The sequence below is a fragment of the Oncorhynchus kisutch genome, linkage group LG2, assembly GCF_002021735.2.
Source record: "Oncorhynchus kisutch isolate 150728-3 linkage group LG2, Okis_V2, whole genome shotgun sequence".
NCBI classification, from domain to species: Eukaryota; Metazoa; Chordata; class Actinopteri; order Salmoniformes; family Salmonidae; genus Oncorhynchus; species Oncorhynchus kisutch.
The window spans coordinates 61,153,629-61,225,717 of record NC_034175.2 but is presented as its reverse complement, the minus strand read 5'-3'; the positions used below and the strand labels follow the sequence as shown (position 1 = coordinate 61,225,717).

Below are 72,089 nucleotides of genomic sequence, written 5' to 3'. Positions count from 1 at the left end.
AAATTCCACAAATGAACTTTTAACAAGGCACACCTGTTAATTGAAATGCATTCCAGGTGACTACCTCATGAAGCTGTTTGAGAGAATGCCAAGAGTGTGCAAAGCTGTCATCAAGGCAAATGGTGGCTACTTTGAAGAATCTCAAATATTTTTGCATTTGTTTAACACTTTTTTGATTCCATATGTGTTACTTCATAGTTTGTCTTCACTATTATTCTACAATGTAGAAAAAATGAAAAATAAAGAAAACCTGGAATGAGCAGGTGTGTCCAAACTTTTGACTGGTACTGTATATGTGTAGGCTATGCTACAGTATGTGTCTGAAAGAGTATGCCATTTGTTTGACAGAGAGATAATAGCAGTGGCCCAGGGTGTTATGTAAAGTGAAAAATGTAAGGTGGTTACACATAGTAATAAGGGGATGTGGTCTCTGTTATCCAACTCATCCACAAGCACAGCTGTTCAAATGCATCTGTTATTAGTGACAAATGCAATGCCCTCTCCCATGGACTCCTAATGAGGTGGTACTAGCACACTCACTCCTACAAACACACACACAGTGTTGGGATCTGTCGTGCAGGTGTGCTATGACTCAGGAGTGGTAGTCTGAAGACTCGCTTTGTTTTTTAATAAACGGACGCTGAGAAAGATTGCAATGTGTCCAATGTAAGAAATGGGGCACAGGAGTGACTTACCAAGCAGCGCACATGCAATAAGGAGCGTGTGGATGCCCATTGTCTCCCGTTTCTCTCTCTCCGCAGAAACCGTTCCTATAATCCGTTTGGAGGCGCAAAACTTCGGTCTATTGAAGGGGAAATGAGGGGTCTGCGGCCGACTCGGTATCCGGCGTCGGGCAGCTCTGGTACACCCCGAGGATCGAAGCTTCTGGGCTGGCTTGAGAGTAAGATCCCCTCCACCTACTGCCTATGGGATGCCCTCGCCTATCTCCCGTATCCTGCTCTGAGATGCGGGGCTCGGTATACTCGGGTGTCGCTTGTCTCTACTATCGCCTTCAGCGATTTCTCATATTGTCAATGAAATGCGCCCATAAAAGACGCCTAGGCGACCCAGCCCATTCTCCCTTGCGGAGGCGCTTCGCTGTAGGATGACAAACCACCTCAGCAGGGAGTCCTGAGTCCAGCGTTGTGTGTGTGTCTTGCGTTGTTGGTGCGCTATTTAGAATTTAGCCAACATCAAGATATTCGGATCAATCCGAAAAATCTGTATGCAAAGTCCTTTGGTGAGAAAATAAATAAAATACTTCCTCCGGCGGCAATAGCTCTACCCAAACGTATGCAGGTCGTGCACACTCCACGGCTGCTCCAGTAAAATCAATCTCCTTTCATTGCTCTGCTAGGAGAAAAAGTCGATGGGCGGGCGCTTTCGCCGCAGAGCACGCAGTGCAATATTACATAGGAAGGACCTCCGCACGAATTCGTCAATAGGTCGAGTCCATCGCAAGTTAACCACACTACTTATTGTATTAGCTACGTGTTTATAATAGTCACAGAAATGTCTATTCCCGTTGATCAGAGAGTTGAGTGTTGTGCATCGCCTACACAATGTGCTGTTCGGGCACAAATATATTGATACATCCACACCGGCGAAAATAGCCTCAAACGTCACATGTGTTTCAATCAATACCTTAGAATAACGCTACTCAGTTTATTCCATGTAGTTCATTCTCTGGTTGGAAGAATAGACTTTGAGAGAAGCAGTTTTGTATTCCTTGCAAACGAACCAGCCTACCACACAATCCCACACCGGGTACTTTCTACAATTCACCCAATAAGGACTGACACCGACTTGAAGACCCACTCAATTGGTCAAAAGGCATTCTTTTTTTCCCAATCACTCCCTAAATGAAAATGTCTTAATGTTTACATATGCAGTTCAATTGGATTGAGCATAAACGTGTTATGGGCATGGGATATTACATGCCCCCTTTTATTTAAATAATATGATACCAATAATAATAGTCTTGACATTTCATTGATAGCATGTGTTTTTACTTTGACATTTCTCTCTCCATCTATCGCCAAAACATACAGAGCCATGGATGAATCCCTGAACTGAGAATGAACACAAAGCTTTATGATTTCTATAAGTAGTTTATAACATGTATCTGTTTGGTGGTCACTAGTGAGCCTGCACTAGTTACCACAGCAAAGTCACAAACCCCAAATATTTCCCCAAATATCTTTTAAAAATGTGATATTAAACCTAACCTTAACCATAACCTTAACCACACTGCTAGCCTTATGCATAACCCTAACCTTAAATGAAGACTGAAAAGCTATTTTATGTTTTAATGAATTTTAAGACTTTGCGGCTATGGTAACTAGTGGAAACCTATAGGTCTCAGCACCTCAGTTGGAGAAACTTGAAATCGAGTGGGCTGCCAAAATATTTTGGTTTGGCATGGTTTGGCGGGGTATACCTGGCCGCTGGGTATACCTGGCCGCTGGGTATACCTGGCCGCTGGGTATACCTGAGCGCTGTTTGGCTGTTTTGACACTGTGAATAAACCACAATGAAAATACAGCTGAATATCTTTATTCAAAACACTTCAACATATCTGCCTAGGCCTAGGATTCTGTCTTAAAAATAAGTTGTGGAGTAAATGTGAAAGAGAGACAGCTTTGAGTGGTAATATCTGTGTTTTTGCAGGAGAAAACAAAGGCTTTAGTGGTTGGCCATAGTAATCCAGTCACGGATTAGATAGTGATATGATGGAACGTAGGATATTCCTGCCATTGGGCACCTTATAATGCACCTTATAATGTCATCCTCTTTACATTTTTTTCCGAAAACAAGTAACGGTATCCTCATCTACATGTAGACTTAGGTGCGTAAAAGCATCTATAACCCATGAGTTACACACCCTGTCTCATAAATAATGGTCTCTATAATAATAATGTGTCTGGTTGTTATCCACTGCGGCTTGTCTGTATGCATCTATCTAGCCTCAAAACTACACAGACTTGCAATTTAGAGGCAGAGTATGTCTTCTGACATGTCATCAGAGTTTGTGACCTGTGTCGTTAAAGGTGAGACCGTTGACAGGTATAGGTGTCTTGATATCAGGTACTCTGATCAGAGAAATAGCAGTCTCCTTGGAAACAGAGGAGTGTTAAATTCCCTGCTGGTCTCATCCCATAATAAGCCATCCAGCCTTGCTATGACTCAGAACCACAGGAGGCTGCTGTGGGGAGGACAGCTCATAATAATGGCTGGATAGGAGCAATTGGAATGGCATCAAACACATGGAAACCATGTGTTGGATGTATTTGATACCATTCCACTGATTCCGCTCCAGCCACTACCGTGAGCCCGTCCTCCCCAATTAAGTTAAGGTGCCACCAACCGCCTGTGCCCAGAACAGACTGTATTCCTTTGGATTTGTTCAATAGCAATCATTACAGTAATAGTATGAGAACAGTCATTAGTCATCCCCTTCTATAGACTACATTGTTTTGGTGTTTTGATCTTGTAATGAACTTGAGTTGAATCTTCATGGTGAGCATGAATGGGGTTAGTTTGGGAGAAACCCTGCACTGGTATCACTTTAGGAGAGAGATTTGTTCACATATTTTTCTGACGTTCACATATTTTCAGAGTGCATTCAGTAAGCAAATCAATTATTCATTTGTTTTCTTTTAGTGCGTATCTCGGGCTTCACAGAAGTTTGTCAGTGTTACAGAGCAGGATGTGTGAGAGCAGTGTCTCTTCACATACATACGCACCCATGCACACACTCGCATTCACATAGTCACACACTTTAAAAACACACACACAAATGAGCACACACACACCATCAATGATCTGACTGCACATGGGGTGCTCTGAAAGACGGATCATTGGTCTGTGTCCACCCAGCATACACATGGTTAAAGAAATTCAGGCTGCATCTCAACCGGCCATGACTGGGAGTCCCATAGGGCGGCGTGCAATTGCCCAGCATCGTCCGGTTTGTCCAGGGTAGGCCGTCATTGTAAATACGTGTTCTTAACTGACTTAACTGTAACTAAAGGTTACATTTTTTTATGTTTATGTAAAAATTAAAACCTGCCTTAATGACTATTGCCCTGTAGCACTCACTCATATCTGTAGTTATGAAGAGCTTTGAAAGGCTGGTCATGACACATATCAACACCATCATCCCAGACATCCAAGAGCCACTACAATTCACATACCGCCCCAACAGATCCACAGATGACACAATCTCAATTGCTCTTCACACTGCCCTCTCCCACCTGGAAAAGAGGGGAAATAACTTTGTGAGAATGCTGTTCATAGACTACAGCTCAGCGTTCAACACCATAGTCCCTTCCAAGCTCATCACCAAGTTAGGGAACCTGGGACTGGACCCCTCCCCCTGAAACTGGATCCTGGACCTCCTGACAGGTCGGCTCCAGGTGGTGAGGGTAGACAACAACACCTCCACCGTGCTGACCCTCAACACGGGGCCCCCTCAGGGGTATATGCTTATTCCCCTTCTGTACTCCCTGTTCACCCACGACTGCGTGGCCATGCACGACTCAAACACCATCATCAAGTTGGCTGAACACGCAACGGTTGTTGGCCTGATCACCAACGGCAATGAGTCAGCCTACAGGGAGGAGGTCTGGCAGTGTGGTGCCATGATATCAACCTCTCCCTCAATGTCAGTAAGACCAGGGAGCTGATTGTGGAGTATAGGAGAAAGAGCGGAGAGGAAGCGCCCATCCACAACGACTGGGCTGTTGTGGAATGGGTCAAGAGCTTCAAGGTCCTTGGCATCCACATCACCAGAGCCCGGACTTGAACCCGATCGAACATCTCTGGAGAGACCTGAAAATGGCTGTGCAGCGACACTCCCATTCCAACCTGACAGAGCTGTTAGGCGGAGTGAAACAGGGGAACCCAAGAGCAGACTCAGACGAGGAAACAGGGATGAATGAACCAAGATATTTATTGTAACACAGGGAGATATGGAGTGCAGATCCGGAGAAGCTCGGATGAGTTGTAGAAACCAGATGTGGAGACTGAGGTTGGAGTGGGCTGGGTAGAACTGGGTAAACAGGTCCGGAGGGGAATCCAAGGTGGTGGTGGTGAGTTAAATCCAGAACAGGGTAGTAGGGTGGTGAGATGTGGAACGGGAGACAGGATCCAGAGACAGGGCAGAGATGAGCAGAGATTACGATCTCGCAGAGTGGAAGTGGAAGAACTATTTGTATATGTCTTGATTATGGAACGAGTTGCAGCTGGTAGGGATCTGCTCTGACTCCAACACCTGTCTCAAACCACACAAACACACAGAGAGAGAGGGAGAGGGAGAGGGAGAGGGAGAGGGAGAGGGAGAGGGAGAGGGAGAGGGAGAGGGAGAGGGAGAGGGAGAGGGAGTACTTGGGGAGTAAGTGCAGGTCAAAAAGACACAGGATGAACACAAGAGGGCGTAGTAGGAGCAGATGTGACAAAAGCTGTGTCGTTATGGGGTATTGTGTGTAGATTGATGAAGGAAAAAAACAATTTAATACATTTTAGAATAAGGCCGTAATGTAACAAAATGTGGAAAAAGTAAAGGGGTCTGAATTACTTTCCGAATTTCCACTGTTTAGAGAAAAGCATGGCAGTCAGAGGGGATACTACAAGAGTCCAGGTTCTCTAATGAGCTTGGTGTGGGTGACAGGTTATGATAATCAATGGAATCTCAGATACAGGTAACTGCCAAAATAAAGGAAACATCCTCATAAAGTGTGTTAATAAGCCATTGGGCCACCATGCGCCAGAACAGCTTCAATGCACCTTGGCATACATTCTACAAGTGTCTGGAACTCTATCGGAGGGATGTTACACCATTCTTCCTTGAGAAATTCCATTATTTGGTGTTTTGTTGAAGGTGGTGGAAAACGCTCTCAGGTGCCGCCCCAGAATCTCCCATAAGTGTTCAATTGGGTTGAGATCTGGTGACTGAGATGGGATATGGTTTACGTTGTTTTCATGCTCATCAAACCATTAAGTGACCACTAGTGCCCTGTGGATGGGGGCATTGTCATCCTATGGGGGCATAGCAGTGGTAGCCAAAATAATGGCCTGCTCAGCAATTTTATATATGACCCTAAGCATGATGGGATGTTAATTGCTTAATTAACTCAGGAACCACACCTATGTGGAAGCACCTGCTTTCAATATACTTTGCATCCCTCATACACTCAAGCCTTTCCATTATTTTGCCAGTTACCAGGAGAAGAGTGATCCCTCCTACCGACCGCGATCAAGCGTCACCTACACGCAGGCTGCCATCTTCAAAACATGAATGTGAACAGAGGAGCTGCTGCTCATGTTAATGTAATTCAGTTTTATTTACATCCTGCTTCAGATGATAAACTGTGATTAGATGCAGCTAAAGCTGGTCAAGTCAAGGATGTAATTTCATTCTTCAGATACAGCCTGTCATAGTCAAGATGTTCTTATATTAGGTAATAGGCAGGATGTTCTATAGACTCCTGTCACATGCATGCTCACAGGTGCCCACACACACACTTTAGTATACACACACACACACACACACACACACACACACACACACACACACACACACACACACACACACACACACACACACACACACACACACACACACACACACACACACACACACACACACACACACACACCAACATACAGTGCATACATACATACTGTCTGCAGGCTAGCAACTTGATTTAACATTGAATTACCCTACACATATAGATACGTACACACTCTGACACTAGTAGCTTGATTTTAACATTACATTAGCCCGCCGGGAGTGCAAATCGCTACATTTTCCTGCAGATCAATTATTCATTAGAGAGGCTCTTACTGCAAAGTATTCATATATGACTATCTGAGCACCTCTTCTTTGAGACCAGCTGTTCCTCTCTCTATTATTTTTTCTCTCATTCCCCATCTCTCCCTTTCCCCCTCATTCCCCATCTCTCCCTTTCCCCCTCATTCCCCATCTCTCCCTTTCCCCCTCATTCCCCATCTCTCCCTTTCCCCCTCATTCCCCATCTCTCCCTTTCCCCCTCATTCCCCATCTCTCCATTTCCCCCTCATTCCCCATCTCTCCCTTTTTCTCCCATTCCCCATCTCTCTCTTTCCCTCTCGTTCCCCATCTCTCCCCTTCCCTCTCGTTCCCCATCTCTCCCCTTTTCTCTCACTCCCCACCTCTCCCTTTCTCTCTCGTTTCCCATCTCTCCCATTCTCTCTCGATCGCAATCTCTCCCTTTCCCTCTCGTTCCCAATCTCTACCTTTCTTTTCACACAAGATTAATTTATATTTGTATACCAAGATTGAGAGACATAATTACAAGATGATTGTGCATATGTGTGTGCAACTGAGTGTGTGTGTGTGTTTATGCCTGTGTGTGTGTGGGTGTGTGTGTGCGTGCCTGTGTGCATGTGTGTGTGTGCATGTGGGTCTGTTCTCTCCCACCTGCAGTCAAGTATATTCCCTACAAAGCAGGTGTCCCCTGGGCCTTTGACTGGTCTAGCAGATGTTCACACATTAACACTAGCACCACACTCCCTGTCAGTACCACACTCCCTGTCAGTACCACACTCCCTGTCAGCACCACACTCCCTGCAGTACCACACTCCCTGTCAGTACCACACTCCCTGTCAGTACCACACTCCCTGTCAGTACCACACTCCCTGTCAGTACCACACTCCCTGTCAGTACCACACTCCCTTTCAGCACCACACTCCCTGTCAGTACCACACTCCCTGTCAGTACCACACTCCCTGTCAGTACCACACTCCCTGTCAGCACCACACTCCCTGCAGTACCACACTCCCTGTCAGTACCACACTCCCTGTCAGTACCACACTCCCTGTCAGCACCACACTCCCTGTCAGTACCACACTCCCTGTCAGTACCACATTCCCTGTCAGCACCACACTCCCTGTCAGTACCACACTCCCTGTCAGTACCACATTCCCTGTCAGTACCACACTCCCTTTCAGCACCACACTCCCTGTCAGTACCACACTCCCTGTCAGCACCACACTCCCTGTCAGTACCACACTCCCTGTCAGTACCACACTCCCTTTCAGCACCACACTCCCTTTCAGCACCACACTCCCTTTCAGCACCACACTCCCTGTCAGTACCACACTCCCTGTCAGCACCACACTCAAACTCCCTGTCAGCACCACACTTCTTGTCAGCACCACACTCCCTGTCAGCGCCACACTTCCTGTCAGTGCCACACTTCCTGTCAGTGCCACACTTCCTGTCAGCACCAACTTACACTCCCTGTCAGCACCACACTAAAACTCCCTATAAGCACCACACTTCTTGTCAGCATCACACTCCCTGTCAGTATCACACTCCCTGTCAGTACCACACTCCCTGTCAGTACCACACTCCCTGTCAGTACCACACTCCCTGTCAGCACCACACTCCCTTTCAGCACCACACTGGTGTGGTGTCTGACAAGAAGTGTGGCACTGACATGGAGTTTGGTGCTGACTGGGAGTGTGGTGCTGACAGGGAGTGTGCTGCCGCCAGGAAGTGTGAGTGTGGTGCTGACAGGGAGTGTGAGTGTGGTGCTGACAAGGAGTGTGGTACTGACAGGGAGTGTGGTGCTGACAGGGAGTGTGGTGCTGAAAGGGAGTGTGATACTGACAGGGAGTGTGGTGCTGACAAGAAGTGTGGTGCTGACAGGGAGTGTGAGTGTGCTGCTGACAGGGAGTGTGGCGCTGACAAGAAGTGTGGTGCTTATAGGGAGTTTTAGTGTGGTACTGACAGGAAGTTTGGTGCTGACAGGGAGTCTGGTGCTGACAGGAAGTGTCAGTGTGGTGCTGACAGGGAATGTGAGTGTGTTGCTGACAGGAAGTGTGGTGCTGACAAGAAGTGTGGTGCTGACACGGAGTGTGGTGCTGACAAGAAGTGTGGTGCTGACAGGGAGTTTGAGTGTGGTACTGACAGGACGTGTGGTGCTGACAGGAAGTGTGGCCCTGACAGGGAGTGTGAGTGTGGGGCTGACAGGGAGTGTGAGTGCGGTGCTCCCTCTCAGCACCACAATCACACTCCCTGTCAGCACCACATTTCTTGTCACCACCACAATCCCTGTCAGTAATCACACTCCCTTTCAGCACCACACTCCTTGTCAGTACCACACTCCCTGTCAGTACCACACTCCCTGTCAGTACCACACTCCTTGTCAGCACCACACTCACACTCCCTGTCAGCACCACACTCACACTTCCTCTCAGCACCAGACTCCCTGTCAGTACCACACTCAAACTCCCTGTCAGCACCACACTCCCTGTCAGCGCCACACTACCTGTCAGTGCCACACTTCCTGTCAGTGCCACACTTCCTGTCAGCACCGACTTACACTCCCTGTCAGCACCACACTCACACTCCTATTCAGCACCACACTTCCTGTCAGCAACACACTCACATTCCCTGTCAGCACCACACTTCTTGTCAGCACCACAGTCCCTGTCAGCACCACACTCCCTGTCAGCGCCACACTTCCTGTCAGTGCCACACTTCTTGTCAGCACCACACTCCCTGTCAGCACCACACTCCCTTTCAGCACCACACTCACACTTCCTGTCAGCACCACAGTCCCTGTCAGATCCACACTACCTGTCAGTGCCACACTTCTGTCAGTTCCACACTTCCTGTCAGCACCGACTTACACTGCCTGTCAGCACCACACTCACACTCCTATTTAGCACCACACTCCCTGTCAGCGCCACACTTCCTGTCACCACCACACTTCCTGTCAGCAACACACTCACACTCCCTGTCAGCATCAGACTGTCACTTCCTGTCAGCACCACACTCCTATTCAGCGCCACACTTCCTGTCAGTGCCACACTTCCTGTCAGTGCCACACTTCCTGTCAGTACCACACTCAAACTCCCTGTCAGCACCACACTTCTTGTCAGCACCACACTCCCTGTCAGCACCACACTCCCTGTCAGCGCCACACTTCCTGTCAGCACCACACTTCCTGTCAGCAACACACTCACACTCCCTGTCAGCATCAGACTCTCACTTCCTGTCAGCACCACACTCCTATTCAGCACCACACTTCCTGTCAGTGCCACACTTCCTGTCAGTGCCACACTTTCTGTCAGTACCACACTCAAACTCCCTGTCAGCACCACACTTCTTGTCAGCACCACACTCCCTGTCAGCACCACACTCCCTGTCTGCGCCACACTTCCTGGCAGCATAACGCTCACAATCCCTCTGAGCACCACACTCACACTCCCTGTCAGCACCACACTTCCTGTCAGCACCACACTCCCTGTCAGCACCACACTTCCTGTCAGCACCACACTCCCTGTCAGACCACACTTCCTGTCAGCACTACACTCACACTTCCCGTCAGATCCACACTTGCTGTCAGCACCACACTCCCTGTCAGCACAAGACACTTCTTGTCAGCACCATACTTCCTGTCAGCACCACACTCACACTTCCCGTCAGATCCACACTTCCTGTCAGCACCACACTCCCTGTCAGCACCACGCTCACACTTCTGCCAGCACCACACTCCCTGTCAGCACCACACTTCCTGTCTGCACCGCACTCCCTGTCAGCACCAGACTCACACTTCCTGTCAATGTTATTATTAGACACTAGGCAGGAGCTTTGTCAAACAGATTATAGTTCACACTTGGTCTCTCTCTCTCGCTCTCGCTCTCTCGCTCTCTCTCTCTCTCTCTCGCTCTCTCTCTCTCTCTCTCGCTCTCTCTCTCGCTCTCTCGCTCTCTCTCTCGCTCTCTCGCTCTCTCTCGCTCTCTCTCTCTCGCTCTCTCTCTCGCTCTCTCTCTCTCGCTCTCTCTCTCTCGCTCTCTCTCTCGCTCTCGCTCGTTCTGTCTCTCGGTCAGTACCTTTAAAAAAAAATACATCAAGAACCGTCGGAACGAATCTATTTAACAACCCAAATAGCGCTGTAACAGTAATCCAAATGGAATCTATACATATATATACACACCTGATTAATTTACACAAGATATACCTAGAATACGTACTGTAGTAGATATATTAGAATGAGCTATGTTAAGAACAGAGTATTAAAATACACAGTGTGACATCTGAAGGGTCCAATGGTTTAATATCTCTATAACATGGAACAACAATGTGTCACGAATACCACCGAAGGTGGCTCCCCTTCCTGTTCGGGTGGCGCTCGGCGGTCGTCGTCGCCGGTCTACTAGCAGCTAGTACTAGAGCAGCTAGTAGACCGGCGACGACGACCGCCGAGCGCCTGTCGGTGCTGACAGGAAGAGTGTTGGGGTTTTGGGATGGGTGTTATTTTAGTTAGTTTTGCCCGCTGGTGTTTGTGCGGGCTTGTTGGTTGTTACGTTTGGTGATGTATCGTGTTTGTTTTGGGTTTTTGTCTGTCCAGTGTTTGGAACTAGGTTTTGGGTTTGTTTAGCACCAGTGTTTTAGGGCATTCACCCATGTTTGGACCTGTTAAGTTTTGAAGGACATTAAAGCGTTTTTCCCGTTCACTTCGCTCTCTGCATTTGACTCCTCACTCATCACTCACCCGACGTTGCACAGTGTGTGTGTGTGTTGGTGTGTGTGTGTGTGTGTGTGCTTATGAGAATGAGGTGTATGTGACAGCCAGTGTGCGTGTTGTGAGTGTGCAGTACCTGGTAGATGGCAAGTGATGGCTGTTCAACAGTCTGATGGTCTGGTGAAAGAAGCTGTTCAACGGTCTGATGGTCTGGTAATAGAAGCTGTTCAACAGTCTGATGGTCTGGTGATAGAAGCTGTTCAACGGTCTGATGGTCTGGTAATAGAAGCTGTTCAACAGTCTGATGGTCTGGTGATAGAAGCTGTTCAACAGTCTGATGGTCTGGTGATAGAAGCTGTTCAACAGTCTGATGGTCTGGTGATAGAAGCTGTTTTTTTTTGTCTCTCTGTCTTAGCACTGATACACCTGTACTGTCTCCGTTTGTCGGATGGTGGCTGAGTGAACAGTCTGTTGTCGGGTAACTGAGGTCCTTCATGATCTTCTTGGCCTTCTTTTGACACTGAGTGCTGTCCTGGAGGGAAGGCAGCGTGCCCCCGGTGATTCGTTGGGCTGACCGCGCCACCCTCTGGAGAGCCATGTAGTTGCGGGTGGTGTAGTTGCCTTACCAGGCGGTGATGCAGCCCGACAGAGTGCTCTCAACGGTGCATCTGTAGAAGTTCATGAGGGTCATAGGGACCATTCCATTTTTTTTTCAGACGCCTGAGGTTGTAGAGGCACTGTTGTGCATTTTTCTCCACTGTGTAGGTGTTGTGAGACCATTTCAGGTCCTCAGCTTTTGACCCTATTCACTGTAGATGAGGATGTCTCCTGTAGTCTACAATCAGCTCCTTTGTTTTGTTGACGTTGAGGGAGTTATTTTCCTGGCACCACACTGCCAGGGCTCAAACTTCATTATTGTGTTTGGGTAGTGTTTGGCCACCCAGTCATGGGTGAACAAGTAGTACAGGAGGGGCTGAGCACACACCCCTGGGGGGCCTCCGTGTTGAGGATCAGTGTAGCGGAAGTGTTGCTGCCTACCTTCAACACCTGGGGTCCCGCCGTCAGAAAATCTAGGACCAAATTGCACTGGGAGGAGTTCAGACCCACGGCCTTGAGCTTAGTGACGAGCTTTGAGGGTGCTATGGTGTTGAAAGCTGTTTATACATTGTGTGTGTATATATATATATACACTGTGTATACAAAACATTAGGAACACCTGCTCTTTCCATGACATAGACTGACCAGGTGAATCGAGTTGAAAGCTATGATCCCGTATGGATGTCACTTGTTAAATCCACTTCAATCAGTGTAGATGAAGGGGAGGAGACAGGTTTAACAAGTTTAAATGACTCCTGCCTAAGTGTATGTAACCTCCGACTTCAACTGTATGTGTGTATGTGTCTGTACCTCTGTGGAGAGAAAACATATCTGGATGGCATCATTGTGACTCTCTGATAACAGAAACCTAGGACACCCAAGAGCATGGTCGCAGGAAACAGAAACCTGTCTCCAATGTCCTGCTTACAGTCTCTCTGTGGTGTGGATGGCCGTGGAACACACACACACGTGGTATGAGCTGTTGGTTTACGACTCCACTTGGAGGTAGAGTAGTGACTCAGAAATGAAGGATGTGTGATTCACACACACACACCTTAAGTTATTTTTAGTATTACATTGTTATTAATTATTGCATTGTTGGGTATTTTTATATATATATATATATATATATATATTATTTTTTTACCGTTATTTAACAAGGCAAGTCAGTTAAGAACAAATTCTTATTTTCAATGGTGGCCTAAGAACAGTGGGTTAACTGCCTTCTTCAGGGGCAGAACAACAGATTTTTACCTTGTCAGCTCGGGGACCTTTCGGTTACTAGTCCAACGCTCTAACCCCTAGGCTACTCTGCCGCCACAAGAAAGGCATTTCACTGTACTTGTGCGCTTGACATTAAAACTTGAAACATACACACACACACACACACACACACACACACACACACACACACACACACACACACACACACACACACACACACACACACACACACACACACACACACACACACACACACACACACACACACACACACACACACACACACACAATTCAGTCTATAATCTGTGCTGACTGTGGACACTCCACTGCTAAAGAGAGGAGGCAAACTCTCACACAGCCTTGATAAGAGCGTGCCATGCATTGCCATGGTGATCTGTCTATTGGCACCTAATCTATCCTATCAGATGCAGGTTTAGTGTTGGTAAATGCAGATTTCTAAGGCCTGTTGGCGTGTAGCTTGGCCCAGGTCCCACCTCAGGTCTGATGAATGGTCAGGTCAGTCTAATCTTATCTCTACATGAGCTGTCTGTCTGTCTCTGTCTGTCTGTCTGTCTGTCTGTCTGTCTGTCTGTCTGTCTGTCTGTCTGTCTGTCTGTCTGTCTGTCTGTCGGTCTGTCTGTCTGTCTGTCTTCAATTCAAGGGGATTTATTGGCATGGGAAACGTGTTAACATTGCCAAAGCAAGGGAGGTAGATAATATACAAAAGTGAAATAAACAATAAAAATTAACAGTAAACATTACACATACAGAAGTTTCAAAACAATAAAGACATTACAAATCTCATATTACGTATATATACAGTGCTGTAAAGATGTACAAATGGTTAAGGGTAAACAAGGGAAAATAAATAAGCATAAATATGGGTTGTATTTACAATGGTGTTTGTTCTTCACTGGTTGCCCTTTTCTTGTCGCAACAGGTCACAAATCTTGCTGCTGTGATGGCACACTGGAATTTCACCCGGTAGATATGGGAGTTTATCAAAGTTGGGTTTGTTTTCAAATTCTTTGTGGATCTGTGTAATCTGAGGGAAATATGTGTCTCTGATATGGTCATACATTGGACAGGAGGTTAGGACGTGCAGCTCAGTTTCCACCTCATTTTGTGGGCAGTGTGCACATAGCCTGTCTTCTCTTGAGAGCCATGTTTGCCTACGGCGGCCTTTCTCAATAGCAAGGCTATGCTCCCTGAGTCTGTACATAGTCTAAGCTTTCCTTAAGTTTGGGTCAGTCACAGTGGTCAGGTTTTCTACCACTGTGTACTCTCTGTTTAGGGCCAAATAGCATTCTAGTTTGCTCTGTTTTTTTTGTTAATTCTTTCCAATGTGTCAAGTAATTACCTTTTTGTTTTCTCATGATTTAATTGTGCTGCTGTCCTGGGGCACTGTGGGGTATGTTTGTGTTTGTGAACAGAGCCCCAGGACCAGCTTGCTTAGGGGACTCTTCTCCAGGTTCATCTCTCTGTAGGTGATGGCTTTGTTATGGAAGGTTTGGGAATTGCTTCCTTTTAGGTGGTTGTAGAATTTAATGGTTCTTTTCTGGATTTTGATAATTAGTGGGTATTGGCCTAATTCTGCTCTGCATGCATTATTTGGTGTTCTATGTTGTACATGGAGGATATCTTTGCAGAATTCTGCATGCAGAGTCTCAATTTGGTGGGCATAAAGGGCAATGGGCTCTATGACTGATTCAAGTATTTTTAGCCAGATCCTAATTGGTATGTTGAATTTTATGTTCCTTTTGATGGCATAGAATGCACTTCTTGCCTTGTCTCTGTGGCGCTGATGTTTAGGCCAAGATATGTATAGTTTTTTGTGTGATTTAGGGCAATGGTGTCTAGATGGAATTTGTATTTGTGGTCCTGGCGACTGGACCTTTTTTGGAACACCATTATTTGTGTCTTACTGAGATTTACTGTCAGGGCCTAGGTCAGGCAGAATCTGTGCAGAATATCTAGGTGCTGCTGTAGGCCCTCTTTGGTTGGTGACAGAAGCACCAGATCATCAGCAAACAGTAGACATTTGACTTCAGATTCTAGTAGGGTGAGGCCGGGGGCTGCAGACTTTTCTAGTGCCCGCGCTAATTCGTTGATATATATGTTGAAGAGGGTGGGGCTTAAGCTGCATCCCAGTCTCACCCCACGGCCCTGTGGCAAGAAATATGTTTGTTTTTTGCCAATTTTAATCGCACTCTTGTTGTTTGTGTACATGGATTTTATAATGTCGTATGTTTTACCCCCAACACCACTTTCCATCAATTTGTATAGCAGACCCTCATGCCAAATTGAGTCGAAGGCTTTTTTTTTAATCAACAAAGCATGAGAAGACTTTGCCTTTGTTTTGGTTTGTTTGGTTGTCAATTAGGGTGTGCAGGGTGAATACATGGTTTGTTGTATGGTAATTTGGTAAAAAGCCAATTTGACATTTTCTCAGTACATTGTTTTCATTGAGGAAATGTACAAGTCTGCTGTTAATGATAATGCAGAGGATTTTCCCAAGGTTGCTGTTGACGCATATCCCACGGTAGTTATTGTGGTCAAATTTGTCTCCACTTTTGTGGATTGGGGTGATCAGTCCTTGGTTCCAAATATTGGGGAAGATGCCAGAGCTGAGGATGATGTTAAAGAGTTTTAGAATAGCCAATTGGAATTTGTTGTCTGTATATTTGATCATTTCATTAAGGATACCATCAACACCACAGGCCTTTTTGGGTTGGAGGGTTTTTATTTTGTCTTGTAGCTCATTCATGGTAATTGGAGAATCCAGTGTGTTCTGGTAGTCTTTAATTAATAGTTGATTCTAAGATTTGCATTTGATCCTGTATATGTTTTTGCGTAGACTCAGGTTTTCCGGGTCTCTATGTTTTTGGTTGGACAGGTTTCTCAATTTCGTTCTTAGATTTTTGCAACATCTGTCATTGTTGTTCATTTTCTTCGGTTTTCTGTTTGAGATTTTTAGATTTGATAGGGAAGCTGAGAGGTCAAATATACTGTTAAAATGTTCTACTGCAAAGTTTACACCTTCACTATCACAGTGTAACGTTTTACCCAGGAAATTGTCTAAAAGGGATTGAATTTGTTGTTGCCTAATTGTTTTTTGTTAGGTTTCCAAACTGCATTCCTTCCATCTATAGCATTTCTTAATGTTACTCAGTTCCTTTGGCTTTGATGCCTCATGAGTATTGCTCTGTTCAAGTAGACTGTGATTTTGCTGTGGTCTGATAGGGGTGTCTGTCTGTCTCTCTTTCTTTCTCTCTCTGTCTGTCTCTCCGTCTCTCTCACTGTCTTTCTCTCTTTCTGTCTGTCTGTCTGTCTGTCTGTCTGTCTGTCTGTCTGTCTGTCTGTCTGTCTGTCTGTCTGTCTGTCTGTCTGTCTGTCTGTCTGTCTGTCTGTCTCTCTCTCTCTCTCTCTCTCTCTCTCTGTCTCTCTCTTAGTCTCTGTCTGTCTGTCTCTCTGTCTGTCTCTCTGTCTGTCTGTCTCCCCCTCTCTCTCTCTCTCTCGCTCTCTCTCTCTCTGTCTCTCTGTCTGTCTGTGACACTACCCTCTTTGTCTTTCTGTCCCTCTCCATTTCTCTCATCTTCCTCTCTTGTCATAATGAGATGATTCCTGACAGTCAGTTAACCTGTATCCTCCCCTCACTTTGCTCCAATGTCAGTCAACGTCTGAAAGTAACAGGTGGTTTGTTCCAATGTCAGTCAACGTCTAAAAGTGACAGGTGGTTTGCGCCCATGTCAACACAAACGCACACATGCAACGAAAACACAATACTCTCACACACTGTCTCTCTCTCTCTCTCTCTCCCTCTCTCTCTCTCTCTCTCTCTCTCTCTCTCTCTCTCTCTCACACACACTCACTCACTCACTCACTCTCGGCAACTGCATAAACACAGTTGGCTGCACCTCTACCCAAATAAAGAAATCAGGTCAGTGATATTGACTGTGCTTTTGGACTTTAGGACTGTGTTACGTTGCGGAGGGTTGTGACTTTGGTCAGGCCGGAATTATCACTCTGTCAAACTCACACAATGACCATCCATCTTTTTATACCCCTTAAACAGATACAGTGGAAACACTCTCCTGTGTGTTGGTCCTAGCAGATCAGTTGGCCTACATTCCTGGAGCATGCTCTGAGCAGCACACATCTAGCAGAAGTGTATTTTCCCATAGTCATAACACCGGATAAGAGTTATCTACAGGCGTCAGCAGGATTCGGCTTGGCTGGAGCCTAGCCAAACTTGGATAGCCAAACTTGGCTGAAGTTTGGTTCGCCTGAACCAATCAAGTGTGCTCGCAGACTCCCTCAAAACACCGTTGCTTGAAAAATTTGAAAAAAATCCTCAATAGTACTGTTTGTCAATCCAGAGACTCCGTAGCCAGTACAGTATATAATTACTCAAAATACATAACTTGTTTTTGCACAGATCTTAGTCGTGCAATTTTACATCTAACTGAGATGTTTGGTTCATCATCATTTTTACATCTCTTAGATGTTTGGTGCATCATCAATTTTACATCTCTTAGATGTTTGGTGAGGTCTCAATTTTACATCTCTTAGATGTTTGGTGAGGTCTCAATTTTACATCTCTTAGATGTTTGGTGCAGCATCAATTTTACATCTCTTAGATGTTTGGTGCATCATCAATTTTACATCTCTTAGATGTTTGGTGAGGTCTCAATTTTACATCTCTTAGATGTTTGGTGCAGCATCAATTTTACATCTCTTAGATGTTTGGTGAGGCATCAATTTTACATCTCTTAGATGTTTGGTGCAGCATCAATTTTACATCTCTTAGAATTTTGGCGCAGCATCAATTTTACATCTCTTAGATGTTTGGCGCAGCATCAATTTTACATCTCTTAGATATTTGGTGCAGTATCAATTTTACATCTCTTAGATGTTTGGTGCAGCATCAATTTTAAATCTCTTAGATGTTTGGTTCAGTATTTCTCAAGTGAAAAAAAAGTGTCAATGAGTCGTCGCTCGTTAAATGACAACAAACAATCCCTACTGTTGACCAATCACAGATGGTGGGCATAGACTTCGGCTAACAACTTCGGCTAACTACTATGGCTAGCGGCTTCGGGCTTGCCCGGAGAAAAAATTATATGTGCAACTAAATTATATGTGCAACTAAACTATATTATACTGTATGTGCAACCAAAACGAACCAAAATATTACAAAATGTCTTCATAATATATGCACAAACTGTTCCAAACTGTTTCAGATGGGAGGCATGTGGACGGCTTTAGGCCTCTACTGACTCCCACTTCATCTCCCTCCCTGGAGAGAGCGTGTGTGTGTGTGTGTGTGTGTGTGTGTGTGTGTGTGTGTGTGTGTGTGTGTGTGTGTGTGTGTGTGTGTGTGTGTGTGTGTGTGTGTGTGTGTGTCTGTGTCTGTGTCTGTGTCTGTGTCTGTGTCTGTGTGTATGTGTGAAAGAAGAAAGAGGGAGAGAGAGAGATGGGGTTCAGTATTCTATGTAAACTCCCCCTCTCCCATAAACCTTCCTCAGTTTGAACCGAGCCAGGCTGTTGGCAACGTATTTTTAATTGATTTGAAGTAGCTGACGGGAATGCCTCTCACCATTAAAACATGCTTGATATACACAAATCTAAAATGTCCATTTCCATTTCAAAGGAAAACCTCCCTCCCGTTTGTGTATACTTAATAGTACATTTTGATGACATGAACAGTTTTTCTTTTTTTTATGTGTTGGTTTTCCTGTCATTGGTGTTTGACAATTGCAGGAGAAAGTAATTGGGTAAGTGCTGCATGTTTTGTGAGATTGAGTTAATATGATGGGGAGAGAAGGGATGTTAGGCCTTCCTTTTTTAGGACTAGTAAAACAACAGCATTTCTACAAGTCCACCTCTCATAATGAATTATTATTATGTTACTACAACAACAAAGACTGGGCTACTGCCAGTACTACCAAAACCAAAACCAGATTTAATGTGGGACTCAGTTATATATAGAGCCATGTCATCATGGAATGCTCTGCTACCAGAAGTTACTCAGGCAAAAAGCAAGTTTAGCTTTAAAAAACATATTGTATAACAGTGCCTCTCCTCTTTCTAAAGACAGACTTGAATATGAACATGTACTGTATATATTAATATGAATATGTACTGTATATATGAATATGGATATGTACTGCATATAAGAATATGAACATGTACTGTATATATGAATATGGATATGTACTGTATATAAGAATATGAATATGTACTGTATATATTAATATGAATATGTACTGTATATATGAATATGAATATGTACTGCATATAAGAATATGAATATGTACTGTATATATAATTATGAATTATATTGTACTGTGTATATGAATAGTGTGTAAATAGTATTTATGTTGTCTCTTGGTTTCTCTCCAATATTTAACTCTTATTTTATTGTTATTTTTTATTTTGAATTTAATGTAATCTCTTATGTTTTTTTTGTCTATAACTGTTCTGCACTTTGTCATGTATTTGTATGTTTTATGTGGACCTCAGCTAGAGTAGCTGCTGCATATGAAGTAGCTAATGGGGATCCTAATACAATTCAATGAAATCAACTACGACAAAGGAACCATACGATGTTGATGAAATGGAATAGCTCATTCTTTAGGTTCAGTCTCAACACGTTTTGTCAGACTGTCATGAGAGACATTCTCCTGCACAGCGTGAGCATGGAGTCACTGTACCGTCTCCGCTTCACCAGCTGTTAACCAACAGGCAGCACAGTTACACTACATCATTAGGCGTACTGTGACAACTACATTACATCAACAACATACAGGTAACTGACAAAATAATGGAAACACTTGAGTAAATGAGGGATACAAAGTATATTGAAAGCATGCGCTTCCACACAGGTGTGGTTCCTGAGTTAATTCATTAATTAACATCCCATCATGCTTAGTGTCATGCATAAAATGCTGGGCAGGCCATTATTTTGGCTACCACGGCTATGGTAGCCAAAAGGATAACAATGCCCCCCCATCCACAGGGCACGAGTGGTCACTGAATGATTTGATGAGCATGACAACGATGTAAACCACATGCCATAGCCGTCTCAGTCACCAGATCTCAACCAAATTAAACACTTATGTAAGATTCAGGAGTGGCACCTGAGACAGCATTTTCCACCACCAAAAAACAAAATACCAAATTATAAAATTTCACACGGAAGAATGGTGTCACGTCTCTCCAATAGAGTTCCGGAAACTTGTAGAATCTATGCCAAGGTGCATTGAAGCTGTTCTAGCTCGTGGTGCCAATGCCCTGTTAAGACACTTTATGTTGGTGTTTCCTTTATTTTGGCAGTAACCTGATATGTTACAGTATGTAATAACATACTAGAGATAAAAGGTGTAGATGTGTTACGCATGCGTGTGTACACTGAAGTTACCTCTGAGACTATACAATGTGGAACAGTAATACTACAGCTGTGTGATTAACAGTGATTGAGAACTGTAGGGGGTAAACACAGTGATGGAGTACTGTAGTGGTAAACACAGTGATGGAGTACTGTAAGGGGTAAACACAGTGATTGAGTACTGTAGGGGGTAAACACAGTGATGAGTACTGTAGGGGGTAAACACAGTGATGAGTACTGTACTGGATAAACACAGTGATGAGTACTGTAGGGGGTAACACAGTTATGGTGTATTGTAGGGGGTAAACACAGTGATGAGTACTGTAGGGGGTAAACACAGTGATGAGTACTGTATGGGGTAAACACAGTGATGAGTACTGTAGGGGGTAACACGGTGATGGAGTACTGTAGGGGTAAACACAGTGATGGAGCACTGTAGGGGGTAAACTCAGTGATGAGTACTGTAGGGGGTAACACAGTTATGGTGTATTGTAGGGGGTAAACACAGTGATGAGTACTGTAGGGGTAAACACAGTGATGAGTTCTATAGGGGGTAAACACAGTGATGAGTACTGTAGGGGGTAAACACAGTGATGGAGTACTGTAGGGGTAAACACAGTGATGGAGCACTGTAGTGGTAAACACAGTGATGGAGTACTGTAGGGGGTAAACACAGTAAATGGAGTACTGTAGGGGTAAACACAGTGATGGAGTACAGTAGGGGGGAAACACAGTGATGAGTACTGTAGGGGTAAACACAGTGATGAGTACTGTAGGGGTAAACACAGTGATGCAGTACTGTAGGGGGTAACACAGTGATGGTGTATTGTAGGGGGTAAACACAGTGATGAGTACTGTATGGGGTAAACACAGTGATGGAGTACTGTAGGGGTAAACACAGTGATGAGTTCTATAGGGGGTAAACACAGTGACGGAGTACTATAGGGGGTAAACACAGTGATGGAGCACTGTAGTGGTAAACACAGTGATGGAGTACTGTAGGGGGTAAACACAGTGATGAGTACTGTAGGGGTAAACACAGTGATGCAGTACTGTAGGGGTAAACACAGTGATGGAGCACTGTAAGGGGTAAACACAGTGATGGAGTACTGTAGGGGATAAACACAGTGATGGAACACTGTAGTGGGTAAACACAGTGATGGAGTACTGTAGGGGGTAAACACAGTGATGGAGTACTGTAGGGGGTAAACACAGTGATGGAGCACTGTAGGGGAAAACACAGTGATGGAGAACAGTAGGGGGTAAACACAGTGATGAGTACTGTAGGGGGTAAACACAGTGATGGAGTACTATAGGGGAAAACACAGTGATGGAGTACTGTAGGGGGTAAACACAGTGATGGAGTACTGTAGGGGGTAAACACAGTGATAGAGCACTGTAGGGGAAAACACAGTGATGGAGTACTGTAGGGGTAAACACAGTGATGGAGTACTGTAGGGGGTAAACACGGTGATGAGTACTGTAGGGGTAAACACAGTGATGCAGTACTGTAGGGGGTAACACAGTGATGGTGTATTGTAGGGGTAAACACAGTGATGAGTACTGTAGGGGGTAAACACAGTGATGGAGTACTGTAGGGGGTGAACACAATGATGGAGCACTGTAGGGGAAAACACAGTGATGGAGCAAAGTAGGGGGTAAACACAGTGATGAGTACTGTAGGGGGTAAACACAGTGATGGAGTACTGTAGGGGTTAAACACAGTGATGAGTACTGTAGGGGTAAACACAGTGATGCAGTACTGTAGGGGGTAACACAGTGAAGGTGTATTGTAGGGGGTAAACACAGTGATGAGTACTGTAGGGGGTAAACACAGTGATGAGTACTGTATGGGGTAAACACAGTGATGGAGTACTGTAGGGGTAAACACAGTGATGAGTTCTATAGGGGTAAACACAGTGATGAGTACTGTAGGGGGTAAACACAGTGATGGAGTACTGTAGGGGGTAAACACAGTGATGGAGCACTGTAGTGGTAAACACAGTGATGGAGTAATGTAGGGGGTAAACACAGTAAATGGAGTAATGTAGGGGGTAAACACAGTAAATGGAGTACTGTAGGGGTAAACACAGTGATGGAGTACTGTAGGGGGTAAACACAGTGATGAGTACTGTAGGGGTAAACACAGTGATGCAGTACTGTAGGGGGTAACACAGTGATGGTGTATTGTAGGGGGTAAACACAGTGATGAGTACTGTAGGGGGTAAACACAGTGATGAGTACTGTATGGGGTAAACACAGTGATGGAGTACTGTAGGGGTAAACACAGTGATGAGCTCTATAGGGGGTACACACAGTGATGAGTACTGTAGGGGGTAAACACAGTGATGGAGACCTATAGGGGGTAAACACAGTGATGGAGTACTGTAGGGGGTAAACACAGTGATAGAGCACTGTAGGGGAAAACACAGTGATGGAGTACTGTAGGGGGTAAACACAGTGATGAGTACTGTAGGGGTAAACACAGTGATGCAGTACTGTAGGGGGTAACACAGTGATGGTGTATTGTAGGGGGTAAACACAGTGATGAGTACTGTAGGGGGTAAACACAGTGATGGAGTACTGTAGGGGGTAAACACAATGATGGAGCACTGTAGGGGAAAACACAGTGATGGAGCAAAGTAGGGGGTAAACACAGTGATGAGTACTGTAGGGGGTAAACACAGTGATGGAGTACTGTAGGGGGTAAACACAGTGATGAGTACTGTAGGGGTAAACACAGTGATGCAGTACTGTAGGGGGTAACACAGTGAAGGTGTATTGTAGGGGGTAAACACAGTGATGAGTACTGTAGGGGGTAAACACAGTGATGAGTACTGTATGGGGTAAACACAGTGATGGAGTACTGTAGGGGTAAACACAGTGATGAGTTCTATAGGGGGTAAACACAGTGATGAGTACTGTATGGGGTAAACACAGTGATGGAGTACTGTAGGGGTAAACACAGTGATGAGTTCTATAGGGGGTAAACACAGTGATGAGTAATGTAGGGGGTAAACACAGTGATGGAGTACTATAGGGGGTAAACACAGTGATGGAGCACTGTAGGGGGTAAACACAGTGATGAGTACTGTAGGGGTAAACACAGTGATGCAGTACTGTAGGGGGTAACACAGTGATGGTGTATTGTAGGGGGTAAACACAGTGATGAGTACTGTAGGGGGTAAACACAGTGATGAGTACTGTATGGGGTAAACACAGTGATTGAGTACTGTAGGGGTAAACACAGTGATGAGTTCTATAGGGGGTAAACACAGTGATGAGTACTGTAGGGGGTAAACACAGTGATCAAATCAAATCAAATCAAATTTATTTATATAGCCCTTCGTACATCAGCTGATATCTCAAAGTGCTGTACAGAAACCCAGCCTAAAACCCCAAACAGCAAGCAATGCAGGTGTAGAAGCACGGTGGCTAGGAAAAACTCCCTAGAAAGGCCAATACCTAGGAAGAAACCTAGAGAGGAACCAGGCTATGTGGGGTGGCCAGTCCTCTTCTGGCTGTGCCGGGTGGAGATTATAACAGAACATGGCCAAGATGTTCAAATGTTCATAAATGACCAGCATGGTCGAATAATAATAAGGCAGAACAGTTGAAACTAGAGCAGCAGCACAGTCAGGTGGAAGTTGAAACTGGAGCAGCAGCATGGCCAGGTGGACTGGGGACAGCAAGGAGTCATCATGTCAGGTAGTCCTGGGGCATGGTCCTAGGGCTCAGGTCCACCGAGAGAGAGAAAGAAAGAGAGAAGGAGAGAATTAGAGAACGCACACTTAGATTCACACAGGACACCGAATAGGACAGGAGAAGTACTCCAGATATAACAAACTGACCCCAGCCCCCCGACACATAAACTACTGCAGCATAAATACTGGAGGCTGAGACAGGAGGGGTCAGGAGACACTGTGGCCCCATCCGAGGACACCCCTGGACAGGGCCAAACAGGAAGGATATAACCCCACCCACTTTGCCAAAGCACAGCCCCCACACCACTAGAGGGATATCTTCAACCACCAACTTACCATCCTGAGACAAGGCTGAGTATAGCCCACAAAGATCTCCGCCACGGCACAACCCAAGGGGGGGGGGCGCCAACCCAGACAGGATGACCACAACAGTGAATCAACCCACTCAGGTGACGCACCCCCTCCAGGGACGGCATGAGAGAGCCCCAGCAAGCCAGTGACTCAGCCCCTGTAATAGGGTTAGAGGCAGAGAATCCCAGTGGAAAGAGGGGAACCGGCCAGGCAGAGACAGCAAGGGCGGTTCGTTGCTCCAGAGCCTTTCCGTTCACCTTCCCACTCCTGGGCCAGACTACACTCAATCATATGACCCACTGAAGAGATGAGTCTTCAGTAAAGACTTAAAGGTTGAGACCGAGTTTGCGTCTCTGACATGGGTAGGCAGACCGTTCCATAAAAATGGAGCTCTATAGGAGAAAGCCCTGCCTCCAGCTGTTTGCTTAGAAATTCTAGGGACAATTAGGAGGCCTGCGTCTTGTGACCGTAGCGTACGTGTAGGTATGTACGGCAGGACCAAATCAGAGAGATAGGTAGGAGCAAGCCCATGTAATGCTTTGTAGGTTAGCAGTAAAACCTTGAAATCAGCCCTTGCTTTGACAGGAAGCCAGTGTAGAGAGGCTAGCACTGGAGTAATATGATCAAATTTTTTGGTTCTAGTCAGGATTCTAGCAGCCGTATTTAGCACTAACTGAAGTTTATTTAGTGCTTTATCTGGGTAGCCGGAAAATAGAGCATTGCAGTAGTCTAACCTAGAAGTGACAAAAGCATGGATTAATTTTTCTGCATCATTTTTGGACAGAAAGTTTCTGATTTTTGCAATGTTACGTAGATGGAAAAAAGCTGTCCTCGAAATGGTCTTGATATGTTCTTCAAAAGAGAGATCAGGGTCCAGAGCAACGCCGAGGTCCTTCACAGTTTTATTTGAGACGACTGTACAACCATTAAGATTAATTGTCAGATTCAACAGAAGATCTCTTTGTTTCTTGGGACCTAGAACAAGCATCTCTGTTTTGTCCGAGTTTAATAGTAGAAAGTTTGCAGCCATCCACTTCCTTATGTCTGAAACACATGCTTCTAGCGAGGGCAATTTTGGGGCTTCACCATGTTTCATTGAAATGTACAGCTGTGTGTCATCCGCATAGCAGTGAAAGTTTACATTATGTTTTCGAATAACATCCCCAAGAGGTAAAATATATAGTGAAAACAATAGTGGTCCTAAAACGGAACCTTGAGGAACACCGAAATTTACAGTTGATTTGTCAGAGGACAAACCATTCACAGAGACAAACTGATATCTTTCCGACAGATAAGATCTAAACCAGGCCAGAACATGTCCGTGTAGACCAATTTGGGTTTCCAATCTCTCCAAAAGAATGTGGTGATCGATGGTATCAAAAGCAGCACTAAGGTCTAGGAGCACGAGGACAGATGCAGAGCCTCGGTCCGATGCCATTAAAATGTCATTTACCACCTTCACAAGTGCCGTCTCAGTGCTATGATGGGGTCTAAAACCAGACTGAAGCATTTCGTATACATTGTTTGTCTTCAGGAAGGCAGTGAGTTGCTGCGCAACAGCCTTCTCTAAAATTTTTGAGAGGAATGGAAGATTCGATATAGGCCGATAGTTTTTTATATTTTCTGGGTCAAGGTTTGGCTTTTTCAAGAGAGGCTTTATTACTGCCACTTTTAGTGAGTTTGGTACACATCCAGTGGATAGAGAGCCGTTTATTATGTTCAACATAGGAGGGCCAAGCACAGGAAGCAGCTCTTTCAGTAGTTTAGTTGGAATAGGGTCCAGTATGCAGCTTGAAGGTTTAGAGGCCATGATTATTTTCATCATTGTGTCAAGAGATATAGTACTAAAACACTTGAGCGTCTCTCTTGATCCTAGGTCCTGGCAGAGTTGTGCAGACTCAGGACAACTGAGGTTTGGAGGAATACGCAGGTTTAAAGAGGAGTCCGTAATTTGCTTTCTAATAATCATAATCTTTTCCTCAAAGAAGTTCATGAATTTATCACTGCTAAAGTGAAAGTCATCCTCTCTTGGGGAATGCTGCTTTTTAGTTAGCTTTGCGACAGTATTAAAAAGGAATTTCGGATTGTTCTTATTTTCCTCAATTAAGTTAGAAAAATAGGATGATCGAGCAGCAGTAAGGGCTCTACGGTACTGCACGGTACCGTCCTTCCAAGCTAGTCGGAAGACTTCCAGTTTGGTGTGGCGCCATTTCCGTTCCAATTTTCTGGAAGCTTGCTTCAGAGCTCGGGTATTTTCTGTGTACCAGGGAGCTAGTTTCTTATGAGACATTTTTTTTGTTTTTAGGGGTGCAACTGCATCTAGGGTATTGCGCAAGGTTAGATTGAGATCCTCAGTTAGGTGGTTAACTGATTTTTGTCCTCTGGCGTCCTTGGGTAGGCAGAGGGAGTCTGGAAGGGCATCAAGGAATCTTTGTGTTGTCTGTCAATTTATAGCACGACTTTTGATGTTCCTTGGTTGGGGTCTAAGCAGATTATTTGTTGCAATTGCAAACGTAATAAAATGGTGGTCCGATAGTCCAGGATTATGAGGAAAAACATTAAGATCCACCACATTTATTCCATGGGACAAAACTAGGTCCAGCGTATGACTGTGACAGTGAGTGGGTCCAGAGACATGTTGGACAAAACCCACTGAGTCGATGATGGCTCCGAAAGCCTTTTGGAGTGGGTCTGTGGACTTTTCCATGTGAATATTAAAGTCACCAAAGATTAGAATATTATCTGCTATGACTACAAGGTCCGATAGGAATTCAGGGAACTCAGTGAGAAACGCTGTATATGGCCCAGGAGGCCTGTAAACAGTAGCTATAAAAAGTGATTGAGTAGGCTGCATAGATTTCATGACTAGAAGCTCAAAAGACGAAAATGTCATTTTTTTTTTTGTAAATTGAAATTTGCTATCGTAAATGTTAGCAACACCTCCGCCTTTGCGGGATGCACGGGGGATATGGTCACTAGTGTAGCCAGGAGGTGAGGCCTCATTTAAAACAGTAAATTCATCAGGCTTAAGCCATGTTTCAGTCAGGCCAATCACATCAAGATTATGATCAGTGATTAGTTCATTGACTATAATTGCCTTTGAAGTAAGGGATCTAACATTAAGTAGCCCTATTTTGAGATGTGAGGTATCACGATCTCTTTCAGTAATGACAGGAATGGAGGTGGTCTTTATCCTAGTGAGATTGCTAAGGCGAACACCGCCATGTTTAGTTTTGCCCAACCTAGGTCGAGGCACAGACACGGTCTCAATGGTGATAGCTGAGCTGACTACACTGACTGTGCTAATGGCAGACTCCACTATGCTGGCAGGCTGGCTAACAGCCTGCTGCCTGGCCTGCACCCTATTTCATTGTGGAGCTAGAGGAGTTAGAGCCCTGTCTATGTTGGTAGATAAGATGAGAGCACCCCTCCAGCTAGGATGGAGTCCGTCACTCCTCAGCAGGTCAGGCTTGGTCCTGTTTGTGGGTGAGTCCCAGAAAGAGGGCCAATTATCTACAAATTCTAACTTTTGGGAGGGGCAGAAAACAGTTTTCAACCAGCGATTGAGTTGTGAGACTCTGCTGTAGAGCTCATCACTCCCCCTAACTGGGAGGGGGCCAGAGACAATTACTCGATGCCGACACATCTTTCTAGCTGATATGCACGCAGAAGCTATGTTGCGCTTGGTGATTTCTGACTGTTTCATCCTAACATCGTTGGTGCCGACGTGGATAACAATATCTCTATACTCTCTACACTCGCCAGTTTTAGCTTTAGCCAGCACCATCTTCAGATTAGCCTTAACGTCGGTAGCCCTGCCCCCGGGTAAACAGTGTATGATCGCTGGATGATTCGCTTTAAGTCTAATACTGCGGGTAATGGAGTCGCCAATGACTAGAGTTTTCAATTTGTCAGAGCTAATGGTGGGAAGCTTCGGCGTCTCAGACCCCGTAACGGGAGGAGTAGAGACCAGAGAAGAATCGGCCTCTGACTCCGACCCGCTGCTTAATGGGGAAAACCGGTTGAAAGTTTCTGTCGGCTGAATGAGCGACACCGGTTGAGCGTTCCTACAGCATTTCCTTCCAGAAACCGTGAGAAAGTTGTCCGGCTGCGGGGACTGTGCCAGGGGATTTACACTACTATCTGTACTTACTGGTGCCACAGACGCTGTTTCATCCTTTCCTACACTGAAATTACCCTTGCCTAACGATTGCGTCTGAAGCTGGGCTTGCAGCACAGCTATCCTCGCCGTAAGGCGAGTACAGCGGCTGCAATTAGAAGGCATCATGTTAATGTTACTACTTAGCTTCGGCTGTTGGAGGTCCTGACGAATCGTGTCCAGATAAAGCGTCCGGAGTGAAAAAGTTGAGGAAAAAATAAATAAATATATGAACGGTAATTAAAAAGTGAAAACCGTAAAGTTGTCAGGTAGCAAAACAGGTTAGCAACAAAACGCACAGCAACTCGAAAACAAGCCTGCAAGTTGTGACCGGAAATGACGTCACCTGGAGTACTGTAGGGGGTAAACACAGTGATGGAGCACTGTAGTGGTAAACACAGTGATGGAGTACTGTAGGGGGTAAACACAGTAAATGGAGTACTGTAGGGGTAAACACAGTGATGGAGTACTGTAGGGGGTAAACACAGTGATGATTACTGTAGGGGTAAACACAGTGATGCAGTACTGTAGGGGGTAACACAGTGATGGTGTATTGTAGGGGGTAAACACAGTGATGAGTACTGTAGGGGGTAAACACAGTGATGAGTACTGTAGGGGGTAAACACAGTGATGGAGTACTATAGGGGGTAAACACAGTGATGGAGCACTGTAGGGGGTAAACACAGTGATGAGTACTGTAGGGGTAAACACAGTGATGCAGTACTGTAGGGGGTAACACAGTGATGGTGTATTGTAGGTCGGTAAACACAGTGATGAGTACTGTAGGGGGTAAACACAGTGATGGAGTACTGTAGGGGGTAAACACAGTGATGGAGCACTGTAGGGGTAAACACAGTGATGGAGTACTGTAGGGGGTAAACACAGTGATGAGTACTGTAGGGGTAAACACAGTGATGCAGTACTGTAGGGGGTAACACAGTGATGGTGTATTGTAGGGGGTAAACACAGTGATGAGTACTGTATGGGGTAAACACAGTGATGGAGTTCTGTAGGTGTAAACACAGTGATGAGTTCTATAGGGGGTAAACACAGTGAAGAGTTCTGTAGGGGGTAAACACAGTGATGGAGTACTATAGGGGGTAAACACAGTGATGGAGCACTGTAGTGGTAAACACAGTGATGGAGTACTGTAGGGGGTAAACACAGTGATGAGTACTGTAGGGGTAAACACAGTGATGCAGTACTGTAGGGGGTAACACAGTGATGGTGTATTGTAGGGGGTAAACACAGTGATGAGTACTGTAGGGGGTAAACACAGTGATGAGTATTGTATGGGGTAAACACAGTGATTGAGTACTGTAGGGGTAAACACAGTGATGAGTTCTATTGGGGGTAAACACAGTGATGAGTACTGTAGGGGGTAAACACAGTGATAGAGTACTGTAGGGGGTAAACACAGTGATGGAGCACTGTAGTGGTAAACACAGTGATGGAGTACTGTAGGGGGTAAACACAGTAAATGGAGTACTGTAGGGGTAAACACAGTGATGGAGTACTGTAGGGGGTAACACAGTGATGGTGTATTGTAGGGGGTAAACACAGTGATGAGTACTGTAGGGGGTAAACACAGTGATGAGTACTGTATGGGGTAAACACAGTGATGGAGTACTGTAGGGGTAAACACAGTGATGAGTTCTATAGGGGGTAAACACAGTGATGAGTACTGTAGGGGGTAAACACAGTGATGGAGTACTATACGGGGTAAACACAGTGATGGAGCACTGTAGTGGTAAACACAGTGATGGAGTACTGTAGGGGGTAAACACAGTAAATGGAGTACTGTAGGGGTAAACACAGTGATGGAGTACTGTAGGGGGTAAACACATTAAATGGAGTACTGTAGGGGTAAACACAGTGATGGAGTACTGTAGGGGTAAACACAGTGATGGAGCACTGTAGGGGGTAAACACAGTGATGGAGTACTGTAGGGGTAAACACAGTGATGAGTACTGTAGGGGGTAAACACAGTAAATGGAGTACTGTAGTGGTAAACACAGTGATGGAGTACTGTGGGGGTAAACACAATAAATTGAGTACTGTTGGCGGTAACACAGTGATGGAGTACTGTAGGGGGTAAACACAGGGTAGGGTCAGGTAAATATACTGTACCTCCCTATCAATATATGATATATATATGACCTTTTAGGGTAGCAGCACCTGAAGGCCTCTGATCGTGTGTGGAATCATTGCTGCACTATAGAGATAGCGATGCACACACACACACACACACACACACACACACACACACACACACACACACACACACACACACACACACACACACACACACACACACACACACACACACACACACACACTTTAGATTCAGCGGGACAATGAATGACACAAAACACTCGTTTCACAACATGGTATCACTTTGTTTCTTGCACTGGCCTGTTTGTACTAACGCCTGTTTGAAGATCCAAGCCACCACAGAGTTGCTGCTGCTCACTACATGAAAGAGATGAGATTCCTTGGAACATGGAGCAGACTTGCCCACTGTGCCTCTGTCCCCACAACTCCTTCACCCTGCTGTGTCACACTGTGAGACAGCGATGCCGGGTGACAGGCCTGCCTGCCTGAATGTCAACCAGCCGCCAGCCATGGCAGACACAAGAACTGCAGAGCACTCACACACCCAGAGAGCGAGAGAGAGAAATAGGGGGGATGGAGGCAGGGGACAGAGAGCAACAGAAGATGGCACGTCTGTCAACATGTATTCTCTCCTCTCCATGTCTTGAGACGTACTGTTCTGAGCTCTTAATAAACTGACATGATATTTATGTTTAGATGATGACACAGTCCCACTGAAGACTATACTGTTATTGAGATTATATTAGAGCCGGAACTGTTATTGAGACAGCGCTAATATGTTTTTTTAAATAGCTACATCTGCAAGGAAGAAGTTGCTATGGCAGCACGGCAACCAAGCTTGACAAAATTTGTATATTTAGAAAATGTGAAACTAGGCCTCCTGGGTGGCGCAGTGGTCTAAGGCACTGCATCACAGTGCTAGCTGTGCAACCAGAGATCCTGGGTTTGAGTCCAGGCTCTGTCGCAGCCAGCCGTGACTGGGAGGCCAATGGGGCGGCGCACAATTGGCCCAGCATCGTCTAAGTTAGGGAGGGTTTGGCCGGCAGGGATATCCTTGTCTCATCGCGCACTAGCGACTCCTGTGGCGGGCCAGGCGCAGTGCACACTGACCAGGTTGCCAGATGTACGGTGTTTCCTCTGACACATTGTGGCGGCTGGCTTCCGGGTTGGATGGGCATTGTGTCAAGAAGCAGTAAGGCTTGGCTGGGTTGTGTTTCGGAGGACACATAGCTCTCGACCTTTGCCTCTCCCAAGTCCGTATGCGAGTTGCAGCGATGAGACAAGACTGTAACTACTACCAAGGATTTTTATGTTTTTTTAATTAAAAAAATATAAAAATCCTACCCCCTTTTTTCTCCCCAATTTCGTGGTATCCAATAGAAACCAAATAGAAACCAACCATTGAAATGTGTGTAGTCTACAGAATATGTATGTGGAACTGTGTGTGAGTGAAAGATAATAACAGGATATGTGTTTGTGTATATGTGCGTGTGTATATATATGTGTGTGTGTGTGTGTGTGTGTGTGTGTGTGTGTGTGTGTGTGTGTGTGTGTGTGTGTGTGTGTGTGTGTGTGTGTGAGCATCATATCAGGGACTGGGGTAGTGAGAGATCCCGTGTTTGTCAGCTAATTAAAAACATGTGTTAGTGAGATGGGGGTTTAGCGAGCAAGTGTCTCACACACACACACACACACACACACACACACACACACACACACACACACACACACACACACACACACACACACACACACACACACACACACACACACACACACACACACACACACACACACACACACACACTGCAAGGATGATGGGAGTTGATGAGTGTGGTGGCGAGTCTGTCTGGCTGAGCTGCATGGTGACAGAGAGGAGGGATGACAGCAGCTAAACTATGCTAATGAAGACATCAGCTCACTACCTCGGGCAGCTGCCAAAACTCACACATTACTAGTGTTGAACCAAGGCCGCTGACAGCCCAGCCACAAGAAGGCCGAGACACACACACAGAGAACAAACATCATGTGCTGCTTGGAGAGGCAGGCTGAGATAGTGTTGAAGTGAGAGGTCCTCTTGACTATGTCTCACAGCCAGGTACATGTGTGGAGGCAAAGTTGGAGGAAAATGACAGCCTCTCTCTTTGTGTGATGGTTGTATCTAATTTAATTTGTTTCTTGGCTTGTAGTTTTATTCGTTTACTGCGGGAGGTGACTTCAGGTCGCAGCAGTCAAGCACAGTGAGCCACAGCAGCTGGCATCGAAAATCTGAAGAAGAAAAGTTCATTGCACATTTCACTCATCACTGTCCATCATCAACTACTATGGTAATTCTGATGGCTCGTGGATACATGAGGAAAAAAGTGTCACATTTCCTCTCTCTAGAATTTCTGGAAGGGCTAACATGTGATGGTGTTGACTCACAAAGTCAGAAGCTCATGTGGCAAAACATGTTTTACAGAGATGCTTACTTTGCCTCACATGAATAGAGAGTGGGGGGAGAAAGTGGACATACAAACTGACATGTAAAAGAAAAAGCCACACAGAGACACACACACATAGAAGAGAAGGTTGACATGGAGATAAAGCTGTACACAGAGAATAGACAACATTAAGGGAAAAACAAGCATACTAACATGCAGATACTGTAAAGAGGTGGCAGGAGACGTCACAGACATATAGAGATGAATATGAGGAGGAGCACAGATAAAAGCACACAGATACACACAGACATGCTGTACACACACATGTAGGAAGACAGACAGGCATTGTGAGAAGTGACTTGCTGTTTTTACCCATCCACAGTAGGAAAATAATGCACTATAGACATTAGCCACCACTGTCATTTCCTCTCCTCTCCTCTCCTCTCCTCTCCTCTCCTCTCCTCTCCTCTCCTCTCCTCTCCTCTCCTCTCCTCTCCTCTCCTCTCCTCTCCTCTCCTCTCCTCTCCTCTCCTCTCCTCTCCTCTCCTCTCCTCTCCTCTTCTCTTTTTTCCCTCTCTCACAAATGGCGAAGAGCACCAACAGGGTGCAGTGTGGGTAATGACACATTGACTGTGACATTTTTCTCTCTGTCTGTCCCCCTCTTCTCTCATGAGAGAAAAACCATTTAGGGACAAATTGATGGACTGGCAGGTGTAAGTTTAGTCTGTAAGAGGTATTGGATGATGCGTTGATAGATTAGGGTCTGCCGTCACTGAGAATGACTGATCTAATTCTCTGATACGGGTTGGTCTGTATTGGCACTTGTGTTGGGAGATAAAACTGACTGAGCTAATGTTTTTGGGTCCGGATGACATTTTCCCTTCCTCTGATCCCTGAGCTGAAGCAGATGGAAACCTTGTCAAAGCCAACATTGGATACGCCAAACAGCATGCAAACAAACAGAACCAGCTTAACTGCTTCTCTCTCATTGCCATCAAACTAGAATTCAGTCTGGAATCACCACATAGTTCTGCCAAACAGAAAGTCCAGCAGTCCAACTGCCAAAAGTCAGAGCTGGTTGCAGAGTTGTGTTGCCTTGTGTTGTGTTGCCTGAGCCAATGAGAGGCACGTCTTAGTCCCAGTGCATTAGTGGCGTATGTTGCCTCATCAGTTATTCATAAAGATGTAGGATCTTAATTTGATCATCCTGTTGCATGAGAACTTTCCTGCAATTAATTATAAAAGGTTTCTGAAGTTAGTCATTTCCATTTGGAAATTTCAGACTTGATTTTCCCCTACAATAATGTCCATTCATTATAATCCACATAATAATTCACATTTCCCATTGCTGCAGGATTATTTCCATGCAGTTGCAAACTGGCTCAAATTAAGATATGTACTGGTTCTATGTTGCTGTTACTGGTATTTGTTTGATAGGGATGCCCAATAATTTATTAAAGAGACACTGAATAATTCTGCAGGGAACGATAACAGTTATGATAGTGTGTGCGTGTGTGTGAGTGTGTGTGAGTGTGTGTGTGTGTGTGGGGGGGGTTCCCAGAATGCTCTCTAGCAGTCACATACAAGCATTAACAGCATGTTGTTTATGCTGTTAGCCTGTGAGACCAGACTGTGTTTGTCCTTGTAGATTCTGTGTCGTGTGTATACAGAACAGAGACAGCTACAGACTTACTTGTTTAGCAAAGTGGCCGGTGGAGAATAGAATAGAAAACACAAAAAGAAAACCATTAGAAATGTGAACACTGTACTGCAAAGTAGGCAGTAGAAAAGGATAAAGCAGAAGAGACTGCATGACTAGAGAGAAGTAGGAATGGGTGAGGTTTCACATTCATTTTCCTTGTGTTTGTGAAAAGAGAGAGTGCAGCTTATCAAGTTTATCTGGTTTGAGATTTGTTGTTTTATTCATGCAACTCCTGGCATGAACTAAATTGCATACCGCATTTACAATAAGTCTAATTCCATTCCCACGCAGGGCTTTATGAAGTCAGATGGAATTTTGAATTTTTCATTAAAATCCATATTTGTGTTTCTCTCTCAGTGGTCTTCAAAAATGATTACAGAAACCCAACCCAGCAGTCAGGCAGGATGGTAACATGGTAGGCAGGCAGGAAGGCAGGATGGTAGGCAGGCAGGAAGGTAGGATGGTAGGCAGGCAGGAATGCAGGATGGTAGGCAGGCAGGAAGGCAGGATGGTAGGCAGGCAGGAAGGCAGGATGGTAGGCAGGCAGGAAGGCAGGCAGGAAGACAGGATGGTAGGCAGGAAGGCAGGCAGGCAGAAAGGCAGTCTAGCAGGATGGTAGGCAGGCAGGAAGGCAGGATGATAGGCAGGCGGGAAGGCAGGATGTTAGGCAGGCAGGATGGTAGGCAGGCAGGAAGGCAGGATGGTAGGCAGGCAAGAAGGCAGGATGGTAGGCAGGCAGGAAGGTAGAATGTTAGGCAGGCAGGAAGGCAGGATGGTGGGCAGGCAGGAAGGTAGGATAGAAGGCAGGCAGGAAGGCAGGCTAGCAGGATGGTTGGCAGGCAGGAAGGTAGGATGGAAGGCAGGCAGGAAGGCAGGATGGTAGGCAGGCAGGATGGTGGGCAGGCAGGAAGGCAGGATGTTAGGCAGGCAGCATGGTAGGCTGGCAGGAAGGCAGGATGGTAGGCAGGCAGAAAGTCAAGACGATAGGCAGGCAGGATGGTAGGCAGACAGGATGGAAGGCAGGATGGCAGGCAGAATGGCAGGATGGTAGGCAGGCAGGAAGGCAGGATGGTAGGCAGGCAGGAAGGCAGGATGGTAGGCAGGCAGGAAGGCAGGATGGTAGGCAGGCAGGAAGGCAGGATGGAAGGCAGACAGCATGGTAGGCAGGATGGTAGGCAGGCAGGAAGTCAAGACGATAGGCAGGCAGGATGGTAGGCAGACAGGATGGCAGGCAGGCAGGATGGCAGGCAGGATGGCAGCATGGTAGGTAGGCAGGATGGCAGGCAGGAAGGATGGTAGGTATGCAGGATGGCAGGCAGGAAGGCAGGATGGTAGGCAGGCAGGATGGCAGGCAGGCAGGATGGCAGCATGGTAGGTAGGCAGGATGGTAGGCAGGAAGGATGGTAGGTATGCAGGATGGCAGGCAGGAAGGCAGGATGGTAGGCAGGCAGGATGGCAGGCAGGAAGGATGGTAGGTATGCAGGATGGCAGGCAGGAAGGCAGGGTGGTAGGCAGACAGGATGGCAGGCAGGCAGGATGGCAGGCAGGCAGGATGGCAGCATGGTAGGTAGGCAGGATGGCAGGCAGGAAGGATGGTAGGTATGCAGGATGGCAGGCAGGAAGGCAGGATGGTAGGCAGACAGGATGGCAGGCAGGAAGGCAGGATGGTAGGCAGGCAGGATGACAGGCAGGAAGGCAGGATGGTAGGCAGGCAGGATGGCAGGCAGGATGGCAGGATGGTAGGTAGGCAGGATGGCAGGCAGGAAGGATGGTAGGTATGCAGGATGGCAGGCAGGAAGGCAGGATGGTAGGCAGGCAAGAAGGCAGGATGGTAGGCAGGCAGGAAGGTAGAATGTTAGGCAGGCAGGAAGGCAGGATGGTGGGCAGGCAGGAAGGTAGGATAGAAGGCAGGCAGGAAGGCAGGCTAGCAGGATGGTTGGCAGGCAGGAAGGTAGGATGGAAGGCAGGCAGGAAGGCAGGATGGTAGGCAGACAGGATGGCAGGCAGGAAGGCAGGATGGTAGGCAGGCAGGATGACAGGCAGGAAGGCAGGATGGTAGGCAGGCAGGATGGCAGGCAGGATGGCAGGATGGTAGGTAGGCAGGATGGCAGGCAGGAAGGATGGTAGGTATGCAGGATGGCAGGCAGGAAGGCAGGATGGTAGGCAGGCAAGAAGGCAGGATGGTAGGCAGGCAGGAAGGTAGAATGTTAGGCAGGCAGGAAGGCAGGATGGTGGGCAGGCAGGAAGGTAGGATAGAAGGCAGGCAGGAAGGCAGGCTAGCAGGATGGTTGGCAGGCAGGAAGGTAGGATGGAAGGCAGGCAGGAAGGCAGGATGGTAGGCAGGCAGGATGGTGGGCAGGCAGGAAGGCAGGATGTTAGGCAGGCAGCATGGTAGGCTGGCAGGAAGGCAGGATGGTAGGCAGGCAGAAAGTCAAGACGATAGGCAGGCAGGATGGTAGGCAGACAGGATGGAAGGCAGGATGGCAGGCAGAATGGCAGGATGGTAGGCAGGCAGGAAGGCAGGATGGTAGGCAGGCAGGAAGGCAGGATGGTAGGCAGGCAGGAAGGCAGGATGGTAGGCAGGCAGGAAGGCAGGATGGAAGGCAGACAGCATGGTAGGCAGGATGGTAGGCAGGCAGGAAGTCAAGACGATAGGCAGGCAGGATGGTAGGCAGACAGGATGGCAGGCAGGCAGGATGGCAGGCAGGATGGCAGCATGGTAGGTAGGCAGGATGGCAGGCAGGAAGGATGGTAGGTATGCAGGATGGCAGGCAGGAAGGCAGGATGGTAGGCAGGCAGGATGGCAGGCAGGCAGGATGGCAGCATGGTAGGTAGGCAGGATGGTAGGCAGGAAGGATGGTAGGTATGCAGGATGGCAGGCAGGAAGGCAGGATGGTAGGCAGGCAGGATGGCAGGCAGGAAGGATGGTAGGTATGCAGGATGGCAGGCAGGAAGGCAGGATGGTAGGCAGACAGGATGGCAGGCAGGCAGGATGGCAGGCAGGCAGGATGGCAGCATGGTAGGTAGGCAGGATGGCAGGCAGGAAGGATGGTAGGTATGCAGGATGGCAGGCAGGAAGGCAGGATGGTAGGCAGGCAGGATGACAGGCAGGAAGGCAGGATGGTAGGCAGGCAGGATGGCAGGCAGGATGGCAGGATGGTAGGTAGGCAGGATGGCAGGCAGGAAGGATGGTAGGTATGCAGGATGGCAGGCAGGAAGGCAGGATGGTAGGCAGGCAGGATGGCAGGCAGGAAGGCAGGATGGTAGGCAGGCAGGATGGTAGGCAGGAAGGCAGGATGGTAGGCAGGCAGGATGGCAGGCAGGAAGGCAGGATGGTAGGCAGGCAGGATGGCAGGCAGGAAGGCAGGATGGTAGGCAGGCAGGATGGCAGGCAGGAAGGCAGGATGGTAGGCAGGCAGGATGGCAGGCAGGAAGGCAGGACTGCAGGCGGGAAGGATGGTCAGCGGACAGGATGGCAGGCAGGCAAGATGGCAAGATGGCAGGCAGGCAGCATGGCAGGCAGGCAGCATGGCAGGCAGGCAGGCAGGATGGCAGGCATGATAGCAGGCACACAAGCTAGCCTTCAGGCAGTGATGCAACAGCAAAGATGAGGAACTGAATGTTTCCTGTCTTTTCACAAACAGTGGGATGTCACAAGACAGGAAATACTATACATTTACTATAATTTACTCTGACAAGTGTATGTTAATGAGTCAATACCAGCTAACTTCAGTATTTAATACAATAGCCCTTCGCTACATTCAACTTGTTTTTTAACAAAAACTTTTTTTGTATCTTTGTTTAACTAGGCAAGTCTTGCTCCAATAAAATATCCTATTTAGCTCCATTGATGGACAGAGTTCCTTAGAGCTCCCCTGTCAGTGAAGAGTACAGACTATTACTTCCTATTGCACCATTTAGTATGTTTTTGTTTTGGGCTTTTCAGCTTCCTCCAGCAGCAGGCAGTGTCTCAGGGGATCAACGTCAGGACTGAGAGAGAGAGAGAGAGACTGACAGACTGTACAGTCCTGAGTGTAGTCTGTGTGTTAGATAGATGGATTCCAGAAAGTTAAAGAGCGAGATGCAGAAGAAGTAATGAGAGAGAGAAGCTGAGCGAGAGACGGAGAGAGGCAGGGAATCACCGAACATAAACAGGCTATAGATCAAGGCAGTCGCTCAAACCTAACTCCTACATTTAATGCTGCACGCTACTCAAACTACTACTATTTGGTGTTGCTTGAAAGTGTGTGTGTGTTTGTGTGCATCCCAAATGCTCTTTATTTCCTTCCCAAATGCAGGATTTTTATAGTGGTGATACGTGTGCACGTGGTACGTCCAACAGCAGGACCAGCTAACTTGTCCACTTTAGCTAGCTGGTTAACACTATACGTTTATACAGTCAAGTTTAACAATAAAAATAATTGTTTTTTAATCTATTTTTTGATTAATAATTTCTGTTGCATGTAAATGCATTGTCGATTAATTGGAGGCGTTTTGTCTGTTTCCTCGAATTGATAGAGTCTAGTAATTGCTTTGGCCTGGTATGTTTTTATGTCAACCAAGAGTATTATTTTTGCAAGATAATAATTTCTTCATATTTTTTCTACATTTGTATATTCATTTGTATATTATGTAAATACAACTGGATCCAATTTTAATCTGCACTGTTAAATAAATACAACCAATTTGCACCTGATATACTGATTCATCTCCTTCCACACAGGAACAAATTAATAGTTTGATCAGCCCTGACACAGGATTCTGGATGAACACACACAGACACACACACACACACACACACACACACACACACACACACACACACACACACACACACACACACACACACACACACACACACACACACACACACACACACACACACACACACACACACACACACACACAATGACACGCGATTGACTGACGAACTCTGAAAAACGGTTTGTGCATTGTTTGCACTGTCAGCGCTGCCATAGCAACGCGAGTGGGCAGAAGTGTTGAAAGGGAGAGTTAAGAGTGTTTTTCTTTTGAAGAATCTCCCCTTGGTATTCTACTGCGCTGTGGACCGATGGGGGATTTAACAAGATCCAGACACACAAACCTACTGTAGAGCCAAAACATGTATCTGTAGGTTGAAGATTGTGTGTTCAATTTAAGCAATAAGGCCAGAGGAGGTGTGGTATATGGCCAATATACCACGGCTAAGGGCTTTTCTTACGCACAACACAACGTGGAGTGCCTGGACACAGCCCTTAGCCGTGGAATATTGGCAATTTTTCACTAAACCCTGAAGTGTCTTATTGCTATTATGAACTGGTTACCAATGTAATTACAGCAGTAAAAATACGTTTTGTCATACCCCTGGTACACGGTTTGATTTACAGCTGTCAGCCAATCAGCATTCAGGGCTCGAACCACCCAGTTTATAATGTACATTCTCACCTCTCAACACTTGACAATCTATTCACAGCTTCTTATCATACATTTCAGCTCTACATTGTCACATCTTTTAATAGGCTGTACACCGTACTGTTTCCCCTTACACTGTGACCCCGGTGTTTTTTACAGACTGTCCACAGCTGGTACACCCTCGGTTGATTTGCCAGGAGCATCTCTTGTAATGCAGGAACGAGCCTGTTGTCCGAGTCCTTTTGCTTGAGCAGTAAGTGATGGAGTCTATTCTCTCCCAAACTCCCCCACAGATGGGCTGTGTTAAACATTGATAGGCTGAATGCAGAGAGGAGAAAGAGAGAGAAAGAAATAGAGAGCGAGATGAAGGTAGAAAGGAGAGCAGTCCCATGCTGACACTCTTCCTCTGTAGGCAATGTTCAGTACCGCCGGCATTCCATTGTGCAGGAGCAACATCTGCTAGAAGACTCAGCACTCTCTGAAACACAGAGACACACACACAGCATCCCTCTCAGGGTGGTACATACAATACCACGAGCAATGTGTAGACATCTCTCAGGTTTAGAGCAAAATATTTTTAATATGCTCCTAGCACCATGTTCCTAATATAATATATATTATAAAGTGATTGGTTTACTCACATATAAATCATAATAGTAGAATAGTGTTACTATTACAAACTATTATAAATGAATATAAAGACTGATTACAGTAAAGCAACTCTCTGTGCCACCGCACACAGTTTCCACTAGAGTGAGCTGTTTCACTGAGAACCAGCGTATACATAACTAGGCAGCCATAACCACAACTTTTGTCATGTCTCGCATACATGCACAGCCCACTTCCCAATGGCCAAGGCACAGCAGAGATGGAACATTCACTGATGAAAAGCTTGTGATAATGTATACTTGGTAATACACCACTGTGCGTGTGTGAAGGTTTCCGTTCTCTTCGCAGTGCGACTGCTCTGACCTACATAGATGACATTCAGACCGCAGGACCAGAGATGACTGGGCCTTTCAGAGCTCAGCAGAACTCAGCAGGACCACAGATGCTTCCTCTTTACAGGGTAGAGATGCAATTACTTCCTGTTTAACGGGCAGTCAATATGTTTCACATATGACAAGGAGAATGGTGACATAAACCACCACATTCACATCCACACGAGACAAAGAGGTAGTTTTCCACACAGTCCCATGCTGACAGAGTTAGAAAGCCAAGAAGATCAATCGTGTCATAATACTCTATTTATTACAAACCAGATAATACACCAGCAACTTTACAAATGATACATGTCTGAGAGCAGCGCTTTATTCATCTCTTCATATAAAATGTTTGTGATACCATAAAGTCTTTCTCAGAGTTCTTTCAGAAGTGTTTCAAAAGTCTCGTAAGCAGAGTCCCAACTCAAACAAGTTAAGAAATAAAACTGATTCATTCTTGAGGCAAAACGTTACAAATGAGTACAGAACATGGCAGAATATCTTTCAACAATTCACAAATATAATATTTGTGAAAAACTCATTCATACAAACAATGATCAGACATGATCCTTTGAGTTTTGAGTCATCAGAGAATACTGATGTAAAACTACATTTGAAAAAAGTTGTCTCAAAGTTAAAGCAGTGCCAATGTACATTTCAAGTTGTAGAAAATGTGTGCAGGCAGGAACCACATTAACATAAAAATAAGCTAATTCTGCCCTCTCCCCCTATCTCCTTTCCTGTTCTCTCACGTATCCCCCTTCCCACTCTTATCATCCCTCCCCATCCCACATCCTCTCCTTTTCTCTCCCCATGTCTTCTCCTCACTGATGTACTCTTCCTCTCATCTACGCATCCTCTCTCTGTTTCACTTCTCTCCTCTCCCCTGTGCTCAGTCTTCTGGGCGTGGATTCAGTGGGTCAATCTCCAGCCACAGAGATTTGGCCTGTTTCTTGTATCCAGCTGAGCCCTGCCGCTTCAGCTTGATTGACAGCACCACGACAAGAATCGCCAGGATACAGACAAGAGGGATGAAGATGCCTAGAACTGATTCAGTAACGAATCCTCGTTCAGACAGCAACTCAGACACATATTCTGGAGAAGGAGAGAACAGAAGAAGGTGAGAAATAAAGACAACACATTCTGATTCAGTTGTATTTATACAGTCTGATGTCATGGACTCATAAGTGATGACATCATACCTATTGGTTGTCGTACAGTGAGGTTGGTTGTTCCTGATTCGTTGGTGGCGCTTAATTCCCAGTTGCTATGAATGAGCTTGTACTGGTCCACTTGACACTGGTAGACTCCACTGTCACCCTGAAGAGCTCTCTGCAGACCCAGCAGAAAGGTACCATGGGTGGGCCTGGAGAAGATCAGCCTCCCCTTCTGGTCCTGGAGCCCTTGGTTGTCCTGGTCCTCAGGGTACTTCAGGACACCATCATGGCCCAGAATCACTAGAGGAACCCTGAGAGAGGAGGAGGAGCCACGCCTCATGTAGAACCAGGTGAGAGAGTAGAGAGAGGCGGGGTCACCTGAGGTCATGGCACAGGTCAACTCTGCCCCCTCCCCCTCTTTGACCTCCATCTCCAGATCTGTCTGGTTAACACTGAGGTCAGTCACTGGGACAGAGAGAGAGACAGAAAGAGAGAGAGGCGGGGTCAGATATTTGTACATTGTTACAACACTGTATATGTACATAATATGACATTTGTAATGTCTTTATTCTTTTGGAACTTCTGTGAGTGTAATGTTTACTGTTCATTTGCATTGTTTATTTCACTTTTGTATATTATCTACTTCACTTGCTTTGGCAATGTTAACATGTTTCCCATGCCAAGAAAGCCCCTTGAATTGAATTGAAGAGAAAGTCAGAGAAACTGCAAATCAGCACAACAAGATACTCTATAGATGTGATATACATTGTAGATCCATGTCCTTCTACCAATGCAGCATTGCCTTGCTTTGTTATCAAGGTAACTCGGTTTTGACTTGATTGAATTCAGCTTTTGTCCGATTTGACTTTTTGTAGCAGTTAGGAGAATTTACGCTGCAGGTTAGGAGAATTCGAGCAGCAGGTTAGGAAAACTGGGTTAAGGTTAGGAAGAGTGTTAGGGTTAGCTAAACTGCAAAAAAAAAAAAATCCCTTCTAGCCATGACCGGATAACACACCTGTCTGGAGTACACGGAGTTCCATGGCTGCAGAAGAGGGCAGGAGCTTGTACCATCGACCAAGAGGATCCTGTAGCCACTCCTCCACTACGCAGTAGTACATCCCACTATCCCAGCTACGTGCCCGTCGAATGGTCAGCTCGAAGCGTTGACCCTCATGTCTCCTCATGCTGATTCGCTGTTCACCACCTAATCCCGCACCTTGGCCTACCGTTACCACGGCGTCATGGTATGAGTGAAGGATGGTCTGGTTCCCCTCCCCCTTCTTCTGAGCCAACCAGATGACAGCGAAGAGGGAGGAGTTAGCGGTTGGCTTGACGATGGAGCATTCCATCTGTATGTCTGTGTTGACACTCTGATCCAGAGGGGAGGGACTAGAGGACAAGGTGAGTACACTCTCTGGGAGAGGGAGATAGAGGGAGAGTCCACACAGTCAGACAATCATAGACAAAAACACAGTGTACATGTTCACACAGACACATAGATGAGTTGAGCTGGAAATCAGATGACTACCATCATCATAATCATCATACTTACCTATTGGTTTTACTGTGAGGTCAGCTGTGCCTGATTGGTCTGAAGCAGTCTGTTCCCAGATGCCCTCTTGATTGAGCTTGTACTGGTCCACTTGGCACTGGTAGACTCCACTGTCACCCTGAAGAGCTCTCTGCAGACCCAGCAGAAAGGTACCATGAGTGGGCCTGGAGAAGATCAGCCTCCCCTTCTGGTCCTGGAGCCACTTGTAACCTGGGTACTTCAGTAAGCCGTCACGGCCCAGAATTACAAGAGGAACTCTGGAAGAGTTGGAGGAGCCACGCTTCAAGTAGAACCAGGTGAGGGCGTAGAGTGAGGCGGGGTCAGTAGCACCAGAGGTCAAAGTGCAAGTTAGCTCCACTCCCTCCCCCTCTCTGACCTCTGTCTCCTGTTTTGTCTTATCCACACTGAGGTCACCCACTGGGAGAGAGAGAGAGAGAGAGAGAGAGAGAGAGAGAGAGAGAGAGAGAGAGGGGGGGGGGGGGGGGGGAAGAAAGGAAGAATGAGAGAGGAAGCAGGGAGAGGGGGAGGGGGAGAAAGAAAGAAAGAAAGAAAGAAAGAAAGAAAGAAAGAAAGAAAGAAAGAAAGAAAGAAAGAAAGAAAGAAAGAAAGAAAGAAAGAAAGAAAGAAAGAAAGAAAGAAAGAATGAGAGAGAAAGCAGGGAAAGGACCGTAAACAATCATTCAATAAAAACATTTGGGCAAACAGGCCAATTCAGCAAATCAGTACAGTACAAATCAGTACCGTACAAATCAGTACCGTACAAATCAGTACAGTACAAATCAGTACCGTACAAATCAGTACCGTCCAAATCAGTACCGTACAAATCAGTACAAATCAGTACAGTACAAATCAGTACAGTACAAATCAGTACAGTTCAGGTCCATATCCTAACCTGCAGTAATCGGAGTAACTCACCTGTCTCTTTTAGGCGGAGTTCCATGGCTGCAGAAGAGGGCGGGAGCTTGTACCATTGGCCGTGAGGATCCTGTAGCCACTCCTCCACCACGCAGTAGTACATCCCATTGTCCCAGCTACGGGCCTGTCGAATGGTCAGCTCAAAGCTCCACCCCTCACGTCTTCTCATGCTGATTCGCTGTTCTGTGCCTAATCCCAGCCCTAGAGTTATCACAGCATCACGGTCTGAGCTGAGGACCGTCTTGTTCCCCTCCCCGTTCTTCTGGGCCAACCAGCTGACACCGAAGCGGGATGAGTTAGAGGTTGCTTTGGCTACGGAGCATTCCATCTGTATGTCTGTGTTGACACTCTTATCCAGAGGGGAGGAGCTAGAGGACAAGGTGAGTACACTCTCTGGAAGAGGGAGAGAGAGAAAGACAGATAAATGAAGAAAGCGTGATGGAGGCTGAGACCCTAACTCTAACCCCAGGTTGACCTGTTGACCTGACCTACTTGGAGTCTGGACCAGCACACCCAGAGCGTTGGAGTTCTGTGGCTTCCTGTGTCTCCCTTGCAGGAACACTGAGATCACACACTGGTAGCGCCCAGCCTCCTTGTGGCTCGCTTTGATGATGCGGAGGTAGTAACGCACTTCCTTCTTCCCGGTGGTCGCCCTCAAATGGTAGTTGCTCTGGTCGCCACTCCACGTGATGTCACCAGTGTACGACAGGGTCAGGATGTTGTCTGGGGCAGACTGCCCCTCACGCTGCAGGCTCCACGTTACAGTAACCGGGAGGGAGGGCCCTTGAACCCGACACACCAGCTCCACCTCACCCCCCACTGTCACCTGGACACCACGACTACTCAGGTACACACTCAGCAGAGACTCTGCAAGGACAATGATGAGATATCACTGATGACAATGATGAGATACCACTGAGATGACAATGATGAGATATCACTGATGACAACTATCAGGCCTCTTAGGGCCAAACTCTAACAGTGGCTGTGAGGATAAGGAGAACATGGTCATCTGCAAAAATATTGAATCAATCTATCTGATGTGAGAGATCAGTCATCAAGTATAAAGTTATTGATCTCTACATAGATAATGTGGGAGCTGAAAGCCTACCTCATGCTTCTTGCTCAGTTGATCTTTACCAACACTGTCTCCAGTAACTTTCAAGACTAAATATTTAGTTTGAATTTTTATGTTATGTTTGTCAACTTTGAATCTCTCCCTCTCCCTTTCCCATATAGCCGCAGGAAGTAGTTTAGGGGTGAGGGTGGAGGTTTTCTGTTTTGCCCTCATTACATATAGGTCTGTTAATACAGGACTAGTAGGCCCAGCGCACATTTGTTTTTTATTCTGGGTTTTTTCGGTGGTGCTGTAGCACCCTCAACAACCCTACTTCCCATGGCTATGACCTCTCTCTCTCATCCCGGCCGGCCAAACCACTAACCCGGACGACGCTGGGTCAATTGTGAGCCGCTTCATGGGTCTTCCGGTCGTGGCCGGCTGCGACATAGCCTTGGATTGAACCCGGGCCTATAGTGACGCCTCTAGCACCACGATGCAGAAAGTGCTCTTACCCACATGATGAACCTCTACGCTGCAGTCCTGTGATTGGCTGTGAGTTTTCTTGCCGTTGCCGTTGGCTTCCGTGGTCCACTCAGAGACGGTGCACTGATAGGCTCCTGCGTCAGAGGGCGTGACCTCACCCAGCTCTAGGGTGAATATGTCTGCCATGGGACGCATTGTACGAACATTACGCTTCCCAAACTCTGCCCCCAGTTCCATCACACCCACACGGCTCAGGCTGATGACATCACTGAAGGGGCCTGTTGCCATTGAGGCTGATCTGTGTTGCCAGGTGATAGAGAGCTGACCCTTGACCACGCTCACTCTACAGGTGAGTTGTAGCGCATCCCCTTCGTCAACACTCACCTGTTGGGTATCCATGGCAACAGCCAAACCACTTTCTGAGAACAGACAAAAAGAGTGTGTGATCAGTGTGTGATAAGTGTGTGTGTGTGTGATAAGTGTGTGTGTGATGAGTGCGTGTGTGTGTGATAAGTGTGTGTGTGATGAGTGTGTGTGTGTGTGATAAGTGTGTGTGTGATGAGTGTGTGTGTGATAAGTGTGTGTGTGATGAGTGTGTGTGTGTGTGATGAGTGTGTGTGTGATGAGTGTGTGTGTGTGTTGTACATATGTAATAACTGTAAGAAATGCTTTCAGAGCCAGGTCAATGCACAAACTGAACTTATTGAGGATCTCAACCCCTGTTGTTGCTTGGTGTAGCAACCACATGGAAAGCTGATGAAACACCTACAATTTTGCTCTGGCTCTGACTCAGTGCTTGATGACTCATCTTAATGACCCAGCTGCTCTTTCTTCATCTGACAATGTTTTCTCTCATAGTCCGACAGCATCTGGTCGTCGCGGTGGTGGTACAGGTCTACTCATTTCTCTCACCTCTCTCACCTGTCCATCTCCTCATTTGAATTCCATGCTGTCACTGTCACTTGTCCACTCAAGCTTAACATTATTGTCATCTATAGCCCACCAAGTGCCATTGGAGAGCTCCTCAATGAGCTTGACACCTTGATAAGCTAATGTCCTGACGATGGCTCACTGATCTTTGTACTTGGAGACTTCAACCTCCCGACATCTGCCTTCGATTCATTTATTTCCGACTCTCTCTTTCCCCTCCTTGCCTCTTTTGACCTCACCCTTTCCCAGTCCCCTCCAACTCACAGGGCAGGCAATACTAGAGTCTGCTCGCCTACTAATCTCACTGCAACTCCCCTCCAGGTCTCTGATCACAGAGCGTCGGCTAAATGACTCAAATGTAAGCGTAAAAATTTTGCTCTGACTTGGATTGGCTTCTTACTTGCTTACACACCTGTAGCCTTGCTTCTGATTGGCTTGGTGTCAGATCACTCACCTGTAGCTGTGATGGTGATAGTCTCTGTGGTGGAGTCCTGGGTGGATCCCTGTGTGAAGACCCCGTTCCCATCCCTCTCCTCTGGCCAGGCCCTGCAGTGGTACACTCCCTGGTCCTGAGTTCTGACAGGTCGCAGGGTGAGCAGGTGTGTCTTCTCCTTCGTTCGCACAGCTCTCAGCTCACCCCCTCTCTCTCGCCCCCCATACTCCGGCCCCACAGACAGGACCCCCGTGGGCCCAATATGGGCCAGCTCCTGGTTGTCCTTGACCCAGGCCACTGAGAATAACTGACCCACCGGGCCCTGTGTGTTCACAATGCACTGCAAGGATAGCCCCTCCCCCTCTTGAAGGTGTGTTTTGTGCACGGTCATACTCACCACCATAGAACTAGAGCCCTGGTCTGGAGCCACCACTGAGAGAAAGACAAGAAATAACTCACAATAATCTCTTAGACATACAGTAAACTCAGCCCTCATAATCACCTCTGAGACACAGGAAACCCCATCTCAGCATTTACTTACAGGAAATAAGACAAAAGAGTGAATGGGCATAAGTCCTCTTAAGCCATAAGTCCTCATAACCCAGAACAATCACCCAAATATTTGATGGCTGTGTGAACCCAATTTGGGCTAAGGCTAAGGATGGGAAGCAAAAAAACACTAAGGTGTTTCTCACCTATGGCTTTGACCTCCAAAGTGGTTGGCTGTGTGTCTTTTTGGGCGATTGGGTACCAACTCCGGTCTGGGTCTTGGATCCACTCCTGGGCCTGGCAGGAGATCCTCCCTGCATCGGACAGCTCAATCCTTGCCATCTTCAGCCTGTAGGTGGCCTCCTCCAGCTTGTCCAAAACAATGAACCCTGCCTGGTATCGACCCTCAAACCGCTGACCCGGACTCACCTTCAAATCACGGTCCAGGGAGATGATGGGGTGGGGTGAGGCTTCCCTGTCTCCATGGTGATACCAGGTGATGGACAGGTGGGTGTGCTGGAAGGTGTTGCTGGAGGCGAGACATTGCAGGGTTAGGTCGTCACCCTCTGATAGGCTAAAGGAGGCGGGGCCAGTGGAGGAGGCGGTCAGAGTGTCCCCAATCACTATGGAAACAGGATTTGAGGGATGGACATCAACACTACAGTATGGTTGACTGATACAGTATATCTGGTAGACAAATCACTACGTGATAAGTCCAGAGTTATTTCAAATAATGGCAACCACAGAAGGCATTGTCATTTAGGCAAAATTAGATGAATAAGTAAGAAAAAAAACATTACCCTTCAATGTGGTCTTTGCGTTGTATGTCCCGTCATATACAGCTTCTGAGTTTGGGGTATGGCACTCATACTCTCCCTCGTCCCCATCCTCCAGACTCTTCACGTGGAAAAGGACCGAGGTCACTGACAGGCGCTCCAGAGTGATGACACCCCTCCTGACGCGGTCACCGTACACCGCCACGGCATAGTTTGTGTCATCTGTGCTGATGATCTGGATCTCCTGGGTGTTTTTTGGGGGCTTGTAGACTGAGAATCTGAAGTCCTGCTGGGCCGACGGGTTAGAGAAGCCACTCACGTTGCAGGAGATGGATATAGAGTAGCCAATCACACGATGCAGAGGGCCAGACTGCACCTCCACAAGCACCCTGGCCCCGCCTAGATGGAGAACATCAGTAAATACAGGAAGATGATATTCTCAGACTAACTTAAAGAGAATTATATCTAGCTTCAAATATGACCTCTCTTTTTTAGAATGATTGCAGTCTGCACTGTCTGCCTCTCATCAACAAACTATAAATAATGCATTCATATCGCAACTGTCATGTGACAATTGTAATGGCTTGAAAACAGCCACAGCTCCATCTCTTAGACTAACACCTGCTGTGGGGAGGTTTGATTGTGCTGCTAATCAAAAGGTGTAATTACTGCTGTTACATTGCAATTTGGAATAAATCATTTTCAATCGTCAGGGTTTGTGTTAGTTTAATTGTTTTCATAGAGCTTGTTTGATCAAATCAAAAACATTGTGACTCATTCCAAGTAGACATTTTCTGTCACGCAAACGCTATTTCATAACATTTCATCAGTAGACCAACTATGAAGTGAGGAGATTTTAGAAACACTGATATAGAACTGTGGCCATTTCAACAGTCCACCCCCATCATCTGACCCAAGGACTCTAAAATGCAACTCAATACTTTGGACTTTGCTGATAATTAACAGGTCAAAGAGAACCGAGAATTTGCACAACCTTTTGTGCCTTTTATGCAGATCATTTTTTCACCCAGCAAATGAATAGAGGAAACTGTATCACATTTTATATATAACATTACAATGTTCTTAAATGTGTGTAGTGTTGGGTAGGACTGGAGGTGTGTGTGTGGTGGCCTGAAGATCCTCTTACCCCATTGGATGAGTCCACTCAGGAAGAACAGGATACTGGTAATGTACGGCTGGAGACACCCCATCCTGCCCCTAACTGACTGACACGCTAGGCCAAACTGCACACCAAACACAAGGCTGTATCAACTACACACCAGTTTCAGTTATCTGCTCTCAGACACCTCCGGTCTGTCTGTCTGTGTATCTGTCTGTGGTAATATGTGTGGTGTTATGATCTTTTATTGAATACTTTCTGCAGACAGACTAGGAGGAAGTAGGAGCTGTGGTTTCTTGGCAACTGAAAAAAAAACACATAGTGTCTGTGTGTGTGTGATTGCATATGTGTGTGCATGTGTGTGCGTGTGTGTGCCTCAGTGTGCGTGCGCGTGTGTACATGATGTGCATGTAGAGTACCAGTCAAAAGTTTGGACATACCTACTCATTCCAGGGTTTTTCTTTATTTTTACTATTTTCTACATTGTAAAATAATAGTGAATGCATCAAAACGTTATATTTAAGATTCTTCAAAGTAACCACCCTTTGCCATGATGACACTCTAGGCATTCTCTCAACCAGCTTCATGAGGTGGTCACCTGGAATACATTTCAATTCATTTTCACCCAGCAAATTAATACATGAAACTGTATTGGGGCGGCAGGTAGCCTAGTGGTTAGAGTGTTAGGCCAGTAACCGAAAGGTTGCTAGATCGAATCCCTGAGCTGACAAGGTAAAAATCTGTTGTTCTGCAGTTAACACACTGTTCCTAGGCTGTCATTGTAAATATGAATTTTTTGATAAATGACTTACCTAGTTAAATAAAAGTATTTTACATATAACATTAGAATGTTCTTAAACGTGTGAATTCTTCTTCTTCATTTTGCCAACCAACAGTCACCCCCAGTGAAGACATCAAAACTTTATGTTTGAGATTCTTCAAAGTAGCCATCCTTTAGCTTGATGACATCTTTGCACACTCTTGCACTCTCTTGGCATTTGAAAATGTTAAAAGTGAATTTCCTTCTTAATGCATTTGAGCCAGTCAGTTGTGTTTTGGCAAGGTCGGGGTGGTATACAGAATATAGCCCTATTTGGTAAAGTCCAAATGGCAAGAACAGCTCAAATAAGCAAAGAGAAACAACAGTCCATCATTACTTTAAGACATGAATTTCAATCCATCTGGATAATTTCAAGACCTTTTAAAGTTTCTTCAAGTGCAGTCGCAAAAACCATCAAGCGCTCTGGTGAAACTGTCTCTCATGAGGACCGCCACAGGACAGGAAGACCCAGAGTTACCTCTGCTGCAGAGGATAAGTTCATTAGAGTTAAATGCACCTCAGATTGCAGCCCAAATAAATGCTTCACAGAGCTCAAGTAACAGACACATCTCAACATCAACTGTTCAGAATTGCAGCAAAAAAAACACTACTAAGGACACCAATAATAAGAAGAGACTTGCTTGGGCCAAGAAACACGAGCAATGGACATTAAACCTGTCACGTTCTGACCTTAGTTCCTTTGTTTTGTCTTTGTTTAGGTATGGTCAGGGCGTGAGTTGGGTGGGTTGTCTATGTTCCTTTTTCTATGATTTGGGATTTCTGTGTTTGACCTGGTATGGTTCTCAATCAGAGGCAGCTGTCATTCGTTGTCCAAGATTGAGAACCATACTTAGGTATCCTGGTTTCACTTTTGAGTTGTGGGTGATTATTTTCCATGTCAGTGTTTGTTCCACACGGAACTGTTTCGGTTTTGTTATTTCACATTGTCGTTTATTGTTTTGTTCAGTGTTCATTATTTATTTATTTTACCTTTATTTAACCAGGTAGGCAAGTTGAGAACAAGTTCTCATTTACAATTGCGACCTGGCCAAGATAAAGCAAAGCAGTTCGACAGATAAAACGACACAGAGTTACACATGGAGTAAAAACAAACATACAGTCAATAATGCAGTATAAACAAGTCTATATACAATGTGAGCAAATGAGGTGAGAAGGGAGGTAAAGGCAAAAAAGGCCATGATGGCAAAGTAAATACAATATAGCATGTAAAATACTGGAATGGTAGTTTTGCAATGGAAGAATGTGCAAAGTAGAAATAAAAATAATGGGGTGCAAAGGAGCAAAATAAATAAATTAATTAAAATTAAATACAGTTGGGAAAGAGGTAGTTGTTTGATTATTCTTATTAAACATTATGGACACTTACCACGCTGCGCATTGGTCCTCCGATCCTTCTCGCTACTCCTCCTCGTCAGAGGACCACCGTTACAAGACCGTTGAAAATCTGCATGGAGGAGGAGGTGTGATGGTGTGGGGGTACTTTGCTGGTGACACTGACAGTGATTTATTTAGAATTCAAGGCACACTTAACCAACATGGCTACCACAGCATTCTGCAGCGATACGCCACCTCATCTGGTTTGCGCTTAGTGGGACTATCATTTGTTTTTCAACAGAACAATGACCCAAAACACACCTCCAGGTTGTGTAAAGGCTATTTGACCAAGGAGAGTGATGGAGTGCTGCATCAGATGACCTGGCCTCCACAATCCCCCGACCTCAACCCAATTGAGATGGTTTGGGATGAGTTGGATCGCAGAGTGAAGGAAAAGCAGCCAACAAGTGCTCAGCATTCCTCATGAAGCTGGTTGAGAGAACGCCAAGAGTGTGCAAAGCTGTCATCAAGCAAAAGGTGGCTACTTTTAAGAATCTAAAATCTAAAATATATTTTGTTTTGTTTAACACTTTTTTGGTTACTACATGATTCCATATGTGTTGTTTCATAGTTTTGATGAATTCCCTATTATTCTGCAATGTAGAAAATAGTACAAATAAAGAGACTCTTGAACGAGTTGGTTGCGTCCAGACTTTTGGCTGGTAGTGTATGTGTGCATGTGTTCTCTATGCCTTCTGATTCTTGTCTCAGCATAATTTGATATTACAGAGTAACGATGCCTGTCTGTATTATGATTACAAATGTGTCTCAGCATGAAACAAGCCAATTCTCCCCAAGAGATTTTTGAAATGACATGTACATTGATATGCCACTGCGACCTTGTGGACAAAGAGAAAATGCATGGTGAGAAGAGGGTGTGATGATACGGTGTACCTATAAATCTACTATAGTTTATTTGGTGAGCTTGGGCTGCGTGGCTCGATAGTGCCACTGTGTGGACTTCAACTATTTCTGCAGCTACATCTATTCAGGCTGCTTTAACGCTGAGTAAGACAATAACTTGTTACTTGTTCACAACGGTCATGAAAGCACAAAATAGGCCCTGCACAGATGATTAGATCTATCATTAAACAATGAGACCAGACGGGGTGGGGTGTGTGTCCAATTAGCCTCGTCGAGAACCAGTCTTCCCGTGACAATGACGCGATTTTGGAGGTACGGCAACGGAAGACTAATGGCCAATATAAACTAGGTGGCTTGAGCCCTGAATGCTTATTGGCTGACAGCTGTGGTATACCACGTGTATGACAAAACATTTATTTTTACTGCTCTAATTACACTGGTAACCAGTTTCTGATAGCAACAAGGCACCTCTAAGGGTTGTGTTATATGGCCAATATACCACGGCTAAGGGGTGTGTCCAGGCACTCCACATTGCGTCGTGCATAAGAACAACCTTTAGCCATGGTATATTGGCCATATACCACATCCCCTCGTGCCTTATTTCTTAAATATACCACGGCTCTGGGCTGTTAGTAGGCACAATGTCATGCAGAGTGAGAGAGAGTGGAATTTGCTCAGTCTGGTCCTTAATAAAAATATTGCTACAAATCATCAAACACATGTACCTGTGCTAGGTAGAGCAGGGGAGGTGTCAAATGGCCAGTTCCAGGGATTGACAGCTGAGGGAGGGATCTAGAACAGGAATGTTGCTTCATCATGTACCACATGACATCCACCAATCACAAAGCATCAGCAACAGGGCCTGACAGGAAGAGCTAATAAACACACTTACACATGCTATGAAGTTCTGTGTCGTGGTGAATGTGTATTCAAGGGCTGGTGGGAATATTGTCTCTAAATTCTGGGATAGGTGTGCACCAGTGGAGGCTGCTAAGGGGAGAACGGCTCATAATAATGGCTGGAACGAACCAAATGTAATGGCATCAAACAAATGGAAACCATATATTTGATAGCATTACACCTATTCCACTCCTGACATTACCAAGAGCCTGTTCTCCTCAATTAAGGTGCGACCAACCTCCTGTGGTGTGCACAGCTAACATATTACAGTATTCTAGTCTGCATCTGGTGACCACTAAGATATTACTGTATTCTAGGCAATCAGATGACAGCTAACATATTACTGTATTTTAGTCTGAATCAGGTGACAGCTAACATATTACTGTATTCTAGTCAATCAGGTCACAGCTAACATATCATTGTATTCTAGTCTAAATCTGCTGACTGCTGAGACAGGGAAGTGAAAATCATACTTGATGTTAATCCTCAGTATCAATTTTCTACTCCGGCCTGAATGAACCTCACAGCTGTGTTTGTGTGTTTGTGTGTTTTTGTGTGTGTGTGTGTGTGTGTGTGTGTGTGTGTGTGTGTGTATTTGAGAGTGATGATTGAAGTCAGATAAATGTTAGTTAGATGAAGATAAAACCTCTTGTCTGTCATCTTGACTTGATCTGTTGCCTCTGTCTCTCTCTCCCTGTATCCATCTACTCTCTCCAGTTTCCGCGTGAAGTAGAGGCTTGTGCAGGGTTCCTGGCTGACTCTCTCCAACCAGAGAGACCTGTAGCTGTGCTGCAGTGTGCAAGCCTATGATCCTTTCAGAACTGCTGGACACAGGTCTGTCCATTTGTCTGTTGGGAGTATTAGACAACATGAATCTTATCTTATACTAGTAATGTTAGACAACAGTAATGTTACCTACAACTAGTAATGTTAGACAACAGTAATGTTACCTACAACTAGTAATGTTAGACAACAGTAATGTTACCTACAACTAGTAATGTTAGGCAACAGTAATGTTACCTACAACTAGTAATGTTAGACAACAGTAATGTTATCTACCAGTAGTAATGTTAGACAACAGTAATGTTATCTACTACTAGTAATGTTAGACAACAGTAATGTTACCTACAACGAGTAATGTTAGACAACAGTAATGTTACCTACAACTAGTAATGTTAGACAACAGCAATGTTATATACTACCAGTAATGTTAGACAACAGTAATGTTATCTACTACTAGTAATGTTACACAACAGAAATGTTATCTACTACTAGTAATGTTAGACAACAGTAATGTTATCTACTACTAGTAATGTTAGACAACAGTAATGTTATCTACTAGTAGTAATGTTAGACAACAGTAATGTTACCTACAACTAGTAATGTTAGACAACAGTAATGTTATCTACTAGTAGTAATGTTAGACAACAGTAATGTTATCTACAACTAGTAATGCTAGACAACAGTAATGTTATCTACTACTAGTAATGTTAGACAACAGTAATGTTACCTACAACTAGTAATGTTAGACAACAGTAATGTTACCTACAACTAGTAATGTTAGGCAACAGTAATGTTACCTACAACTAGTAATGTTAGACAACAGTAATGTTATCTACTAGTAGTAATGTTAGACAACAGTAATGTTATCTACTACTAGTAATGTTAGACAACAGTAATGTTACCTACAACGAGTAATGTTAGACAACAGTAATGTTACCTACAACTAGTAATGTTAGACAACAGCAATGTTATGTACTACCAGTAATGTTAGACAACAGTAATGTTATCTACTACTAGTAATGTTAGACAACAGAAATGTTATCTACTACTAGTAATGTTAGACAACAGTAATGTTATCTACTACTAGTAATGTTAGACAACAGTAATGTTATCTACTAGTAGTAATGTTAGACAACAGTAATGTTACCTGCAACTAGTAATGTTAGACAACAGTAATGTTATCTACTAGTAGTAATGTTAGACAACAGTAATGTTATCTACAACTAGTAATGCTAGACAACAGTAATGTTATCTACTACTAGTAATGTTAGACAACAGTAATGTTACACAACAGTAATGTTATCTACTACTAGTAATGTTAGACAACAGTAATCGTATCTACTACTAGTAATGTTAGACAACTAGTAATGTTAGACAACAGTAATGTTACCTACAACTAGTAATGTTAGACAACAGTAATGTTATCTACTAGTAGTAATGTTAGACAACAGTAATGTTACCTACAACTAGTAATGTTAGACAACAGTAATGTTACCTACAACTAGTAATGTTAGGCAACAGTAATGTTACCTACAACTAGTAATGCTAGGCAACAGTAATGTTATCTACAACTAGTAATGTTAGACAACAGTAATGTTATCTACTACTAGTAATGTTAGACAACTAGTAATGTTAGACAACAGTAATGTTACCTACAACTAGCAATGTTAGGCAACAGTAATGTTATCTACAACTAGTAATGTTAGACAACAGTAAGGTTATCTACTACTAGTAATGTTAGACAACAGCAATGTTACCTACAACTAGTAATGTTAGATAACAGTAATGTTATCTACTAGTAGTAATGTTAGACAACAGTCATGTTATCTACTACTAGTAATGTTAGACAACAGTCATGTTATCTACTACTAGTAATGTTAGACAACAGTAATGTTACCTACAACTAGTAATGTTAGACAACAGTAATGTTATATACTACTAGTAATGTTAGACAACAGTAATGTTATCTACTACTAGTAATGTTAGACAACAAGTAATGTTAGACAACAGTCATGTTATCTACTAGTAGTAATGTTAGACAACAGTCATGTTACCTACAACTAGTAATGTTAGACAACAGTCATGTTATCTACTAGTAGTAATGTTAGACAACAGTCATGTTATCTACTAGTAGTAATGTTAGACAACAGTCATGTTATCTACTACTAGTAATGTTAGACAACTAGTAATGTTAGACAACAGTCATGTTATCTACTAGTAGTAATGTCAGACAACAGTCATGTTATCTACTAGTAGTAATGTTAGACAACAGTCATGTTATCTACTAGTAGTAATGTCAGACAACAGTCATGTTATCTACTAGTAGTAATGTCAGACAACAGTCATGTTATCTACTAGTAGTAATGTCAGACAACAGTCATGTTATCTACTAGTAGTAATGTTAGACAACAGTCATGTTATCTACTAGTAGTAATGTCAGACAACAGTCATGTTATCTACTAGTAGTAATGTCAGACAACAGTCATGTTATCGACTAGTAGTAATGTCAGACAACAGTCATGTTATCTACTAGTAGTAATGTCAGACAACAGTAATAACAGTAATGTTATCTACTACTAGTACTGTTAGATAACAGTAATGTGATCTACTACTAGTACTGTTAGATAACAGAATTGTGATCTACTACTAGTAATGTTAGATAACAGTAATGTGATCTACTACTGGTAATGTTAGACAACAGTAAGGTGATCTACTACTAGTAATGTTAGACACCAGTAATGTTATTTACTACTAGTAATGTTAGAAAACAGTAATGTTATCTACTACTAGTAATGTTAGATAACAGTAATGTTATGTCATACGAGTAATGTTAGATAACAGTAGTGTTATCTACTACTAGTAATGTTAGACAACAGTAATGTTCTCATACATAGTAATGTTATCTACTACTAGTAATGTTAGACAAGAGTAATGTTATCTACTACTAGTAATGTTAGATAACAGTAATGTGATCTACTACTGGTAATGTTAGACAACAGTAATGTGATCTACTACTAGTAATGTTAGACAACAGTAATGTTATTTACTACTAGTAATGTTAGAAAACAGTAATGTTATCTATTACTAGTAATGTTAGATAACAGTAATGTTATGTCATACGAGTAATGTTAGATAACAGTTGTGTGATAACAGACCGTGTGTTTGAGAATGAATGTGTGGAGGAAGAGACAGGTCGGTGGGGAGCTTGGACCGTATGTTTGAGAATGAATGTGTGGAGGAAGAGACAGGTCGGTGGGGAGCTGGGACCGTGTGTTTGAGAATGAATGTGTCGAGGAAGAGACAGGTCGGTGGGGAGCTGGGACCGTGTGTTTGAGAATGAATGTGTGGAGGAAGAGACAGGTCGGTGGGGAGCTGGGACCGTGTGTTTGAGAATGAATGTGTGGAGGAAGAGACAGGTCGGTGGGGAGCTGGGACCGTGTGTTTGAGAATGAATGTGTGGAGGAAGAGACAGGTCAGTGGGGAGCTGGGACCGTGTGTTTGAGAATGAATGTGTGGAGGAAAAGACAGGTCGGTGGGGAGCTGGGACCGTGTGTTTGAGAATGAATGTGTGGAGGAAGAGACAGGTCGATGGGGAGCTTGGAACTGTGTGTGGGTGTCAGCTTTTTGAATTTAATTCACTTGTTGTCGCCCTGAATAAGAACATCTGCTAAATAATTAAATGGAATGCTGAGTTTTATCTCATACAAAGTCTGAAAGTGTAATATCACATGCAAACGGGTACTACTAAATAATAAGAAAACTACATTTGCATGAAATTCCTTTCTATCCATATTGAAGGAGTGTAGCAGTCAATCTACTGTCAGACCAGAGATCTACTCATGTATTAAATTAACAACCTACCCACAGGTCTCATCACCTACCGACAGGTCTCACCCCCTACCTATAGGTCTCACAACCTACCCACAGGTCTCACAACCTACCCACAGGTCTCACAACCTACCCACAGGTCTCACCATCTACCCACAGGTCTCACAACCTACCCACAGGTCTCACCATCTCCCGACAGGTCTCACCATCTCCCGACAGGTCTCACAACCTACCCACAGGTCTCACAACCTACCCACAGGTCTCACCATCTACCCACAGGTCTCACAACCTACCCACATGTCTCACAACCTACCCACAGGTCTCACCATCTATCGACAGGTCTCACAACCTACCCACAGGTCTCACAACCTACCCACAGGTCTCACCACCTACCCATGGGTCTCATCACCTACCGACAGATCTCACAACCTACCCACAGGTCTCACCATCTACCGACAGGTCTCAACCTACCCACAGGTCTCACCACCTACCGACAGGTCTCACAACCTACCCACAGGTCTCACAACCTACCAACAGGTCTCACCACCTACCGACAGGTCTCACCCCCTACCAACAGGTCTCACCCCTACCAACAGATCTCATCCCCTACAAACAGGTCTCACCCCCTACCAACAGGTCTCACCCCTACCAACAGATCTCATCCCCTACAAACAGGTCTCACCCCCTGCCAACAGGTCTCACAACCTACCAACAGGTCTCACAACCTACCATCAGGTCTCCCATCTACCCACAGGTCTCAACACCTACCCACAGGTCTCACATCTACCCACAGGTCTCACAACCTACCCACAGGTCTCACATCTATCCACAGGACTCACCCGCTACCCACCAGTCTCACACCCTACCTACAGGTTTCACCCCCCTAGCCACATCCAACCCACAGGTGAAATTGTGTTTTTTCACAGGAGGCGGTTTACTACTCATCACGGCACTCTTTACCAAAAGTTTGGTTGAACCTCTTTAAAGTCACGTAGATCACATCATTACGCTCCTTTTGTTTACAAAGCCCTGCTCCAAAAGCTAAGCTAAGCTTGCCTAACATCACTGTTAAGATTTAAAATGACAAATGATCAAACTCGCTCACAGGGTTGGTTAACTTTGGAGATTCCTTCGGTGTCTACAGAGTTAGGTAAATCAGCCTTTAATTTCCTTGCACTCTATGTTTGGAATAATCTCCAAAAGACATTTCGATTGGATGGTTTGAAGTCCATACACTCTTAGAAAAAAAGGGTTCTTTGGCTGTCCCCATAGGAGAACCCTATATGGTTCCAGGTAGAACCCTTTTGGGTTCCATGTAGAACCCTTTCCACAAGGCTCTTCATGGAACTCAAAATAGTTCTACCTGGAACCAAAAGTGTTTTACCTGGAACTAAAAAGGGATCTTCAAAGGGTTCTCCTATGGGGACAGCTGAAGAACCCCTTTAGGTTCTAGATAGCACTTTTTTCCGAAGAGTGTTGGGCAATTAAAACAGCTGACATAGGATTTTTATAATAAAGAATGTGTTTGTTTTGATTGAGTGTGCTTTGCATCTTAATGTGTATTTAATGTGTATATTGTCTATATTTATGTTTATCTATTCTTGCCTAAAGGTAAACATTACACCCTACCCACAGGTCTCACACCCACATTCACCCAATTATACCTTCTCTGTCATACACAGAGGATTATTATGGATTCATAACCAATTTGAAACGATGCACTTCTCTTTCTCTTCTGTCTGTCTGTGTCTGTCTCTCTCTCTCTCTCTCACACACACACACACACACACACACACACACACACACACACACACACACACACACACACACACACACACACACACACACACACACTCACACACACACACACACACACACACACACACACACACACACACACACACACACACACACACACACACACACACACACACACACACACACACACACACACACACACACACACACACACATTATCTCTCTGCACTGCAGAGCATGCAGTTTCTTTGTCTTGCAGGTGTGGTATAGAGATCTATATACCCATGAGAACTCAGCCTGTTGAGTGCACTGGAGGGCCAGGATGTGGTGTGAGTCTAAGAGACAGGCTGAGCCACAGCGGCCAGTTTACTGAACATTCAGTTAGAACAGGAGGACCCCAGGAACAATCATACAGTACAAACCACATAGCTACACAATACACAGACTATAACTCACAAGATATGTACTAATTACATTACCCATAGGAACACATCCGATGAACAAGCACTATATGTTTCAACATATCAAAGATATTTATTCTTCTTCATCTCATCAGAAAAATTTCAGAAAATATAGCTCCCTGATTATGATGCTATAGATGCCAAATGTCATGATAGTGACTTCTGATGCAGTACTAATAAAGTCAGGTTTGTGTTACTTTGAGGAAAGAATATAAATCTGACAGATTCCACTTTGTGACTCCAGGGGTTGCTGTGGTTAAGAAGAATTTGTGAATGTTTGCACACAAACACACACACACACACACACACACACACACACACACACACACACACACACACACACACACACACACACACACACACACACACACACACACACACACACACACACACACACACACACACACACACACACACACACACACACACACACACACACACACACACACACACACACACACACACACACACACACACACACACACATCGCAAATTCCTGTGGTTTCGTGGTCCTGTCCACCTGGGCATTGGTATGGGCTGAGTCTGAGCATCATCTGGTGCTTGCTGTGGAGACCTGGGTCAAACTTGAGGTCCGGAGTTTGGTGTGGCCTGAGACGCTGCTCTGTTATGGGGCCGGGGTCAGCTTTGGGCCCTTTGTTGGTGGTGGACGTGTGGGATGGGTGAGGGGGGCCAGTCTCATCTCCTCCTCCTCTACAGGGAGACATGAGAGAAGAGATTACATCTGGGTAAATCAGTGGCTGAGATTCATAGGTAATGGAGTTAAATGTTGGTACATTGTGAGTAGCTTGGGTTTTATCATAGTACTGTTTTATCTTAATGTAGATAACGTGTGTTTTTGTGTTCAGTACCTTCTAGGCGTCTCTTGTGCTGCCTGCGGCTCCTGCAGACACACCCCAAGGTGATGAGGATGAGGAGCAGACCACCTCCGCCAGCCAGAATCAACACCATCAGCCATAGCTCCATCCCAAACAAGAGCACTGGAGAGGAATCATCATCTGCAGAAGAATCATCATCCATCGTCATCATTATAATCATCCTCATCACCAGGTATGTTCATGAAACGTAGTATGTTCTACACACCTGTACATTCAGGGTGAACATCATCACTCTTCTCCTCGCTGTCTTTAATACTCGCTGTACACGCATAACTGTCTTCAGGTTTGAGTGTTGCCTTGGTTATGGTCAGAGCAGCGCCTGTCTGTCCTGGCAGTGTGTTTCTGTTACGGCTCCATGTCACGTTCACATTCACAGGGTTTCCCACATCACACCTCAGAGTGACAGATGAGTCAGTACAGGTGTGTGTCAGACGTGGTTTAGACACAGCCACTGGGAACACAATGCACACACACATTGTAAAGAGCACATACAGTATCTGCCCTAACACTGGCTGTGAGTGTGTGAGTGTGTGCGTGTGTGTTTCACACTTGTGTAAACAGGTTACTTAAATGTAGTACAGTTGAAGTCGGAAGTTTACATACACTTAGGTTGGAGTCATTAACTCGATTTTCAACCACTCCACAAATTTCTTGTTGACAAACTGTAGTTTTGGCAAGTCGGTTAGGACATCTATTTTGTGCATGACACAAGTAATTTTTACAACAATTGTTTACAGACAGATTATTTAACTTATAATTCACTGTATCACAATTCCAGTGAGTCAGAAGTTTACATACACTAAGTTGACTGTGAATTTAAACAGCTTGGAAAATTCCAGAAAATGATGTCATGGCTTTAGAAGCTTCTGATAGGCTAATTGACATCATTTGAGTCAATCGTAGTTGTACCTGTGGATGTATTTCAAAGCCTACCTTCAAACTCAGTGCCTCTTTCCTTGACATCATGGGGAAATCAAAAGAAATCAGCCAAGACCTCAGGAAAATAATTGTAGACCTCCACAAGTCTGGTTCATCCTTGGGAGCAATTTCCAAATGCCTGAAGGTACCACGTTCATCTGTACAATATCCAATATCTATTTCCACAGTAAACTAGTCCTATATCGACATAACCTGAAAGGCCGCTCAGTAAGGAAGAAGCCACTGCTTCAAAACCGCCATAAAAAAGCCAGACTACGGTTTGCAACTGCACATGGGGACAAAGATCATACTTTTTGGAGAAATGTCCTCTGGTCTGATGAAACAAAAATGGAACTGTTTGGCCATAATGGCCATCGTTATGTTTGGAGGAAAAAAGGGGAGGCTTGCAAGCCGAAGAACACCATCCCAACCGTGAAGCACGGGGGTGGCAGCATCATGTTGTGAGGGTGCTTTGCTGCAGGAGGGACTCGTGCACTTCACAAAATAGATGTCATCATGAGTCAGGAAAATTATATGGATATATTGAAGCAACATCTCAAGACATCAGTCAGGAAGTTATAGCTTGGTTGCAAATGGGTCTTCCAAAGGGACAATGACCCAAAGCATACTTCCAAAGTTGTGGCAAAATGGCTTAAGGACAACAAGGTCAAGGTATTGGAGTGGCCATCACAAAGCCCTGACCTCAATCCAACTTATTGTGGAAAGCTTGTGGAAGGCTACCAGAAACGTTTGACGTACTAATTGAGTGTATGTAAACTTCTGACCAACTGGGAATGTGATGAAAGAAATAAAAGCTGAAATAAATCATTCTCTCTACTATTATTCTGACATTTCACATTCTTAAAATAAAGTGGTGATCCTAACTGACCTAAAACAGGGAATTGTATCTACAATTAAATGTCAGGAATTGTGAAAAACTGAGTTTAAATGTATTTGGCTTATGTCTATGTAAACTTCCGACTGTATGTTCTACACACCTGTACATTCAGGGTGAACATCATCACTCTTCTCCTCACTGGTTTTAATACTCGCTGTACACGCATAACTGTCTTCAGGTTTGAGCGTTGCCTTGGTTATGGTCAGAGTAGCGCCTGTCTGTCCTGGCAGCGTGTTTCCGTTATGTTGCCACACCATGTTCACAACCCCAGGGTTCCCCACGTCACACCTCAGAGTGACAGATGTTCCATCACAGGTGTGTGTCAGACGGGGTTTAGATACAGGCACTGAGAACACAAAACACACACACAAGACCACATCATTTCCCTAACACTGAGTGAGTGTGTGTGTGCACATTGTATGTGTGTTTTCTGTACTGTTTGTGCGTTTTGTACTTACCGAGCAGACACAGGCGAGTTACAGTAGACTTCATGTGATTTCCCAGGTTGTCGTAGATGGTAGCCTGATACGTCCCAGCGTTATCCAGCTGTAGGTTCTCCAGTAACAGAGAACCATTCTTTGTGGTCTGGTATTTCTTTGCAGTATTCTTCTTGTTGTCGTAAACTATCTTAGAGTCATGGGTCCACCGTAAGTGGAATGACTGTTCAAACAACTCCAGGCCCGGATAATCATGGTCAATCACCTTGGTCTTCCCGACAGTAGTGTACACACACTCCTCGTCAGCACCTAAACATACAATGAAATGTACATTTACAGTACCGTCAGCCACCGCTGGAGATAACTGTTAGTGTCAAATAATCATTGAGCACAACAGTATAAGTTCTACTTAAATAACTAAATGAATTACAATTTACAAAAAATACTTTAGGCCTAAATAATAGAAACAATTGAAAAATATGCACATCCAATTAATCAGGTGTAGGAGAGAAAAATGTATCAAAGAAAAAAGAAATGTCCGCAACTCTGGTATGCTTCCATGGGGATTTAATCAGACACACAACAAGGACAACATTTCAGTCCGAGCTTGATCTTCGTCAGGTAATACATACTAAACAATACATTAGTATGAAGGTTATTAAAAAATATTTATTTCAGCCAGAATATATCATATGGTGAAATGAACTTGAGCTCATTTGCATTGATGATGATTGAGAGGGGTGTCGGTAAGACTAATCTTACAAATCACCCTCACATCTCTTCTATCTAGGTCAGGCGTAGGAGGAGAGATCAACAACAAAAACTGTACTTTCAATGGAAACAAGTCTATGACATCAAATCAGTGAAATGGTTATTGGATATATTTTGTTGACAATTTCTTAGGGATGCAGGCTAACTGAAAACGATGAAATAAACTCATACACACTTGGATTCTGGTTTGCTCTATATTGTTTAATGGATCACTGTGAGGGAAAATAAGACCATTAGTGTGCTGTTTTTTCCTAAAGATTTAGAAGTCAAATGAATGATTTATTTGATTTTGATATGAATATTGTGCAGCAATATTAGTTTTATACAACACATCACCCAGACTAACAGCTAAACCATAAAAACAGACAGAATTAGATAAACTTAATCTTTAACTTTAAGATTAAATTAAAATCAGGTTAAGTTCGAACTAACCTGCAAACCCCAGAGAGGGGAGGATAAGCGATATCAGCACCACCAAAGCCATTCTGAAGGAGTGATTACACCTGTTACAGACTGGGTCTGTGTGTGTTAGCACTCTGTTCATCATTGTTCAGAGCAAGGGGACATCCTGTGTGTGTGTGTGTGTGTGTGTGTGTGTGTGTGTGTGTGTGTGTGTGTGTGTGTGTGTGTGTGTGTGTGTGTGTGTGTGTGTGTGTGTGTGTGTGTGTGTGTGTGTGTGTGTGTGTGTGTGTGTGTGTGTGTGCGTGTGTGTGTGTAAGAACTCTTTTTCGTTCCATGAAGAGCCCTTTCACAGAGGGTATTGGAACCCAAAATAGTTCTACCTGGAACCAAAAAGGGTTATCCTATGGGGACAGCCAAAAATTCCTTTTGGAACCCTTTTTTTCTAGGGGATGGATTACATTTACATAATAGGTACCTGGAGGGAAATGGGGAGGGTCATGCTTTTTCAATTTTAGTCAAGGGAATAGTTGACAATTTTTTAAATCTAATTCAGGGGAGGGTCATGTAATTTGTTATTGATGAAATGTCTATATTTCTCAGTGTTTTGGAACTACACTGAACAAAAATATAAACGCAACATGCAACAATTTCAAAGATTTTACTGAGTTTCATATGAGCCCTTACGACGAAAAAACGTATATGTGACATTTAAAAAAAAGAATGAAGTAACTATCAAACATAATTATTTGATATCCTCCCTGTTAAATTAAGTGGTTTCGTGAGACTTTCGGAAAAAACTTAATGTAAGTTACACAACTAAGAATGGATGAACAAGCACTTTCGTTTTCTGCTGCCGATGAAAATGTCGGAGAGAAGATAAAAATCAAACTAAAGGACAGTCAACGAAAGACAGAGGGCTGTGGAGAAACCTCATATTAATCGCAAGGTACAAGAAAAAACTGAGAAAATATGTCCAAAAAAGGTATGTGGAAGAACAATCTATCAACCAGGCTAACGACGTTATGTCGTTCTGTGTTGGCTTGCTTGTGTAACTTGCCAGAGCGAAACATATCAGCTAATAGGCAATACATTAAGAAAGTGGTTGCTAGATTATTCAGGAGAGAAGTATCATTTACATCTATCCACCTGGCTATCAGTAACGTTGCACTGTTACCTGCATTAGGGAAAAGTGAAAAGCGTGTGCCTAAACTGTTACCTGTATTAGGGAAAAGGGAAAAGCGTGTGCCTAAACTGTTACCTGTATTAGGGAAAAGGGAAAAGCGTGTGCCTAAACTGTTACCTGTATTAGGGAAAAGGGAAAAGCGTGTGCCTAAACTGTTACCTGCATTAGGGAAAAGGGAAAAGTGTGTGCCTAAACTGTTAACTGCATTAGGGAAAAGGGAAAAGCGTGTGCCTAAACTGTTACCTGCATTAGGGAAAAGTGAAAAGCGTGTGCCTAAACTGTTAACTGCATTAGGGAAAAGGGAAAAGCGTGTGCCTAAACTGTTACCTGCATTGGGGAAGAGCGTGTGCCTAAACTGTTACCTGTATTAGGGAAAAGGGAAAAGCGTGTGCCTAAACTGTTACCTGCATTGGGGAAGAGCGTGTGCCTAAACTGTTACCTGTATTAGGGAAAAGGGAAAAGCGTGTGCCTAAACTGTTACCTGTATTAGGGAAAAGGGAAAAGCGTGTGCCTAAACTGTTACCTGCATTGGGGAAGAGTGTGTGCCTAAACTGTTACCTGCATTGGGGAAGAGTGTGTGCCTAAACTGTTAACTGCATTAGGGAAGAGTGTGTGCCTAAACTGTTAACTGCATTGGGGAAGAGTGTGTGCCTAAACTGTTACCTGCATTGGGGAAGAGTGTGTGCCTAAACTGTTAACTGCATTAGGGAAGAGTGTGTGCATATACTGTTACATGCATTGGGGAAGAGTGTGTGCATATACTGTTACCTGCAGAAGGGATGGTGGAAAATTGACAAAGGAGCGCAAATTGCAGCTTTTCAGAGAATTCTACACAGTCCCATACAGGAAGGAGCAGGCTTGGAGCAGGTGAGATCCAAAATGACTGAATAGCCATATTATTGTACACTCATTGACTGTTGAAGCAGATGACACACCAGTAGAAGTTGTAATCCTGCTGTGCTGGTCTGAGGAGGGAGTTATCATTCTTCATGTAGTGTAACCTATACCGGGATATTCAAGCAGATTGTCTATCATCATTGTTACTGGTAGATCTGGGTTCATGGACCTGTGTAGATGTTACATTGTTCTAGCTTATTTTTCTTATTATTATGATATTATTTATGCTAGGCTAGTTAGGGACATGTAGAGCTACTTCATACATTCATTAAGATGTGTGTAGAGAGTTATACAGGCATTAGTTTATTTTTGTAGCTTAATGAGATATTAGTGCCTGACTAGTACATGCCTGACTAGAGAATATGTGTGTGTGTGTGTGTGTGTGTGTGTGTGTGTGTGTGTGTGTGTGTGTGTGTGTGTGTGTGTGTGTGTGTGTGTGTGTGTGTGTGTGTGTGTGTGTGTGTGTGTGTATGTGTGTGTGTGTGTGTGTGTGTGTCTGTACCTGTGTAGTCTCAGCCCAGGAATGAGCAGGGAGATTATAATAATAATAACAGGGGGAGACAGTGGGGAGAGTCAGAGGGATCAGACTTCTCACTGACTGACTAATACGATATAATGTTGCAAACTCTGAGAACTGTTGCAAACCTGTGTGTATGTGTGTTTACAACCCAGCTCACAGTGAAGCGAAGACGGCAGCCTCAGGTACACCTTACTACAACAGGGAGGCCAGAGACCGACTGTCTGCAAGAAGACATTCATGTCAGTATATCAACTGACAAACAGCTGTGTACAGGCATGATTAGGCTGTGTATTATGTCTACATTTCTTACTTAAATCAGAATATGCTTATTTGAACACTTTGATCCCAATAAGTGCATCCACACATGATACTTATTGGCAAGAAAAAGTATTAGAACCCTTTGGAATTACCTGGATTTCTGCATAGATTTTACATAAAATGTTAATCTAAGTCACAACAATAGACAAATACAGTCTGCTTAAACTAATAACACACAAAATTATACGATTTCATGTCTTTATTGAACACACCGTGTAAACATTCCCAGTGCAGGGTGGAAATAGTAGGTGAACCCTTGGATTTAATAACTGTTTGACCCTCCTTTTTCCAGCAATAACCTCAACCAAACATTTTCTGTAATTGCGGATCAGACCTGCACAACGGTCAGGAGGAATTTTGGACCATTCCTCTTTACAAAACTATATCAGTTCTGCAATATTCTTGGGATGTCTGGTGTGAACCGCTCTTTTGAGGTCATGCCACAGCATCTCAATCAGGTTGAGGTCAGGACTCTGACTGGGCCACTCCAGAAGGTGTATTTTCTGACATCTCTGATCTGCTCGCCTCAATAAATGAATGGCAGAAAATAGTAGACAGGATTTGCTGTTTGTATCTAGTCTCCTAATAATTGCATAACGGTGCAAGTTAGACACATGTTATCTTTTGTTTGCATGTGAGCATGTCTTTTTTTTGTCGGTCCTGTCAATGTTGAGTGATCACACATGCCTCAGCACACATAGGTTACTTTGCCTGCTCGCAAATTTGTGCTAAAAGTGGAAATGTTTCATAGTATTTCTGATTATCTTAACACCCCACCACAATTTACATATTTTTTTTTACAGAAAACCACGGAACCACCACTACAAGATAGGCCTACACTCTGATTAAAAGGTGATATCTACAACCTAAAAGGATTCTTCCACTGTCCCCAAAAGAGAACCCTTTTTGGTTTCGGTTGAATCCCTTCTGTGTCTAGGTAGAACCTTTTTGGGATCCATTCCACAGAGGGTTTTACATGGAACCAAAAACACTTCTACCTGGAACAAAAAGGGTTCTCCTTTGGTGACAGCCAAAGAACCCTGTTAGAACCCCTTTCTCAAAGAGTGTACTCAACAAGTTTAGCCTGTTAAGTTTACACCATTTCATTCTGTACGCAAACATCTGCCTGGTATTCAAGATAAAGCGCAACATAGTACCACCAACTTTGAAGGTTTTCGTTAACCTCTGCTCAGACTTAAATAGCAGTGTTCCAAGAACCTCTACTAGGGTGACTGTAGTATACTCAAATGGAGAAAAAGGAGACACAAGAGAGTACCCCACACTCATTTTCGATCCCAAGGGATCTTTGTTTTCATTCTGTATGCGGTCACTCATCACTATCTCCTTTGCCATCTTCTCATGTCTTTTCTTGGAATTTGTCCATCCTCTCTCACGCACACACACACACAACTGTAGCAACGTGTTTACATTTCTCACATTTTAGGCATCCAGCTTTGGCCTTGGATCGATCATGTTGTAATGAGATGGGTACAGAGGTATGTATGTACAGTGCTTTTCAGTGTGGCAGCAAATTAATTGAACAGGAGAAGAGGATGTGGTTGCTTGTGGAGGGAGAGCAGTGTGGGTGGTTGCTAGAGCAGCTACAATGATGATGATTGGTTGCTCTGGCTAATCACTTCTTGACTAAAAGAAAGCTAGATTTAGAAATTAGTTCAACCTTGCCACAGTTCAACAGCTGAAAAGCCTTCATTAACATACTCCCAGAGATAACAAGACATTCAGTATTCACTGAATGAAGTAGCCTACCCATCCTCATTTACGATTTCATTCATCAATGAAATAAATTATACTATAGCACGTTCAATGACATTATTATTGTAGAGTACATGTCACACCCTGATCTGTTTTACCTGTCTTGTGCTTGTCTCCACCCCCCTCCAGTTGTTGCCCATCTTCCCCATTAACCCCATGTGCATTTATACCTGTGTTTCTTTTGTTTGTCTGATACCTGTTTGTCTTGTCTCCTCAAGCCTACCAGTGTGTTTTTCGTACGCCTGTTTTCCTGAGCCTGTTTTCTAGCTTTCCCAGTTTTTGATCGTTCTGCCTGACCTGACCTTGAGCCTGCCGTTCTGTACCTTTTGACACTGCCCTGGATTACTGACCTCTGCCTGCCCTGACTGAGCCTGCCTGCCGCTCTGTACCTTACGGACTCTGCGGTAGACTACCGACCTCTGCCTGCCCATGACCAGTCGGTTGCCTGCCACTCTGTACCTTACGGACTCTGCGGTAGATTACCGACCTCTGCCTGCCCATGACCAGTCGGTTGCCTGCCACTCTGTACCTTATGGACTCTGCGGTAGACTACCGACCTCTGCCTGCCCATGACCAGTCGGTTGCCTGCCGCTCTGTACCTTACGGACTCTGCGATAGACTACCGACCTCTGCCTGCCCATGACCAGTCGGTTGCCTGCCACTCTGTACCTTACGGTCTCTGCGGTAGACTACCGACCTCTGCCTGCCCATGACCAGTCGGTTGCCTGCCGCTCTGTACCTTACGGACTCTGCGGTAGACTACCGACCTCTGCCTGCCCTTGACCAGTCGGTTGCCTGCCGCTCTGTACCTTACGGACTCTGCGGTAGACTACCGACCTCTGCCTGCCCATGACCAGTCGGTTGCCTGCCACTCTGTACCTTATGGACTCTGCGGTAGACTACCGACCTCTGCCTGCCCTTGACCAGTCGGTTGCCTGCCACTCTGTACCTTATGGACTCTGCGGTAGACTACTGACCTCTGCCTGCCCATGACCAGTCGGTTGCCTGCCACTCTGTACCTTATGGACTCTGCGGTAGACTACCGACCTCTGCCTGCCCATGACCAGTCGGTTGCCTGCCACTCTGTACCTTACGGACTCTGCGGTAGATTACCGACCTCTGCCTGCCCATGACCAGTCGGTTGCCTGCCACTCTGTACCTTACGGACTCTGCGGTAGATTACCGACCTCTGCCTGCCCATGACCAGTCGGTTGCCTGCCACTCTGTACCTTATGGACTCTGCGGTAGACTACCGACCTCTGCCTGCCCATGACCAGTCGGTTGCCTGCCACTCTGTACCTTACGGACTCTGCGGTAGACTACCGACTTCTGCCTGCCCATGACCAGTCGGTTGCCTGCCACTCTGTACCTTATGGACTCTGTGGTAGACTACCGACCTCTGCCTGCCCATGACCAGTCGGTTGCCTGCCACTCTGTACCTTACGGACTCTGCGGTAGACTACCGACCTCTGCCTGCCCTTGACCAGTCGGTTGCCTGCCACTCTGTACCTTATGGACTCTGCGGTAGACTACTGACCTCTGCCTGCCCATGACCAGTCGGTTGCCTGCCACTCTGTACCTTATGGACTCTGCGGTAGACTACCGACCTCTGCCTGCCCATGACCAGTCGGTTGCCTGCCACTCTGTACCTTACGGACTCTGCGGTAGATTACCGACCTCTGCCTGCCCATGACCAGTCGGTTGCCTGCCACTCTGTACCTTACGGACTCTGCGGTAGATTACCGACCTCTGCCTGCCCTTGACCAGTCGGTT

The 72,089-nt window shown here is 45.0% G+C and overlaps 4 protein-coding genes across 4 annotated transcripts in view; all 4 read right to left on the bottom strand.

The window, feature by feature from the left end:
* The window catches only part of LOC109904848 (immunoglobulin superfamily member 3-like), a 170,276-nt gene extending 168,585 nt beyond the window's left edge, over window positions 1–1,691 (bottom strand). The window contains exon 1 of the mRNA XM_031799431.1: window positions 696–1,691. Coding sequence (XP_031655291.1) covers window positions 696–735 — 40 coding nt within the window. The 5' untranslated portion in view covers window positions 736–1,691. The remainder of the gene's footprint in view (window positions 1–695) is intronic.
* Window positions 1,692–31,148: 29,457 nt separating this feature from the next.
* LOC116356457 (keratin-associated protein 10-4-like) lies at window positions 31,149–61,790 on the bottom strand. The gene is made up of 4 exons (XM_031802201.1): window positions 61,589–61,790; window positions 60,975–61,061; window positions 39,940–40,107; window positions 31,149–31,282 (listed from the first exon to the last, which is right to left on the bottom strand). Exons 1-4 carry the CDS (start codon window positions 61,788–61,790, stop codon window positions 31,149–31,151), a joined length of 591 nt encoding a protein of 196 aa, XP_031658061.1.
* On the bottom strand, window positions 41,826–50,721 carry LOC109869550 (immunoglobulin superfamily member 3). Its single transcript, XM_020459771.2, has 11 exons — window positions 50,522–50,721; window positions 49,399–49,773; window positions 48,805–49,221; window positions 48,131–48,541; window positions 46,776–47,165; window positions 45,696–46,070; window positions 45,204–45,596; window positions 44,289–44,705; window positions 43,752–44,150; window positions 42,782–43,201; window positions 41,826–42,674 (listed from the first exon to the last, which is right to left on the bottom strand). The coding sequence occupies exons 1-11, from the start codon at window positions 50,583–50,585 to the stop codon at window positions 42,472–42,474; spliced, it is 3,864 nt and encodes a 1,287-aa protein (XP_020315360.2). The 5' UTR covers window positions 50,586–50,721; the 3' UTR covers window positions 41,826–42,471.
* On the bottom strand, window positions 61,184–65,755 carry LOC109903122 (Fc receptor-like protein 5). The gene is made up of 6 exons (XM_020499750.2): window positions 65,656–65,755; window positions 64,474–64,761; window positions 64,116–64,361; window positions 62,405–62,650; window positions 62,173–62,319; window positions 61,184–62,014 (listed from the first exon to the last, which is right to left on the bottom strand). The coding sequence occupies exons 1-6, from the start codon at window positions 65,705–65,707 to the stop codon at window positions 61,929–61,931; spliced, it is 1,065 nt and encodes a 354-aa protein (XP_020355339.1). The 5' UTR covers window positions 65,708–65,755; the 3' UTR covers window positions 61,184–61,928.
* Window positions 65,756–72,089: the final 6,334 nt, after the last annotated feature.

Bases quoted from the DNA above. Each gene is read 5' to 3' on its own strand.
- LOC109869550 (XM_020459771.2), bottom strand. From the start codon at position 50,585: ATGGGGTGTCTCCAGCCGTACATTACCAGTATCCTGTTCTTCCTGAGT. The intron at 45,597-45,695 runs GTAGGTCAGGTC...TCCCTCTTCCAG, and splicing joins TGTGCTGGTCCAGACTCCAA to AGAGTGTACTCACCTTGTCC. The intron at 44,706-45,203 runs GTGAGTTACTCC...TCTCTCTCCCAG, and splicing joins ACTCCGCCTAAAAGAGACAG to TGGGTGACCTCAGTGTGGAT.
- LOC109903122 (XM_020499750.2), bottom strand. From the start codon at position 65,707: ATGGCTTTGGTGGTGCTGATATCGCTTATCCTCCCCTCTCTGGGGTTT. The intron at 62,651-64,115 runs GTGTGTAGAACA...TTGTGTTCCCAG, and splicing joins TGTTCACCCTGAATGTACAG to TGGCTGTGTCTAAACCACGT. The intron at 62,320-62,404 runs GTGTGTAGAACA...ATTCTTCTGCAG, and splicing joins TGTTCACCCTGAATGTACAG to ATGATGATTCCTCTCCAGTG.
- LOC116356457 (XM_031802201.1), bottom strand. From the start codon at position 61,790: ATGTGTGTGTGTGTGTGTGTGTGTGTGTGTGTGTGTGTGTGTGTGTGT. The intron at 61,062-61,588 runs GTGTGCAAACAT...CAGTGCAGAGAG, and splicing joins GTGTGTGTGTGTGTGTGTTT to ATAATGTGTGTGTGTGTGTG. The intron at 40,108-60,974 runs GTGTGTGTGTGT...AGAGTTCGTCAG, and splicing joins GTGTGTGTGTGTGTGTGTGT to TCAATCGCGTGTCATTGTGT.